Here is a 54,110-nt window from a genome sequence, read left to right as displayed (position 1 = left end):
GAAAGTCTAGGTCGCTGAGAATGTTGGCAGCAACGAGGTTGTTCTTGCTGGCACCGGGGTATGGTTGGTAGGTGGGGCGAGCAGAGTATCTGGGCCGGAAGGAGGTCTGGTGTTGCTGGTGGGTAGATGCAGGAGTGTACAGGCCCAAGGACCGAAGCTTGGCACGCGAGTCCTTTAGCGTGTAGACTCTCGTCAGTCTTGTCTCGGCTTGAAGAGCTTTTGATCGTCAAAGGGGAGGTCCTTAAGGAAACCTGACGTCTGGAGCCAAGAATCCCTGCGAAGAATGACTCCAGAAACCAGGAAGCGTGATGCCATATCTGCTGCATTGACAGCAGCTTGCAGGGATACTTTGGCTACCAGCTTACCCTCCTCAATGACGGATCTGAACGCTGCTTATTTGGCCTCTGGCAGGGAGGCTTGAAACTCCTCTAATTTAAAGTACAACCTGAAATCTTACTTCACCAAAATGGCTTGGTAGCTGGTGATGTGGAATTGGAGGCCTGCCGAAGAACAGACCATCTGGCCAACTAAGTCAAGCTTTTTGGCGGCTCGATCCAGAGGAGTAGTCCTAAAGTCTTCCTATCTGGCTCATTGCAGTTCTGCCTGCACTAAAATAGAGTTATGTGGACAGTGGATAAACGGGAAGTCCGTACCTGTGGCGCCTCTCTGCCCACTTAGGTGTCAGAGTGCATGATGCTGGGGTGTTCCAGACCGCCTGGGCTGGTTGGAGAAGCGCTTTGTGTACGGGGAGCACTTTGGGTGAGGGGCCTGTCCAGGAATTCATCCTGGGGATCTTGTACATCCTCTGCCAGAAGGTTGAGGACCCCCCGCTATGCGGGGAGATTTGATAGCAGCCTTCAACTACCTGAAGGGGAGTTCCAAGGAAGATGGAGGTAGGCTGTTCTCAGTGGTGGCAGATGACAGAACAAGGTCTCAAGTTGCAGTGGGGGAGGTCTAGGTTGGATATTAGGAAAAACTTTTTCACTCGAGGGTGGTGAAGCACTGGGATGGGTTACCTAGGGAGGTGGTGGAATCTCCATCCTTAAAGGTTTTCAAGACCCGGCTTGACAAAGCCCTGGCTGGGATGGTTTAATTGGGGTTCGTCCTGCTTTGAGCAGGGGGTTGGACTAGATGAACTCCTGAGGTCCCTTCCAACCCTAATCTTCTCTGATTCTATGTGACATAAGAGATCATGGTACTAGCCCCGGTCACCAGGTAGAGAAAGGGTGGGAGGGATGAGTGCTTCATCCGGTGACAACAATGCACTGGTTGGGATCTGCAGTTCTGATGGCTCCGCTAGTCCTGATGGTACTAGGGGCCTGACAGCTCCCCATGGCTCCTGGCAGACCGATGGAGGGTCCATGTACTCAGCTGGAGGACAGTGGAATGGATGCTGCAGTGCTCCCTGGTCGTGATAGGGGTCCCAGTGGTGCCAGTAGGGCCAGCTGTCTGGGTCTGGTTGTGTCGGTGGTCGGTGAGAACATCGGAGCCATGTTTTACGAGTGGCGTGTATGCTGGTGCGTATGGAAAGCACTGTGGGCTATGGTAGTGTGCTGGTGAGAAGGCTGGACCCAGGTCCGAGGACCAGTCTGAGTCCGATGGCTGGTCTGGGAAGCGTGATGACATCAGGACAGATGGAGCCAGTGATGCTGGTGGGATCTATGATGACGTTCCAAGCTGTGAACTTAGTGGTTGGTATAGAAGTAGCAGCTTGTCTTCTGATGAAAGCTGTACGGTGCCGATCCACCCCTGCTGCGTCGGGGAGCCCACCAGGTGCAGAAGCAGTTCTGCTGATGGGGTAACAGGGTATAACCAGCCAGGTGTGTGTGGTACCACAAATATACACTGCACTGGCCATGAAAGACCAGACGGGCCCAGCAGGGTGGGTGGAGCAAAGTGCTCCCGTGGGTCACAATGCTTAGACTTGCGCGCCGCTTTGGATTTCTTTGGTGGTGGAGCTGCCCAATCTGCATGCAATGTCTCGTCCTGCCTGTCACAGCTCGGGAAGATAGCACTATACTTGGAGGCGGTCCCTCTCAGGGATCCGCCCTTGTGCCCATGGCTGTGTTTCTTATGAGCAGGATGGATTTTACTTGGCACCACCGTCGGTGCCGCCTTGGCTGGCGATGGCGGTGCCGGGCGCTCCGGTGGGTCCTTTGGTGCCACTTCCGAGTGCGTATGCAGACACGCTGCATCCTCCATGCGGTGCTTACATAACCTGAGTTCTCTGGCTTCACCAGTTCGCAACGGAAAAGACCAACAAATGGAACAGCAAGTGACCATGGGGCTCTCACCAAGGCAATAAAGGCAGTGTTGGTGTTTGTCGCTCACTGAGAAGGATCTTGGGCACGACGCACAGTTCTGAAATCCGACTTATCGGGGCATAGTCCCTTGCAATGGGTAGGACGTCCTGCGATGGCTAAGGCTAACTATACTAAGAGTACGAACTATAAGTACGAATAAAACAACTATATACAGAACCAAACTACTGAAATACTTGTGCTACACAGATCAAAAATGAAGAGGAAGAGTGTTCCAACTCTGGCCGTGCGGCAGTAAGAGGGAACTGAGGGGGTGTCGAAGTGCATGGTCTCATAAGACCTCGGGCACACTACGTGGCCAACGCACGACATACACACGGGTCGTCAGCAGACTCCAAACAGGTTCAGCTCTGGTGCACCCACGTATGGAATCCATAGAGGGACCAACACTCAGAGAAAAATCCTGAGCTTTACAGCTAAAGAAAACTATAATGGGCCAGACCTTGAAGCCCTACATACACTGAGTAGCACCTTAATCCAGAGTAGATTCATTCACATCAACAGGATTTCATATGGAGTAAGACACGAAACCTGAGAAAGGGACCAAATTTTGGCCCCATATAATTGCAGAGTCTTGGTACTGATCCCATTGTTTAGTCTGGGTAACAAATCCTCCACTACCTATGTAAGCACATACAATTTTCTTATTTTTTGTGAAAGTAAATGAAGACATCTTTTAAAGGGTTAAATTAATGGGCCGTGTCACCAAATTACTGAATTAAAGAGGTGGGTGGTGCTAGCTAAACTAATTTTGGCCCCTGCAGATCACTGCCTCTTTCGAAGCACAGCTGACAGGCTACCCAAATGCACTATGTAGCTACTTAAGCCAGGCATGCACCATAGAGCCTGCCTCACAACTCTGAACACCGCTCAAAAGTTTTAACAGATTGTCAGACCAAGACTAGAACTTGGATTTCCTGGTTCCCCAGCCAATGCCTAACTCACTAGGCCACATTACCATTAAGCCACTCAAGCTATCTTTTAATGCTTTATTACATGTAGCTCGCAAATCATCTTACAAGCACAGGGAGGATTTAGTAGCTGAATTCGACAGTTGGCCTAAGTGCAGAGATTTGATACAATGACAGGCAGTTTGGTCTACTGCGTATAACATGGGTCTACTAGCAAGTTATTCAGCTTGATGTCAGGACGTTGGGTGAAAGTCTCTGGCCTGTGCTATACAGGAGGCCTGTTGGATGATCAGAATGGTCCTTTCCAGCCTTAAATCTGTACCAGAATTCTGGCCCTAGCCCTATCTTAAACTTTGTATGTAACGTTTTTTGAGTAATTTACATTGTCTATGCCCCAGTTACCCCAGCTGGACACCAGTACATATTCCCCCTAGATGAAGGAGGCACTTTGGTGAGAAAGGCAGAAAGAGTTATCCTAGGGTGTAATCCTGGCCCCACTGAAATCAAGGGCAAAATCTTTATTGATCTCAAAAGGGACAGGATTTCACCGCTGGTGTTTCCTCTCATTTTTGAGGAGTAGCCTGGACTAGTTCAGAGGGTGACAGTGAAAATTCTCCCTCACCAAGTTTCTTCTCCTTTGCCTTTATTGACATGGATTCGTGTCTAGTTTTCAAAGAACGGCAATTTTATAAACATTTTACTATTCCTTACATTGAAAACTGCCTCTTGCCTCAGCCTGTCAAGATCTACTTATGTTTTACATGTGTGGTACACTGTCCCTCTCTTGGCCCAGCATGATCACACAAAGAATCAACAGACGCTTTCCACACATTACGAAAAGGAGGCACTTCAAATGATTTAAATCTCTAGAAGCCCTCACTCAGTTTAGAATGTTTTCTAACATTTTTGAGTATTGACATTGAGATTCCATCCTACAAATGTGAAAACAAAATGGTTTGTCTTTTTAACTCCCTCCTTTCTTTTCTTACAAAGGGATCAAAGTCAGCTTTCTAATGGTTTGTAACCTTAACTATGAAGAGGCTATTTCCTCACAGTTACAAACCACACAGGATGCAGAAGATGGGTCCAGGACCCTGATCTTGATGCTCCAAACTCAGTTCCCTACAACCTGAAGTAAAAGAAAGTCATGCTTAACTCTCAGATATAGAAGGAACTTTATGTCCTCTCTAAACAAACATCTGGTCCTGTTCCCACAGAAGTCAATAACGAAAACAAAAAATCAAAACAAAACTAAGACCCAATACATCACACTGATAGGAATGGGAACAGAACTGGGTCCCAACAAAAGTCATTTATAAAGTTTGCTTAATTACAATCTATTTTTTCCCCAATATAGCCAACGCACGAGTTTTCCAGGAGATTTAACCCTATGAAAATTTGAAGGATAACAAACAAGTCTTCTTTGAGCTGGAGGGACTCAACAAAAATGTTTGACATGCCAATATTTTTTTAAAAATGATCTGTAACTCAAAAATTTTCAGACTTGGCAGAAATATTTTCCTTTGCCTTCAGAGCAAATCTGGTAACTTTCACACCAAATAAATTTTCTATGCCAAAATTCATGGTGGATTAACATAGGACTTTATAACAGAAGTTGGCTGCAACAACCTTAATTATGGAGCTCTGTATTAACACAAACACAAAACAGGAACATGGGCTGATGTATTTTATTTTGGATGACAGATGAGATCCAGATGGACAGAGGATCTGGAAAAAAATGAAAATACAAACATCAGGTTAGGCGTTAGCAGCAGTGTGTTCTAGGTAACATGCATATAACGCTATAACATATGGTTGTTCACGGCCTGAATAATGCCTATGATCACACTATTGAAGATCACACTATTGAAGAAAAACCACAAATGTACGTGTGCATCAGCTGCCTAGTGACTAATGTTAACATCTGTGTTTTGCTTAAAGAGAAAAAACACGTTGGTAAGTTTTATTTGGTTGTAATTCGTTTACTCTCCATCACATGGAAAACTTTCAGTAGCTTGAGCATAAAAGTTGTTTCACTCTTGGCTTTGGTAAGCAGGAGTAAATGTTTCCATCTTCACACTCCCCAAAACTTTGTACAGAATCCTGGAGAGTTTCAGCCCAGCTCCAGGAATAGCTGGCGGAGCTCCTGCTGTAGGTGCAACGGAGGGAGCACAAAAGATAAGCCGTAACTGTGGGGAATGTCGTGTGTGAGCAGTGATGCTGCTGCAGATTTAAGACATTCCCAACTTCAGAAACTAACGACAGAGTTTCTTTTGTACTGTACTTAAAACAGGAAGGGACATTTTCCATCAGCCTGGAACAAAGTGTTACTGAGATCGCCCCACTGGGATGTTGGGAAGGACTTTGCAAGCCACAGATAAAAGGCACTGGCCAGAGAACATATAAACTATCATGGCCACGAACAGGCCCTGAATTGTGGCAGTGTCCCTGTGATGTTAGCATGTTGCAGTCCAAGAGCCTCTGCTTTATGAGTGATGCAACAATGCATTAGTTCTGGGTGGTAACATCTAATGAACTGCTAAGCATATTTTACAGAATACAGCGAGAGTCACTTAACCAGCTTCCATCTGGCGCACAGACTCTGTTAGACAAATGGGTTTGCTAATGCGACATCGCTTTGAACAGATCGTTTTGTTAATGGCTAAATGTAACTTCAGAGAGTAGAGTCAAAGGACACCCACCTGCTGGGCAGGGAGCAGGCCGGAGGGAACCCATCTCAGATGCGAGTGTTCATATAGTGGCTTCCAATAATACCAGCGCACGCCACGCAGAGCGCCCCCAGGACTTTGAAGAGAGTGGCTCGTGAAATCCAAACAGCGTCTTCTGGGAAAGAAAATGTTATGAAAAGTTGTTAAAAAAAAAAAAAAAAAAGTGATCGATTTAGGAGCCTAAGTCCCAGTTTTCGGTGCCTCTGTGATCCACAAAACCCCCACTCAGTTTCCAAGTTTCCTTATGAGGTAGCACATTACAGCAGGCCTAGCATGGAGGACGCAAAAGTGCAGATACAAATAGCAAGATTCCTTCATCCAAAAGAAATGGTCACCCTCATCTTGCCAAGTGCACAGGGAAAAAAGCACTCTTCGCCACAGCTGCCTGCTGGGAATCCACTAGCAGCCAAAGCTCTAACACGGCCTCTAAGTTATGACTCCACAAATGATGGACACACTCCCTCAATCAGCAGGGCTGTCATAAGCCTCTCCACTTCCTCCTATTGCTTCCCCAGCCCTGTAATATAGCCTCAGCCCTACACGGTGCGAGCCTCGGTGGACAACTTTATTCCTCTGGCCCAGCGGAACTTTCTGCAATAAGGATAAAGCTCGCCTGAGCGGGAGATGGAGCTTTCGCAGGGGCTGTCGGAGTCTGTGCAATTAACTTCCCCAGGAACTAAAGGCCCTCCCACTTTCTGCTCAAAGTACAAGGAGAATTTCTTTGACGTTGCCTTCTCGAACGTAAACATCGAGCAACATGGGTATACATTTAGTGTATACAAAAAATCCAAACTGCCGCATGCCACTGCACGCCTTTCTCCCCGGTCAGGGGATGAGAGAACGGACACGTGACTGACGTTGTGAAGTTTAACGTGCAACTAGAAGGTGCTCAGATGCTGCTGTGCTAAATATGGGATAAAAGCTTACATAGACCGAGCCGTCTTCCAACACCCAATCTCCTGCCCACACGGGCCCTTTGTTCTACGGCTCCCCTGGGATTGGAAATTACATCCAATTCATCAACCGTTCAGTGCATCTTGCTGTGAACACTTGTGTGTGTCAAACACATGGACAGCAGAAATGCTTCCCACTCTACAAAGCTTGGGATGCTTAGTTGTTTGTACTGCGATAACACCCAGGGACTAGAATTAAAGATCAAAGTCCCACTGTGCCAGTAGCTGCCCAAACACAGAATGACAAGATAGTCCTGCCCCCAAAAGTGAAACCTTTATAAACCGATGTGAATGCACAGATGGCACTGTAGAACGCCGGGCAGTTCGCTCGTGTCAGTCAGCCATAAACAAATGCTAAAACCAATAACATTTCTGTGGCCAAAGGTGCCTGGGGCAGCTCCTCCTCCTTGCTGCAGTTGGGCAGCCTTCATTTGGACTCTCAGCTACGCCCCTTCCTGTCTTCAGCCAGTTTCCTTCCTGTCTCTGCAGCAGGAGGTGCAGGGCAGGAGGTGGTTGTCTGTACTGCATCTAACATGGTGAAGGCGATGGTGATGGCGGTAGTGGTTGTTTTCCGACAACGGTTCCGGCTAGAAACTCACCATTCTCCCAGCCACCCTAAAGTGGAGCTGTCCCCTCCTCCAGACACCCCAATGCATAAGGCAGAACGAACATGCTGAAGGGTTATCCCCTGCTGGCTTATCATCACTAAGGACGCAACGCCTGGAATGGATGCACGCACAGCTCAAGCAACGTGATCTTCTGTGGACGGCCTCTTCTGTACATACAGACTGGCCTTTAGGGCTGTCAGAAGCCATCAAGCCAAAGGTCAACATGTTCTGGCCAGATCAGACAATCCGTCCATAGGGCTGAATCTCAACTGGCTGTGGGGACAAGGTGCGAACCTCTCCCCAAAGCCACAAACTCCTTTGTGTGGGTAGAATGCACTTTGTGGCCTGTAGGAGCCTCTCTCATCCCAGGGGACACAATAAGGCAGGCCAGCTCAGCAGGTCCCTCAGCCTCCAAATGTTCAGTCTCATACTATGCCAGCGTGGGCTCCCTCCAGCACATGGAATTTGCAAGGAGGTCAAAGACAGCGTGCAAAATCTGCAGCGGTTACCCTCAACCCATCAGACCTGGGCACACACAGTCCAAGGGAACTTTCCTCATGCGTCTTCATTTCCCCTCCAACGCCTCACTGCAGAAATGTTCTAGAAAAGGCAAGGCAAAGTGAAGGTGGCCGTGCAGGCTGGACGCAGTCTCAGATGGCCCTGGTACAAACCAGCTCCAGTTTGCTCTAGCATGTTCAACCAGGTTGCTTGTGTTTCCAGGCCTTCCGCGCACAAAACGCATTCTCCCATCCAAACCCTGGCCAGCTCACTCAGTCAGCCTGCCCCTCGGACAGGCTCCTCGGGCAGGGTCTCACCACCCACTTGGTCTCCAGGAAAGCAGGCACCATGACGCCTCTTACAGGGGGCTTCTTTACTTCATGGTACAGGGAGAGGCAGATTAAAGGCTAGGGCTCTTCATTCCTGCGTTCTTCAGCATGGATGTGATAAATGCTTATCCCTGGTTCTTTCGGTCTCTCAGGGAATCTGTAAATGGAATCCACCCAGGAGTTCCTCCTGGTCTCTCGGTCCTTTCTCAGGACTGTGTTCCTCCCTGGAAACGTAACATGGGGCTTCGCTAGCTTTCACCTCACCCCATTTGAAATCCTGGCTAAAGCTGTCCCACCTTTACGTGGCAGTTTGGAAAGTGGCCTTCTTGGAGCCCTTTACATCTTTGAGCCTGAAGGAAGAGTCTGCCGCCTTCGTGTCTCTTTTCCTACTGAATTTTCTATCGAGTCTCAGTAGCGCGTAGTCTTGGGGTTCTTTCCCCAGGGAGTTTCCAGTTTCCGTAATAATCAAGCCATTTCCCTGCTCAGCTTTTTTGTCCTTGACTGAAAGCTGAGGAGATGCTGGCTCATGCCCTTGGTGTGAGCAGAGCTTTCAAAGCCTGCTTAATTCAAACCACCCTCTTGAGGAACGTCATTGCTCTCTTTATCCTTTCTGAAGGGCGCAAGAAGGGCACGTCAGCCTCCAGAGGGGTCATCACTAGATGTCTCGGGCCCTGCATTGCACAGTCTACATGGCTGCCAAGCCCCCACCTGCTTAAAATGAAAGCGCATCCCACCTGAGCTGTGACAGCCTCCTGCACAGAAAGACAGAGCCTTCTTCGCATGCACATCCTGAGCAAACACTGCCCATTCAACAGCTGCAGGGCACAAAGGCGCTTTTAGATACCACTACTTAGGACCACACGACTTGACGCTATCGCTCCAGAAGGGGCTGTTGGGCAATTAGCACTAGCCCCTCCACACTGTTCTTAGTGTAACTGAGAACTGCTACCCCAGAGTCTACCCCAAGGTCAACGGACCACAGAGAGAAATGAGCTATTGGGCAATTCTCCTTCGTAAGAAGAGAGGACGTCCTGGAACAGTCCCCTTCCTCATCTCGGGCTCTCTGCTCAAGCCTGCGGGGCCCTAAATAGCTCTGCAGGGCAGAAAACACAATAATAATGGGGGATTTCAACTACACATCTCCATATTGACTGGGCATATGTCATCTCAGGACAGGATGCAGAGATACAATCTCTAGACATCATTAATGAGTGCTTCTTGGGGCAGCTAGTCCTGAAACCCACAAGGGGAGAGGCAATTCTTGATTTAGTCCTAAGTGGCGCACAGGATCTGGTCCAAGAGGTGACTATAGCCGAATTGCTTGGTGATAGCGACCATAATGTAATTAAATTTAATATCCTTGTAGGAGGGAAAATAACAAAGAAACCCACCGCAGTAGTATTTAACTTCAAAAAGGGGAACTGCACAAAAATGAGGAAGTTAGTTAAATGGAAATTAAGAGGTACAGTCACAAGGGTGAAATGCCTGCAAACTGCATGGAGACTATTTAAAAATAGCGTAATAGAGGTTCAAACTAAATGTAGACCCCGAATTGAAAAAGGCAGTAAGAGCACCAAAAAATGCCACCATGGCTAAACAGCAGAGTAAAAGAGGCACTGAGGGGCAAAAAGACATGCATCCTTTAAAAATTGGAAGTCAAATCCTAGTGAGGAAAATAGAAAGGAGCATAAAGTCTGGCAAGTCAAGTGTAAAAATATAACAAGGCAGGCTAAGAAAGAATCTGAAGTGCAACTAGCTAAAGATACAAAAACTAACAGCAAAAAAAATTTTAAGTTCATCAGAAACGGGAAGCCTACAAAAGAGTCAGCAGGGCCACTGGATGATCCAAGTGCTAATGGAGCACTCCAGAACGACAAGGCCATTGTGGAGATGCTATATCAGCGGTTCTCAACTTATTTACCACTGTAGGCTGTATATGCAGCTCTCTCTGTGCTGTGTGAGCTGCATCCATAGAATATGTATACTAGCTGTATGGCCCTGCGGAGGTCACATGGGCTGCAGCTCTGTACTGATTAGGCCACAAGTGGCCCATGGGCCGCAGGTTGAAAACCACTGAGCTAAATCAATTCTTTGCATCGGTCTTCACTGCAGAGGATGTGCAGGGGAGCGGGGAGGGGGGATCTCCACACCTAAGCCATTCTTTTTAGGTGACAAATCTGAGAACTGTCCCAGACTGAGGTATCAATAGAGGAGGTTCTGGAACAAGTTGATAAATTTAACAGTAATAAGTCACCAGGACCAGATGGTATTCACCCAAGAGTTCTGAAGGAGCTCAAATATAAAACTGCAGAAGTGATCTGGAAAAGGGTGTGAACAATGACTGAGGTGGCAAAATTTGAAACAATAGTAAATTACTCAAGATAATTAAGTCCAAAGCTGACTGCGAAGAGTTACAAAGGAATCTCACTAACCTGGGTGACTGGGCAACAAAATGGCAGATGACATTCAATGTTGATAAGTATAAAGTAATGCACATTGACAAAAATAATCCCAACTATGAATATAAAATGACGGAGTCAAGAGAGAGATCTTGGAGTGGTTGTGGAGAGTTCTCTGAAAACATTTGCTCAGTGTGTAGCTGCATTCAAAAAAAAGCTAAGAGAATGTTAAGGGCCATTGGAAAAGGGACAGATGATAAAGCATAAAATATTATAATGCCGTTATATAAATCCATGCTATGCCCACTCCTCGAATACTGCATGCAGTCCTGGTTGCCCCCATCTCAAAAAAGATAGATCAGAATGGGAAAAGGTACCAAGAAGAACAACAAAAATGTTCAGGGGTATGGTACAGTTTCCATACAAGGGAGAGATTCAAAAGACTGGGACTGTTCATTTTAGGAAAGAGACAACTAACGGGTGATATGATAGAAATCTGTAAAATCATGAATGGTGTAGAGAGAGTAATAGGGAAATGTTATTTATCCCTTCACATACACAAGAACTCGGGTTCAACTAATGAAATTAACAGGCAGCAGGTTTAAAACGAACAAAAGGAAGCACATCACACAAAGCACAGTCAAGCTGTGGAACTCGTTGCCAGGGGGATGTTGTGAAGACCAAAAGTGTGACTGGGCTCAGAAAAGAATTAGATACATTCACGGAGCAAAGGTTCATCAATGGCTATTAGCCAAGATGGCCATGGACACAACCCCATGCTCCAAGCGTTTCTAAATCTCCAACTGTCAGAAGCTGGGTCTGGACAACAGGAGATGAATCGCTTGAAATTGTCATTCCCTCAGAAGCAGCTGGCATTGGCCACTGTCTGAAGACAGGATACTGGGCCAGATGGACCATTGGTCTGACTCCATATGATCTGACCCCGTTCGTATGTTCTCCATCCCTCGCTAAAACCCAACAGCCCCACCTCATGCTCAAACCCAGCAGGTACCAAACAGTGAATTGCCAACAGCCCCCTCACTCAGCAGCAAATCCTATAACAACAAACCAGGGGGCCCATGAGATGGGGGTCTGTACGATCCCACATTCCTGTTCCAAGGGGCTGATAGCACATGCAGCAATGGGGGAGCAGGTGGGGAAGCTACGAAGGCTGCTTCAACAGATACAGTCAGAGCAACGAGCGCCATGACAGGCCCCAGCCTCCTGTCGCATTATAAACACCAAAGCTACAGCAAGATGCCTTCTGAAGCAGGTTCTTCGCCAGACCCACTGTTCTGGTCTAATCTTGGCAGAATCCAGACTGTTCACCCAAGGCAAAGAGTGGGAGTCCCATTACTGGGATCATTGCTCTCGGAGGCGGCACGCAGCTCCCAAAGTGGGCCAGAGCCCAGGAGGCGTGGCAGGGTCAGCGTTACGTACATGGCACCGTCAAGCGTGCTGGGCGCTTTACAGACCCCAACCCACGGAGCCCACCAAGGTGTGCTGGGAACATCTGCCCCACACGTTAATCAGCTATATACGATATAAAAGAGCCCACATTTATTATTCACACGGAGATCTCCCCCATCTTCAGTCTGTACAGAAATAACAACAGCCGATGAAAATAAAATGGCAGTGACCTAATGCCCCGAATGCCCCGCTTCCTCATCCTGCCCTCCAGCGTTTCCCCACTCACTCCTCCATCCACTGCTCCCACATGCTCCCTGGCGTTCACCCCCATCCATCCATACCATCCTGCTTCCCATCTGTGGCCAAGCTCCGCTGCAGGGCCTCAGAAGCTCGGCAGGCGGCTCTCATGATGGCCAGTTTCCCCCGTGGCCGGCCTGGAATGAAGACTTCCACCTCCACCTGCACCTCCTCCAGCTCCAGCTTCTGTGCCTGGCCCTGCTTGCCACCCCGCTTGTCCCGTTTACGTGGCTGTCTAGGGAAGACACCCTGGAGCAGGTTCTCCATCAGCTTCCGGGCCTCTGTCTCCTCTTCCTCCTTGGGCTGCATGATAACTCCCACCAGGGCAGCTGGGGCTCTGCGGCTAAACTTCTTCACTTCCCTCAAGACCTTCTGGATCTCGGCCTGTTTGCCCCGCAGGGAGGAAGCGCAGCACAGGAAGAAGATGAGCTGAGATTGACTGTTGCTAGTACCAGGCTTGGCCCCGGGCTGTGTCTGGGTCACAGCCATCGCTGGGCTGATCCCTGGTTTGCAGGCATCTGGGAACAATTCCTGGACAAAAGCTGCCATCAGAGCCCGGGTGTCCTTTCCTTCCAGAGACTCCCCAACCAGCAGCACCTCTGGCTTCCCCCCAACCTTCTCTATCAGAACCTGGAAATCCTTTAGGATCTGCTCCCCAGAGCCAGTGGCAGCAGCAGGGGTTTTCTTTGACACCTGCCCCTCATTGTCCATGTCCTGTTACCGTGAACTCTCCTGCCCTCTGCTTGCCTAATGCTGAAGGAATCACAAATTACACTTTCCTGCTATGTCACAATATACCACCTTACCATGCCTCACCCCTCCCGGGGGCACAGCCCCATCCATGGCTTGGACCGCAGACACAGGCCACTATACTGTAAGGGATTATACATATATTCAGTGGATGTTTCAGCAGTCAGCTGTCATACAAACATCTCCAACCGATAAGCATAGTTACATGCACATGTAACACAAAGCACGTATGATTAAAGCGCCACTGCCAACTAGACAGAAGAAAGCTCTGCTTCACAAGTGTGCTGCCAACGAAGGAGTCTAAATTGCTCTGGTGCCAGCATGACTTTTCCTACCTGTTTTGACACCCCTTTAAGCAAGAGCATGAATGTGTGCAAATTAACTAAGGCCAATTCTGGGATTGTCTGATTTACCCCAGGCACAGTCCCCCTCTATACGAAAGAGAGTTCATCACAATAGTGGTAAATCCCAACATAAAGGTCTTGTAGGAAAATTAGGGGTAAAACTCAATACAATTAGAAGGCTGTAAAGGGACATTTCAGTTTCATCCTGAATTTTGGGCATAGGACTGCATAATAATTTTGAATAATTCACATATTTGGAGTCTGGAAAATCAAGCTTTTGACCATGCTCCAACCTTTTGATGGGCAGCTGAGTGACCTCTAATGTCTCAATCTCAGACTCCCCATCACTGTCTTCAAATCAAATTAAATGCTGCCTGAAAGACCATGAACAAAGAGTGATGATAAAAGTTATAAGTTGTTGTTTGTGGCGGTGCCAGAGGCTTGAGGGTGTAACATCTTCATTAATGACCTGGGGAAATGGATAAACTCTCCGTCAATTCCATGTGCCGAGCGCACTAACCAGAGAGCTGGGAAGGCCAGGACCATCTCCTAATGGTGAGACTGCCATACAAAGGACACATACAAAGCAAACAGGCTCAGTCCTATTTCACGGGTCCGAAGAACAGAATCCTCACACCCCAGTTCACAGGAGCTAGATCACGTCTCCGGAGTGGTCACTACATCAGGGTATGGGGCAAGAGTAGAAGCCAGGAACCTGCTTCCCTTCATGGACCTATGATTCATGCAGTCCATGGACACACTGGCCACATCCTCACCTCTTGCCATCACCCTCCCTCAGAGCCTGTCATCACTAGGAAGCATCACTGGGTTCACAGACTGTTTTTAGCAATCACACTAGGTAAAATGCTGGGCCTGGCACTGGGCAGTACAGACAAGGTCAAGCTGCATTCAGCATCTTGTCAGCTGGTGTGGAGTTAACCTGGCTCTTGGTGGAGCGTAGCCATGACTAGATGACATGATGCCGAACACAACCTGTTCTAGTCTACACGGACCACTCGGCATCACGTCAGCTAACTTGGAGTTTAACACTCCAGCTGAAATACGATTCCATTCCCATCAAAGACTGGCCCATGTTCTAGGAATCGCAGCATCCCAGAGATACAGCCTGGCGGACTCAGAGATCTTGCTGCTACAGGGTGGTGAAAGAAACAAACAGCAGATCCCGCGAGGCAGCCCTGCTATGGGGCGTCAGCAGAGAGCAGTGACGGGGTAGAGAGTCCAGGGAGATTTTCAGTTCCGTATCCAGGTTACAGTGGCACACGCCTAGAGCATTTCCGTCAGCCTGGGGATCACCCACTTTGTCTCTTGTGGAAATTAGTGCTTTGAGGATGAAATTGATGACGACTGACACTCTGCCCTTCCCAGCACCTTCCAGCTAAGGGCAGGGCCACACCTCAGCTGCTACAGGGACATAGCCCCAGCGCTGCAGCCGGGCCACCGTCGCGCCACAGGGTGAAGATGCTTCCTACATCCACTGATGTAGATAATCCATCTCCCTGAGGCGGAAGGCAGGTGGATGGGAGAATGGCCTGTCTACACTGGGTGGGGGTTAGGCTGAGATACGGACCGGGCTCGGGGTGTCCAATTTCTCACTGCCATGAGCGACTCCGCTAGGGTGGGCTAGTATTTCTGTGTAGACCGGGCCCCAAGTGCTTCCCAGGGGCGCCTGACCCAGGCTATGGGCGTCACCAGGGAGAGCCCGGCCAGGTGCCAGGCCCCAGCCCCGCCCGGGCACTACAGGCCAGCCACGGCCTCACGCACCAGCCCTCAGCTGGCCCCTGGACCCGGGCCCGGCCCCCGCCGCACCTGGCTCTTCCCGCAGGGCCTGGCAGGCGGCTCTCTTGACCTCCAGGGCGCCCTCGGGCCGGCCGGGCCGGAAGACGGCCGTGTGCACCTCGACCGGCGGCGCGGCGCCCGGCGGCTGGAAGACCTCGCCCAGCAGCTGCTCCAGGCGGCGCCGCGCCTCCGCCTCCTCCTCCGGCCGGGGCTGCACGATCACCCCCACCAGGGCGGCGGGCGCGCCGCGGCTCTGCTCCCGCACGCCCCGCAGCACCTCCCGCAGCCGCTCGGCCCGGCCCCGCAGCGAGGGGGCGCGGCAGAGGAAGAAGATGAGCTGCCCGTGCCCGTGCCCGGCCGCGGGGGCGCCCTGCGCCGCGGGGCTGCCGGGGTCGGGGCCGGGGCCGGTGCCCCCGCGGCTGGTGGCCCGGTGGGCCACGGGCAGCACCTCGTGGGCGAAGGAGCTGAGGGCGGCCTGGGCGCGGCCCGGCTCCCACGTCTCCCCGGCCAGCAGCAGCACCTGCGTCCGCTGCACCACGGCCTGGAACTCGCCCTCCGGGCTCGCCCCGGCCTCGGCGGCGCCCGCCGGCCCCGACTCCTCCTGCCGCTCCATGGCCGCCCGCCCGCCGCTGGGCTGGGGCCGCGGGGCGACGAGCCGCCTCCCCGGCCATGTCACAATCGCCCCTCGCCCGGCCCGGCCCGGCCCGGCCCCGCCTCACACCCCGCGCCGCAGGGGCTATTGGCGCCTCCCGCCGGCGGCAGCCCCGAGCCCTCCGGCCCTGCCGTAGGGTTGATCCCCGCTCCTTGCCTCGGAGCCCCCCATGCGGACCTGCAGGTGTGTCCAGGGCCAGACGCAGCTAAGCTGGTGCCTCCTCCACTGGCGAACGTGTGTCAGGCGCTGTGCATACATGCAGGCACAAGCCCCTCCTGCGTGGTGCATGCCAGGTGGGGAACACTGGAGGAGGAGCCGCCACCCCTGCAGTTCAGCTGCCCACCGCTTTCCTGCTGGCATTCGGGCCACTTACCCCGGCAGAAGCCCTGGAGACTGCAGGAAGAATGTCTGGTGACGTCTGGCAAAGGACCCCTGATCCTCTTCATAGCTCAGATCCTTGATGTCCATCAAAGGAGTTACTGGATACCACAGGTCTTCCAGGCGCCAGCCCACGGGTTGAGGTGCACGCGCTCATCTTCCGGCTGAGCTGGCCCGAGGGGGCCCTGGAAGTCCAGAAAGCTGCGTGAGAGGCCCTGAGGGAAAAGCCAGGTGCCCGGGTCTTAGGCCCCTTTGGGAAGCACCCTCGGGCCCAGTCTGCACATAAATACTAGACCAACGTAGCTGTGTTACTCACAGCAGTGAGGAATTGGACACCCTGAGTACCATCCTAAGGTGTAGACATGGCGAGGATGAAGGAAGAATTCTCCCATCGACCTCCCTTCCGCCTCAGAGAGATGGATTATCTACATGGATGGAAAAATCTCTTTAGTGGATGTAGGAAGCATCTACACCCTGTGGCGCTACGGTGGCCCAGCTGCAGCATGGTAGCTGTGTCCGTGTAGCAGCTGAGGTGTAGACGTGCCCTTAGATGGAAGGTGCTGGGAAGGGCAGAGGATTATCATTGGAGCCAACTTCATCTTCAGAGCACTAGTTTCCCCAAGACCGCTCCTCCCTAGAGACAAAGCGTGACTGTGATCCCCAGGCAGAGGGACATGCTCTAGGCTCGTGCCAATGAAACCCGGATACGGAACTGAAAATCCCACTGGCCTTCCTACCCCATTGCTGCTCTCTGCTGACACCCCATGGTCTCTTGCTGACACCCCATGGTCTCTTGCTGACACTCCATAGTCTCTCAGGAGAGCTGCCTCGCGGGATCTGCGGTTTGTTTCTTTCACCACCATGTAGCAACAAGATCTCCGACAGGCTGAATCTCTTGGATGCTGCGATTCCTAGAACATGAGCCAGTCTTTGATGGGAAATGGAATTGTATTGCAGCTGGAGTGTTAAGCGCCAAGTTAGCTGACGTGATGCTGAGTGGTCCGTGTAGACTAGAACAGGTTGTGTTCGGCATCATGTCATCTAGCCATGGCTATGCTCCACCAAGAGCCAGGTTAAGTCTGCACCAGCTGACAAGATGCTGAATGCAGCTTGGCCTTGTCTGTACTGCCCAATGCCATGCCCAGCATTTTACTTAGTGTGATTGCTAAAAACAGTCTAGGGTCATCTAGTCTAACTCTCATTGGGTGAGCCTTGTTTCTTGTATTATGTGAAGGAATTAATAACATTTCCCTATTCACTTTCTACACTCCAGTCCTGATTTTACAGACTCTATCCCCTTAGTCGTCTCTTTTCCAAGCTGAACAGTCCCAATCTTTTTAATTTCTCCTCATATGGAAGCTGTTCCATACCCCTACTGATTTCTTTTGAATGAAGACACCAATGCCGTTACCCGTACCTTTGTGACCTCTAGACTAGGCTGCTGTAACATGCTGCGTAGTGGGCTGTCTCCTAAGGAAACCCAAGCTGCAGCTTAACTATGCGGCCAGATTATTGTCAGTGGTGCTTCCCCCCCCAAGGGGATCCAACACGAAGCTCTGGGCTCTGAGCAGGCTGCTCAATGCTTTGCACGTGGAGATTGAGGAGTTGGGCCTGGTCACCTGAGACGACTTTCCTCGTGTGATCACACCGGTGTTGCAGGCAGCATCCATGCTGCTGCAGGAGTTCCCCGGCTTTCCATGAGGGGAGGTGGCTGGCAGGGCATGCTCAACAAAGGCCCACTTGACTTTAGAACTTGCTTCTCCCTTGCTCCACCAGATCCCAGCTTTGTTAACCTTCCCCATGCACTGCCAAGCCCATCTCTCCCCTCCGGCAGCCAGCCAGGAGAAGGGCTAGGTGGAAAACGGGTGAACTGAGCTCCTGGGATTGGGATTTTTGGCAGACTATTAGTTTTGTGTGACAGTCTGTGTGGTTCTGTTTGTGGCTTGTATTTGAGAATGGGAATTGACTGTAAAGGTGCCAGAGACTTCAGGTGGGGCCTGTTCTTATCCATTGCAAAATACACACACACATTTTCTTTCCCAGAAGACGCTGTTTGGGTTTCACGAGCCACTCTCTTCAAAGTCCTGGGGGCGCTCTGCGTGACGTGCGCTGGTATTATTGGAAGCCACTATATGAACACTCGCATCTGAGATGGGTTCCCTCCGGCCTGCTCCCTGCCCACCAGGTGGGTGTCCTTTGACTCTACTCTCTGAAGTTACATTTCGCCATTAACAAAACGATCTGTTCAAAGCGATGTCGCATTAGCAAACCCATTTGTCTAACAGAGTCTGTGCACCAGATGGAGGCTGGTTAAGTGACTCTCGCTGTATTCTGTAAAATATGCTTAGCAGTTCATTAGATGTTACCACCCAGAGCTAATGCATTGTTGCATCACTCCTAAAGCAGAGACTCTTGGACTGCAACATGCTAACATCACAGGGACACTGCCACAATTCAGGGCCTGTTCGTGGCCATGATAGTTTATATGTTCTCTGGCCAGTGCCTTTTATCTGTGGCTTGCAAAGTCCTTCCCAACATCCCAGTGGGGCGATCTCAGTAACACTTTGTTCCAGGCTGATGGAGAATGTTCCTTCCTGTTCTAAGTACCTAGGGCCTGATTTTTCTGCCCCTGTTCAAACCCCTTGGCACCACCGAGAAGCTGAATCTGTCCCTGAGGATTCCCTTGCCATAGCACAGCCAACTCATACACCAAATACCCCCCAGTCTGCCCTGCCATGGGGTGGTGCCCAGGGTGCAGCATGCCCATGCGATACCCAGCGGGTGTAATGACTTATGGGGACCTTATTATGTACCATTTATATTGCTGTAGGGGCTAGAGTCCGGCCAGGGCAGGGCCCATTGGGCTGTTCATTGAACAAACATATGGTGCAGGACAGTCCCTGCCCCAAAGGCCTTACAAACCACACCTAGCCAGTGGGTCTAAGCTAGAGGAGCACAAGCGTGCAAGTGAATCATGAGATTCATGGAGGTGCAGTTTGCTCCCTTTAGCAGTGCCAAATATCTCTTGCTACAAGAGAAAATCTGTCCCTAGATTTTGAGGGTGGGAAAGTCTGGAATCCACATGGCCATTGCCCAGACAGGCTTTGTGACTTGTAGAAGCAGCCTTGCTTTGGGTTTACTCTGCTGCGTCTATAGCAGGAGCCCTGACAGCTAATGCTGGAGCTGAGCTGATATTTTCCAGGCCTCTGTACAAATTTTGGGGCGGGAGGATTACTTGTGCCAGATGGAAATGCTCAGCCCTGCTTACCAAAGCCAAAAGAGAGAGAGATATGGAGAGGATTTCAAGCTATGGAGAGGATTTCCATGCTGTGGTGAGTAAACCAGTTATAACCAAAATAAAAAACGTACTGAAATGCTTGTTCCCTTCAAGCAAAACATACGTACTAACATTAGTCACGAGGCAGTGGGCTCCTCTGTAAATGTGTGGTGTGTTTTTCTTTGATGATGTAGTCTGAATAGCGGGAACTTAGGGAATGTATAACCATGTGGTTTATTGTTATACGCATGTTACCTACAACTCACTGCTGCTATTTCCTAACTTGATGCTTGTGTTCCCCCTCCCCCCCATTTCTTTTTTCTTCAGGTCCTCTGTCCATCTGGATCTTAACTACCATCCAAAATAAAGAACATCATAATGCAACGGTTTTGGGGTCCATACATTTACATTTAAAATTACAACATGTACCACACTTTAAAACATGGATTACAGCAGTCACATTTTAGATCTCACTCCAATGTCTCTGCTATAGAAAAATGGGAATGTATTTCAGATTATTCTGATGTTTTCACTATTTTTCCAATCAATTTTTACTTTTTCAATGTCAATTTTCAGTCTTGTGGTTTTCTCCAATTACTCTGTCCAATCCTGATAAATGCCGTTATTGACTTCAATATAAACACGGCAGGTCAACTAGACTGGCTCACCAAGTGTTTATCATACTGTCACTATAGATCAGAATTGGGGTTAATATGAACATCACTGAAGGAAGTACAGCTTTATGCTACAAAGAGTAGTTTGTGCAAAAGTAACGTATGATCTACACTCGAGTATAAAGGTGCTATTGAACTGTACAGGTAAGTAACAAATCTTAACATTTATTAAAATTAGTTAATCAGTTCTGAGATCACTTCTGAATATTATTTTAACCACTTGACCTTTCTACCTCTTTTCAGACTCCTCCATCTGTCATTCCTTCATCTGCCATCTCAACACGAGTCTGCAGAGTGATGCTGTTGCAAAAAAAAAACAAGTGCAATTTTGGGTTGCATTAACAGAGGCATAGCATGCAAGTCCCAGGAGGAGATAGCACCGCTCTACTCGGTGCTGGTTAGGTCTCAGCTGGAATACTGTGTCCAATTTTGGTCACCAATGTATAGAAAGGATGTGGAGAAACTGGAAAGGATCTAGAGGTGAGCGACACACAAGTCCATAAACTTGGGCTTATGTTTTCTCCTTCTGGTTTTATTCACAACCTAGTTGCTTCTTCCTCTTGCAACCCCCTTATTCAAAGTCAAAATTTTTCCCAGCCCAAAGTTAATCTCTTGGGGTGAGATTCACAAAGGTACATAGAGAGCTGAGTCCCAGATCCACAAAACTCCCACTGATCCCTGTGGGTGCCTAAATTCACTCAGCACCTAAGTTTTCAGGGTACAAGTTCCCTCAGTGACTAAGTTTCTGTTCCAGGCACGCGCTCTGCTGCTTTGCTCTAGATGCCCGGACACCCAGCTCCCATCTAAGCCGCGGAGAGAGCCATGGACTGGGGAAAGGTAGGAGTTCAGCTGCCTGAGTGGTGTGTGGGGCCTGATCTGGATGCATGCTCAGATGCCACCTACTGGATTGGGTCCCATTCGAACTCTGGCTGCTGGAGGAGGAGGTGCTGCCCACCTTATACCTTTTAGTCCAGTGGTTCCCAAAGTGTTCACTAAGGCAACTCATCAACTGCATTTGATATTTTTGCGGGGCCCATCATTACCCCTGCTCCGCCATCCTCGCCCCAGCTCCATGCTGTCCCTTCTCCATTTCACTCTTCCAGCCCCCAAGGCCCTGCTCAGCCTCCCCCAACCCCCTTGTTCTCTGTCTCTCGGCCCTGCCTTTCTCTGCAGCCCCAGCTGGCTCCGTGCGGTAGGTCCATGAAGAAAAATCTCTGCAGAGGCTTCTAGAAGTAAAGTTTAGGACTGAGAGGGAAATCAAAGTGTACAGCTGAAATCGACGTTCTAGGATATTTTGGCAACAGCTGATTAAGTTCTGAGTGATTTCCAAACACACAGTCCAGTTTAATTATCTGGCAGACTCTTTGGTCATTGGCAGATTTGTTCATTTGGAGGCGCGAGGTATATTCTCTGTGTGTCTGACGTTAATATGATGGCTTCGAATTCCTGCAGCATTCTGGAAGGAGTTCAACAATGGAGGCCTATTGTCTTTAGAAAAAGTAGAGCAAGCCAACTAATATTGGGGCCAGCTGAGCTGAAGAACGAAGGACTGTAGAGGATTTGGTTGACAGTGCCCCAGACACGTTCAGATGTCCTCTGCGTAAAGTGATACCCCATTCAAACTCCCCTTTGTGTAACCCGGCTTGTACACTTACCATGTTTCATGTCTCGCTTTGCTTAAAATGTGCCGGACTTTCCATGACAGTATCATTTCCTAACCTGTATTAAATCAGTTGCCATGTTCATGCACATTGCATGATCACAATATTTGTTTAATGCAGGTGTGTCAGGACAAGTGGCCTGGTTGATTGTAAATACAAAGCGGCCCGTTTTTAACATGGTATTGTAATCTGGCCCCCAGGTATGGGCAACAGAAGCTACAACAGCACTACAACGTAATGGCCTTTATGGGGCTTCTGCTGCAGAAGAAGCAGAACCAGCACGAAACTTGGCTGGTTCTCTAGATATTAATGGCTTGTTCTTTACTTTCTCAGGGGGAAATTCACTCATGTGCAGAGGGATGGCACAATGTTAATATAGCTCTTAAACCTTGATTTTCACACACAGCAACGATTTGGTCAATTTAACTTCTCCCCTAAGTCCACAGATTTAGAACAAGAGGGAGGGGTGTTTTCCATTAGATGATGACAACTTTCAGGTAGAATCATCACAGAAGGGTAGGACTGGAAGGGACCTCAAGAGGTTGTCTAGTCCAGTCCCCTGCACTGAAGGCAGGACTATGTAATAACTAGACCATTCCTGACAGGTGTTTGTCTAACCTGTTCTTAAAAACCTCCAATAACGGAGATTCCACTGCCTCCCTAGGCAGTTTATTCCCGTTATTTATTAACCACCCTGACAATTAGGAAGCTTTTCCTAATGTCTAACCTAAACCGCCCTTGCTGCCATTTAAGCCATTGTCTCTTGTTCTATCCTCAGAGGTTAAGGAGAACAAATTTTTTCCCTCCTCCTTGTAACAACCTTCTACGTTCTTGAAAACTGTTATCATGTCTCCCCTCGGTCTTCTCTTCTCCATACTAAACAAACCCAGGTTTTTCAAACTTCCCTCAGAGGTCATGTTTTCTAGACCTTTAATCATTTTTGTTGCTCTCCTCTGGACTTTCTCCAATTTGTCCACATCTTTCCTGAAATGTGGCACCCAGAACTGGACACAGTACACCAGCTGAGGCCTGATCAGCACAGAGTAGAGAATGACTTCTCATATCATGCTTATAACACTTCTGCTAATACATCCCAGAATGATGTTCTTTTTTTTTTTTTTGCAGGTGTTACACTGTTGACTCATATTTAGCTTGTGATCCACTATGACCCCCAGACCCTTTTACACAGTCATTTCCCATTTTGTATTTGTGCAGCTGATTGTTCCTTCCTAAGTGGAGCACTTTGCGTTTGTCCATATTGAATTTCTTCCTGTTTACTTCAGACTATTTTTCCAGTTTGTCCAGATCATTCTGAATATTAATCCTATCCCCCAAAGCACTTGCAAACCACCACCCCGCAGCTTGGTATTGTCTGCAAATTTTATAAGTGAGCTCTCTATTCTGTTATCTAAATTACTGATGAAGATATTGAACAGATCCAGACCTAGAACTGATCCCTGTGGAATCCTACTTGATATGCCCTTCCAGCTTGCCTGTGAACCACAGGTAACCACTCTCTGGCAATGGTTTTCCAACCCGTTATGCACCCACCTTATAGTAGCTCCATCTAGGCTGTGTTTCTCTAGTTTGTTTATAAGAAGGTCACGCAAGACAGTATCAAGAACCTTACTAAAGTCAAGATATACCACATCTATCACTTCCCCCAATCCACAGGACTTGTTATCCTGTCACAGAAAACTATTAGGTTGGTTTGACACGATTTGTTCTTGACAAATCCATGTTGACTGTTGCTTATCACCTTATATCTTCTAGGCGTTTGCAAACCAATTGCTTGATTATTTGCTCCATGATCTTTCCGGGTGCTGAAGTTAGCTGACTGGTCTGTACTTCCCTGGCTTGTCTTTATTCCCCTTTTTATAGATTGGCACTATATTTGCCCTCTTCAGTCCTCTGGGATCTCTCCTATCTTCCACAAGTTTTCAAAGACACCTCCTCAGTCGGCTCCTTGAGTATTCTAGGATGTATTTCATCAGGCCCTGGTGACTTGAACACATCTAACTTGTCTAGTAAATTTTAACTTGTTCTTTCCCTATTTTAGACTCAGATCCTACCTCATTTTTACTGGTATTCATGAAGTTAGACATCCAATTGCTACTAACTGAAACAAAAAAGTCGGTTAGCATTTTTTCCATTTCCACATGTTATGTTATCATCTTTCCCCGTCATTGAATAATGGGCCTACCCTGTCCTTGGTCTTCCTCTTGCTTCTCATATATTTGCAGAATCTTTTTTTGTTACCCCTTTATGTCTTTAGCTAGTTTAATCTTGTTTTGTGCCTTGGCATTTCTAATTTTGTCCCTATATGCTTGTGGTGTTTGTTTATAGTCATCCTTCGCAATTTGACCTATATCCCCCTTTTTATAGGACTCTTTTTTGAGCTTCAGATCGTTGAAGATCTCCTGGTTAAGCCAGGGTGGTCCCTTACCACACTTCCCATCTTTCCTATGCAGTGGGATAGTTTGTTCTTGTTCCTTTCATAACTGTTTCCATAACTCGTCTACATCATCATTAAAGCATGGTGGTCAAACTCATTCACCGATGAGGGCCAGATGACCTTTTCACTTAGGGCTAATGGGCTGTATTTTTTGCACACATTTCATGCTTGATCATTGTCCATTCTCCACTGCAACCCCTTCCACACGTAAAACCTTTCTGCACTTCAGACAGCGGAATGTCGATTAGGCTCAGCCATTTTCCTGCTGCATCGATCCCTCGAGCCAGTTTCACATTGCAGCTGGCTCTATGCAAACGAGTGAGGTGCTGGGATGTTGCTTTGACTGCAGCTATGCTTGCCGTAATCGAAAGAGAGAGGGGATATTCTCAAGCTTCCCAAAGGTTTTATAAAACAACAGAATAAACAGGCTTTTAAAATTGATCATTATTATTTCATAATGCCCCTTTCAAACAAACCAGACATTTAAACATTGGCCATTAACTAGCAGATGTACCTGAAGTGCAGGTCTGTTTGTGTTTTATATTGCAATTTGCAGGGATATCTGAGACTATTGGTAGGAGCAGTAAAACAGAGTCTAGTGCGCTGGTCATGGACAAACAATCTTTTTATGATTAACTTTCAGTAAACTATCTATTTCCTCTTAACATAATTTTTTGGGTTTTTTTGTCATTCTAGTTTGCAACCAAGATCTAAATTCTCATGGAAAATAAAAGGAAACATATTCAAGATTCAGGCCATATTATTGCGTATATCGATTGTAACAAAACATCTGTTATTTCTTGTTATAGCAAAATTAAATGACTGACCATATGCAGCATTCACTCTTTAAATATTACGCAGTGATATGCTCTGTGTTAAAATGTATTGTTACTTAGACATTGCTTTTAAAAACACTTCATAGCAAACACCTGCACTATGGGAAAACAACGTATCGATATTTGGGTATTTTATAATTTGTTTAAACATAATTTAATCCATTTGCAGAACAAACCTAAATAAATTCCAGTTTGGTGATTCCAATGATGATTTCCAACAGGGAGAAAAGTCTCTGACAAATATTTCATATAAACAATTGTGGTCCAGGCAACGGCACCAGAGTTCAGAGCATGAGCTAATGATAACACAAGAGCAAAGAAAGTACAAAATCATGCCACAGAAGCAAAGGAGCCGTGCAAAAGGAAGCTGCAATTTGTGCTGGAGTATTGAGGCTCCCATAAGTCTCATATGTAAGCAATGAACCGAGTCCCATACAGGCTAGATTGGCTACATTGTCCTCTGCTGGGACGACATCCACAGAGAGCAGCAGACGCAGAGCTGGGAAAGGCTGTGCCTTCCCACACTTCACTCCTCTCCTGCCTTATGCTTCGGATAAGCCTGTCTCCCACTCACTGCACACACCGCAGCAACGAGCTGCAGCCACTAGGGGTCAGCCTGTCCCTGAAGGCAGCAGTAGGGCCCGCTCTTCCAGTATGACATCCCCCGTCCCCACACCGCGCACCTGGCTTTCATCTGTCGGGTGGCCCCCTTCAGCTCTCCAGTGGTTGGTGGATGGCCGAGGGAATCCTCCACAGGGCATTGCAGGATGGCTTGGAGCGTCTCCTCCAATCCGGTGGACTCCCAATTGAGAGGAGGTGGAAATTCTTCTTCCAACGCTGATGGGTGGCGTCGTCCTTGAGGAGCCGGGAACCAGAAGGCTGCCCGGAGATGGCTGAACGTTGCAGCCCTGAAGGACCTGGGACAGTGGGAGGAGTTCCAGGCCCAGTTGCACAGGGCACTGGAGCAAGTCCCTACTGCTGGTGCCACCTCCATCCAGGAACACTGGGAGCAACTCAAGTCCGCTGCCAAGACGCCTGCGCCCAGACTGTTGGGTTCACATCGCGACGGAACCAGGATTGGTTCAATGCCAATGACGCTCAGATCTGCCATCTCCTTGAGCAGAAGCAAGCAGTCTTCATCGCCTGGCAAGCCATCCGCAGCCCCAGGAGCTAAAGACTGGCTAACGCTCTGCAGTTGGGGAGCCAATGTCCCTTCTAGGACGTGTAGTGGTAACGAGTCTAACCCGGGCTGTTCCGGCTGTCCACACAAATGTCTGAGCCCGTATTGAATCTGGCTGTGTTCTTGGCCTCAGTGGTTCACGGGGGGGACGAGTTCCACACAAATGCCAGGCGAGGCTCAGATGAACGATCCAAGGACCAGCTGTTGTGGTTATCCGTATTACAACAGTGAGCCAGGCTAAGACGCCGATCCCAGGCTCTGGGCGCTCCGGCCATCGAATGCAACACAAAACCCTGGGCAAATACCGAACTGCAGCACATCTGTTTGTCTGTCCAGCCTTTGATCAGGACGCCCATGACTGCAGTGCCCGATACCGCCTCCCCACATACAATCCCCACGCAGTGAAAGAGAACTGCAAACAAAGCACAACTGTGCCACCCCTCATTTCCCAAAATAGACTCCGCCAGTCACCCCCTACCTGCCCCCTCAGGCTTCCCCAGACGCTGTGCAGATAGCCGGGCTTCACAAAGGGCCAGGAAGAGCAACATGTCTCTGACTGAGGGGGGAAGGAGTTGCAAAGCAGAGGCACTTTACAGCATGAGTTTAACATCAGCAGGACACACAAACCTCACGTCTGGCTCGTGGAGATCAGGCAAGCGCTGAGCCGGCTGGCGCCCCGTCTCTGTGACTCATTGGAGAGGATGATCCTGAATGTGTCTGGGGCACTTGGTGGCTTTTCCTGATCATTCAGGGATCAGCTGTGGGCCAGGCAGAGAGGTAGGGGTCTGGAGAAGCTGGCAGTGGCAGGGTGCATCCGCAATAGGGACTTGGACCCACGTGTGCAGGGTGCTGGGAGCCCGGGGCTCACGTTGGGCCCTGGCAGGGTAGGGCTGGCAACACATTTTACTCCTGGGTCTGCAGGTGCAGGGGCTGTTGGCCCATGGGGGAAAGGCAGTGGCGCTTCCACGGGGCGGAATTTGCATCTCCAGTTTTGTTTTTAAACAACCCGTTGTATTTAATGGATGCAGCGAGAGAACATCCTGCAGCCCCGTGAGCACCTGTCAGTTATGGCACCCTGTGAGCAGCAGAACCCAGCTGTTTGCAGGCGTTTGTCACCCCTTTGGACTGCTCCTGTCACAATGAGCGGGAGGGCCCTGGCCTGGCCCCAGAGCTACCAGCCCCAGGATCTGCCCTGCGTGTTACCTCTAGACTGAGGCATCGCTCCAGATCCCGATGGATGGCGGTTCCAGGGAAGAGCCTTATCTGGGGAATGGTGTAACGGACCCACCCGATCCAGGCAGGCTCCCAGGTACTCTCTGCTCGGGGCTGATAAGGTTTCTTTGCACAGTTTCTCGCCAAACGAATTCCAGTTCAAGACACCTGACCGCTCGTTGGCCACGGCAGGGCAGCATCCCCGGAGCGCGGCAGGGCGGGCGCTGGGGGGAGAAACCGGTCGCAGCACCTGACCCCCGCACGGCAGGAGCTATAAGTGCCAGCCACGTGCTGCCTGCGTCTAGACAGCTCTGCACAGAGCGGCAGCGTTCAGCCTGGGACAGACGCGCTGCGGGAGGTGATGGGTAAGTGCGGCCTGGGAGAGCCAGAGGGTCTGTGCGGGCAGCGCTGGGCCCTTCTGCTCCTCGCTAGGGCCGGGTGGGGGTGTTCAGCTGGGACTAGAATCCACCGGCACCTGTGGGTCCGAATGTGGGGCTGGAACTCCATGTGGGGCGCTCCCACCTCGCCCAGCGGAGGTTGGGGGAAGGGTGGAGAGACGCCCAGGCTGAGACTCAGAGGAGCAGAGACACCAACTGCAGGGTCCAGAGAGTGTCCACAAACCTGCCCCGAAGGGTTAAACTCCCCAGCTGTGACAGCCCTCCCCAGCTGTGACACCCCCCTCCTCCGCCCCCGCTGCTCTGAGTGCCCTGGTCACCTCCCCGGCCCAGCTCCTCCCCCCTTCGCCTCCCGGCTCTGAGTGCCCCTGGCCAGCCCCCAATCTTCAGGAAGGGCTCTCAGTGTCCCCCCAGCTCCTGTCCCCTCACAGCCCCCCCATCCCTGGGGCTCTCATTGCCTACCCATCCCCGTCCCCTCACAGCCCCCCAGGGTTCTAAGTGCCCATCCATCCCTCCCCCCCCTCCCTGGGGCGCTCAGTGCCCACCCAGCCCCTGGCCACATTTTCTCTTTCACCCACTCTCCCTGCCCCCCCTCAGGGTAATTTCCATGGCACAGGGGTGTCTCCGAGGTGCAGCCAGGGTGGGGGCATTTCTCCAGGGCATATCCCAAGCTCCCCTGGACCCGCTCTCCTCCCGGGTATTTCTGCCCCCTGCGTGCCTGGCCGGTGGCCGGCTTCCCAGCCAGCCTGACGGGCGAGGGCGGCGGGTCCAGCCCCTGCTGGGGTGAGGCGGGAGGCTCCAGCCGCCCCAGCGCTGGGTTAGCCCGTTCCCCGTCAGTTGTGGCTCCTCAGGGCGGGTTTGTGTTCCCGGCTTCTCTCCGCCTCTCCCCTTTTGCAGCTGCCCGGAGCCCTCGTCTCCTGCTCCTCACCGGCCTGCTGGCCCTCTCAGCCCCGGTTCTCAACCTGGACATCTTCAAGGGACCCCTCCATGAAGTCAGGAACGTCCACCCGAAGCACCTGAAGGCAGGTGTGTTGTGCCTCACTCCGATAGCCCTCAGCTCTGTCCGTGGGTCCCCGCCAGCCCTGGGCTCCCCAGGACGTGACTCGCTGGCTGGCTGGGTGTTATGAGGCCTGAAGCCATTGGGAGAAATTACAAGCCAGCCTGAGCTGTACATTCAAAGCCGGGCTGAGCTCTTTGGCCGTCTGAGGGAGGAGAGGGAGGTTGGCTGGTGCCCAGCGGCTGGGACGTTGCAGCGCGGGGAGCAGCACGGGGAAAGCGAGGAGGTGCTGGTTGGCGTGGGCAGCAGAGGGGGCCGGGGGAGTGGCAGTGGTGAAGCACATGGGACAGGGGCAGGCGGGATGCGAGGAGGGTGCTCAGCCAGCGGGCGACTGGTGCAGAATTAACACAGCTGGAGCGAGGCAGGGCTGTGCAGAGCCGCCAGGGGAGCAGCAGAGCCGGACCCTGCCGCGGGAGGAGATGCAGAGCCACGGAAGGGACTGGAGTCACAGGGTGGCGTGGGCCAAGCCACGGGAGCGGGAGGCGAGTTTGGCGGCTGCACTCGGGCCAGACGGGACCCAGGTAGAGCAGCTGGGGGAGCCCGTCCGTGTTAGTCAGGCTCGACACCTGCACTAGACGGACCAGCAGCAGAGCTTTGAGGGCTGTCCCTCCCTCCACAGGCCTCATTGACCGGCGATGGGCACACAAGAGAAGCTGGCCTCCCTACTCTGTCCCACAGAGCCCTGGCTGGCTGAGAGCTGGCAGGAAATCCTGTCCCTGCCGCCTGCCCTTCTCCCTTCACCCAGCGGATAACCGAGGCCTACAGCAAGGCCAAGGGGAGGGAAGGGGAGGCAAATGTGCCAGGAATACTCCCAGCTGTGGAGCTGGCTGCTTGGGAGGCTGGAGATATCCTCTGTAAACCCCTCATGTCATGCTGATCTCGCCTCTCCCCACAGATCAGGGGGAAAGGAGCCTCCGGCGCAGCAGAGCCAATGGCTTGGGGTTAGCACATGGTAAGTGGTAAGTGTGGCCCGCTCTGCGTGTTCACCCCACATGGGGGTGAGGTCCAAGAATATCCCCGGGGTTGATCACACACATATCAACTGCTGCTGGAGCACACAGGCAGCTCGGCCCGTAGGGACCCCCAGGGGATCTGCAGAGAGCTGGGAGCAGAGTGCCAGTGGTGAAAATTCCCTGAGGCACAGCTATGGGGACCTCAGTCTGGTGCAAGGCAGCCCAGAGTGGAAGAGGCTGAAGACCAGAGACCACCTCCAGGAACCCTCGGCCAAACCCGACACGGCCAAGATGCAGGCTGATGTTCCTCTGTGGAGGAGTTTTGAATGAGCCCAAGAAAAGGCATTATAGAAACTCCATTGTAATCGTAGCTGTGAGCTGATTATCTGTTCTTCCAGGGGTTTTGTTCTTGACAACGTCTGGTTTTGCCCATAGTCTGGCCCAAGGACTGCAGCGAGATAACCTGGAACAGGGTCAGCGGCGTCTTCGTCATCCAGCCCACGGGACTCCATCAATTCGAGGTTTACTGTGATTTGAACAGCACCAGCGAGGGCTGGACGGTCGTCCAGAGGAACCGACATGACACACAGATCACCTGGGCTGAGTCCTGGAGCACCTACAAGTACGGCTTTGGCAACGTGCACAGTGACTACTGGCTGGGGACGGAGTACATCTATCAGATCGCCAAGCAGAAGGTCTACCAGGTCAGGTTTGTCATCCACGATTCCGCCGGCAACATGAAATACGCAGACTATAACCTCTTCGGTCTGGAAGACGAGTCCAATGGCTACAAGCTGAGGCTGGGCTCTTACACTGGGACTGCCGGGGATGCCATGACTTCAAACAATCCTAGCGCCGTGCATGACAACATGAAGTTCTCCACTAAAGATCTGGACCAGGACACTTACAGTGGGAGCTGTCCCTCTAGCTATGGTGGGGGCTGGTGGTACTCGGCTTGTTATTCTGCTCGACTGAACGTCAAAGGGGCCATCACTTGGGGTAGTCTCTGTAGTGGAAACTGCAAAGCTTCCGCCATCCTCATCAAACCAGCTTCTTACTGTTAGTCGCCCCTTCCCCGCCCCCCGTCTGCGGTGAGGCCAGCCCCTGCTCGAGGAAGGGATGGAAAAGGGTCACAATCTGTCATGGGCGAATGTCATGTCCTCACAGGCTTTGCTGTGGGGAAGCACCAGGTTTATCCAGGAAATGGGGCCACTTCCATTCTCCTCCCTGTAAGCTTTCTGAGCTCTCCGCTGGGCCTTTCTTCACAGTGCTGGTTCCTTTTCACTGGAGACATGGAAGCTCCCACGCACCAGCCCCGGGGAGAGGGAACACACTCAGCCTGAAGTGACTCTTCTGCGTCATTTTAGCTTGCAGAGGCAATGAGCAGACCTAGAGGCCACAGCAAACCTGAAATCCCGAGCATGGGAGGAGCTTCACAAACACCCTCTGTATTGCCCTGCCTGGGGACCGAGGCTTTGGAATAAAGATACGCTTCTAACTGTGAGCTCTGATCCCTGCCGTCACTGTCTCTCTGGGGGCGCCTGTGGGCACCGTGCTGCTGGAGAACCTGCCTGGTGTCACAAGGTACCCAGGCGGGGCGTGCGGGGCTGTTGGGACAAGGTACCCAGGCGGGGCGTGCGGGGCTGTTGGGATGGGCCCTTTGCTCCCTGCTGCATTAAGAGCAGGAGAGCACGGTGCTTGCCCCACACCAGGGCGTCCTGTGGGCAGCCCCCATCCACGGGGTATCAAGCTGGGCCTAAATTCTGTGGCCAGGTCCCTGGATCCTGCAGCACTTCATCTCTACTAAAGAATGGTCCCCGAAGCTGGGGCCGAGGGCACCTTCGGGTGGGGGGAGGTAGGACCCTGCTGGCTGGAGCCGTGTTGCAGCAGGGGACCGGGTGGGGAGGCCCCAGACCACAAGGCTAACTGCACCCTGCTGCTTCTGGGGCAGGACGCAGCCTGTTTCTGCAGCTAGCGTGCGCTCCCACGGCAGCCTGCCTGCTAGCTAGCCAGGAGCCCGGCCGCACCCCTTGGCAGAGCGCGATGCCCCCAAGGTGTGCCCGCAGGCCTGGAACTAAGGCAAGAACCCTGCACAAATGGGGAGGGGAGGAAATAGGCCCCTGGTGCTCCCATGCCGCCTGGCAGAGGGCCTGCCCTGGCAGTCAGTTGGCAGAGTCCAGTTCTCCAGTTCTCTGAGAGGTCAGTGCTCCCTGCCCCTCTGGGCATCGCCACGGAGCTGCCCAGCGTGACGCCATAGCTCGGCTGCTGCTGATCAATTATTTGACACATGCTCTTGTTCGAAATCTCCCCGGTTGCCTCCCGTCGCTGGGGTTCCTCGGCCGGCCCCTGCCTGTCGCCGCGCACCCTGGGCAGCTTCCCACACTCACCTCAGCGCCTGCGGGGTGGGAATGTGGGCGTGGACCGTTAGACGAAATCCCGGCTCCTTGTTGCCAGGCCGGGCCCGGCACGGGTGCCAGTCGCGTTCCCAGGCGCCGTGCAACGCGCAGAACCTGCCGGGGGGCAGACAGACTGCCGACAGAAAAGGAGCACCTTGGTTTGCCATCTTCCGAGGTGTTTTCTGACCCCTCCGTGCCCCGCAGAGCCACCTGGGGAGCCAGGGGGGCTGGCTGGTCAGCAGGGGCGAGAGGCCATGGGTGGAGCAGGGCGGGGGGCAGGCAGAGTGATGCCTGGGGCCAGGAAGGGCTAAGCAGGGCTCTGGAAATGTGTGGGGAGCGTGGGGGGGATGTCTGTGTGCAGGGCAGCGGAAGGGGGAGTCTGACCTAGGGAGCAGCGACTGCCTCTCCCACAAGGCAACCAGGGCTTCCCACGGGGCTGTGCCAGGGAACAGGGGCGGCAGCTTCCAGCACCCGTGCACGGGGCTCCCCAAAACCACAGGCTGCCCCCACAGCCCTGGTCCAGTCCCCACACCTCCCCCCACTTTCCTCTCCCATAATTCCCCATAGCCCAATCCCCACCCTGCCCCCGCATTCTCAGTCTCCCCCACCCACCCCCCGGATCCCCGGATCCCCGCTCACCCCTCCTCGGTGCTGCCCTGACTGCGGCGCAGCAGCGCGTGCTCTTAGCCAGCCGTTCCGGGGGCGTGGGGGGGGGGGGGGGCGCTGTCCGGCAGGCAGCTGTGCACAGCTGGCAGAGGCTCTGCAGAGGGCTGCTGGTGCCCGAGCTCTGTCTCTGCGTGGCACATCGTTCATCCTGGAGGGGCGGGGAGCAGCCTGTGGCAGTGGTCGCCGTGCGACTGTGCTTGATGGCTCCTTGGCCGGCGGTTAGGGGCCGGCCCTGCCAGCCTGTCCTGAAAACCTACAGAAGCCACACTCCCTCGAGGCCCCCCAGCTTTGGGGGGGGGGTCCCCTGGAAGACATGGGGGCGGACAGGCCAGGATTGCCAGGGGAGGAGGCTGGGGTCAAGGCAGAATGTTGGTTCCGTGCCCTGCGCTCGCCCCTAGGCTGACGGTGAGATCCAGGGTGGGCCCAGCGGAGGGCGGGTCCAGGGATGGGCTCCCTGTAGGACAGGAGATCCTACGCCAGAGTGTCCCTGGCACTGAGCTCCCCCTCGGATAGCAAACCGGAGCGAGACCTACCCCCTGCTGGCCATCAGCCCCCGCAGGCCACCAGCAAACCTGCAGCACCAACCCGCCGGTCCCACGACCCAGACAGTAACAGTAACACCCGGTGACGTATCCCATTGCAGCGTTACCTGGCGGCCCCAGGCGGGAGTCACGGCGCACTGCAGCCCCCCAGGAACGAGACGACAGGCCCAGTGTCAGGGAGGTCACGAGCCAGGTTCACAACAGCCCCCCACGGCGGAGGAAGCAGGTAAAGTGGGGGGGGGCCGGGGTGCAGGACAAGGTTAAAGAAAGTCATTTAGCACAGTGTTTCCTTGTCTAGCTCCCTGTTTCACTGGTCTAGGTCCTTACATTGTGCCCATCACCCTGGTGTCTGAGTGGCAAACCAAGGCATTGTGGGGTGCCTAGGGAATTGCCGCACTGGGCGGACGTGGTTTGGTGTCGATCAGTGACTTTGCTGGGGCAGCTGGACGCAGCAGGGGTTTAGAAGCCGGGGCAGTGAGTGAAGCGCTGGGCTGACGAGCTCTTGACGGGCTGCAGCGTTCTGCACCAGCTGGAGCTGGGAGTTTTGGCTCGGTCCCATGTGGCTCGGATCAGGCAGCAGACACTGGGTACAATGTTCAGAGGCACCTGCCTGACTGAGGAGTCTAAATACCCAAGGCAGATTTCTGCACCTGGATTTCCTTTGCAGATTGTAAGACTTAGCCCCAAAAGATGGAGCAGATCCAGCGCAATGGCACAGCGCCCGGTTTCTCTGCCCCCCTGGTCCTTCACGGCTTTAACGTACAACCCACAACCTGCTCCGCTGGCAGCTCCCGTGCCTGAAAGCCCTAACGCTCCCAGGGAGCAGGCCGTGCCCGGCCCTGGATGCTCTGCCCTGGCTGCCCTGCGTGTTACCTCTAGATCTGAGGCATCATTCCAGATCCTGATGGATGGCGGTTCCAGGGAACAACCTTATCTGGGGGGAGTAGAGGGTCCAGGCAGGCTCCCAGGTACTCTCTGCTCGGGGCTGATAAGGTTCCTTTGCACAGTTTCTCTCCAAACAAATTCCAGTTCAAGACACCTGACAGCTCGTTGGCCACGGCAGGGCAGCATCCCTGGAGCGCGGCAGGGCGGGCGCTGGGGGGAGAAACCGGTCGCAGCACCTGCCTCCCGCACGGCAGGCGCTATAAGTGCCAGCCACGTGCTGCCTCCATCCCCAGAAGCCACGTGACTGGAGTGAATTCCCATGTCCCTGCGTGGTTGGTGACATCCCCTCGCTCGTCTACACTTACATTGCTAACTTCCGCTTCCAGCCATCAGCTCTCATTACACCTTTGTCTGCTAGAGCAAAGCCCCTGAAATGCAGCCTGCCTCCTCCCTGCCTCGGTGATTACCCACCTCAGCGACATGCCTCTGAACCGCTGGAGACAAGGGGACTAGCTGGACCCCTTCTCCAGCGTTTTACTAGTGTGACCAACAGCCTGTGCCGGGGAGAGGAGCCCAGAGGGCAGCGGCACTAGACCTGGCGTTGTGCAGCGCTCCGTCACTGAGGGGCAGTCATTGCACGTCATGAACTTTCAGAGCCGCACAAGGAGCCACCTCCAGAATCCGAACCCGTGGGTCCAGCGGGGAGTATTTGACTCCTTCTGTCCGGGATGGGGGAATTGTGATTCTTGGCCCCTGCATTTGGGTTTCCAGCTTCACCCCGTCTCTTTGCTTTCCAGCTGCCCAGGCCTCGTCTCCCACTCCTCACCTGCCTGCTGGTCCTGACAGCCCCAGTACGCACCACAGACAGACCAAACCTGCCCAGCTTGAAGGGGCCTATCCAGGAAGTCAGGAGTACGATACGTCACACATCTGTCATATGTCCGCCCCCTATATCCCTCAACCCTGTCCCTGGAGCACCCCAGAATATGACTGAGTGGATGCCTGGCTATTATGGAGGCATGAGGGGCTTGGGAGAAAATAACCAATATGAACTTTTGCTAAAAATTCAACCCTAAGCTGGAAATGTGTGCAGGGCTGGGTTCAGCTAACAAGCTCATTTTACCTGCGCTTTTCACCCTTGGTCCTGCACTTCCTGGTGAGTATCAGACCCAGAAGCAGCAGTGGCATGAGGCTTTCTGCCAGGATTTCCATTCAAGCCAGAAACCAGAAATACCAGGAATCAGCTAGAAGTGGAGGCCTTACAAGATTTCCAGATGAACCACGTCCCACTTGTCTTGGAACAAGTATCAAGGTTTTGGGCAAGGAAAGGGCAGCGCCAGGAAATTCAGCACCAGCAGGGCTGGAGTGGCAGGGGCAAAGGCACTGGGCCATAGCTAGAGACCGGCCCCCGAAATGGAGCCCAGCCCTGCAAATCCCGATTCCTGCAAAGAGCCGGGCCCCCTCAGCTCCAAACAAGTCACCAGAGCCAGTAGGGTTTAAGGGCACTCAGCAGGGCGCAGGATGAGTGCCGTGGGGAGTAACGCGCTGAGGTGGCAGAGACGAAATGAAGCAGGCACAGAGGCCCTGGGGGTATTTGCAGAGACGAGGGACGAGGCCCCATGGCAGGAGCGGCTGACATGTCTTCACCCGGTAGAGTTCTGAAAATCCTGTTATTTGGTGCTGTCTGGGGCAGTCCAGAGGGAACAGCAGCCCCCTGGGATGGGGTGTGCAAACCCACCCGGGGCCAGACGGGCTTCAGGAGCAGTTCTGGGCCAGGTGAGCACCCCGCTGCACCTGCAGAGCTGGCCCCAGTCGGCGGGGAGGTTTAAAGGGAGCCAGCTGGCTCAGGAAGGGGCCGGCAGGCTCGGGGGACAGACCTGTTCTGAGAGCACCTGAGAGAGGGCCCAGCAGGCCTCCGCACTGCGGCAGCTACTCCAGGCCCTGGAGGAAGGGCCAGGGGGAGAGCCAGGTGTGAGCAGCCGGGAGCTTTCTCCTGGGCTGAGAGGGGAGGCTGAGCCCTGAGCTGGAAGCTTGACTGGAGCCGGGGCCGACCAGGCTGCAGGCTGCCTGAAACGCTGGGCAGAGGGACAGCGAGGCAGCCCCACACGGTGGGAGTGAAACCCAGGAACCTGGGGCAGTTTGAAGCTGGCCGTGGCCTGCAAAGAAGGCGGTGGCCCGCGGGGATTCAGTCGTTTTGGCTGGTTTCTGTGGGACTTCAGGTGAAGGGCCTAGCGGGGAAGCAAGAGGCAGCCCCAAAGAACCCCGGGGTGTTTGCTATCGCCGCCTCTTGAAGGGCCGCGGGCTGGAGCCTGGTGGAGGGGGAGGTCCTGGGCTTCCCTACCAGCCTCCCTTTCCATGGAAGGGACGCGAGCCCCCACCCCTTGGAGAGGACGGAGCCCTTGTAAGTCCTGAGTCACGGGCATGCCACCCACAGGGGCCGGGAGGTGGGCTGATGGCCCTTCCTCCTGTGGGGACGTGGGACTGTGTATGTCTTGTCGGACTCCGTCGCCCTGGCAGGGGCAAACTCAACGGGTGACCCAGCTGGGGAGCCCGGGGGCTGCAGGGGGGACCCCTCTCCCTGTTCCAGGCTGGGGAGCTCCAGGGCTCTTCCTAGGGATGTCAGGGGGCTGGTCTTCCACCGGAAAGTCTGGTCGGACAGGGCAAACAGGGACCAGACACCACAAGTCCGGCTGCCGCCTGCAGGGGCGCCCGGAGAGCGGAGGCCAAGCAGTCGCCCCCCACCGCAGCGCAGCCGGGGGCCGCACGGCGTGGTCATCTCCCAGCCCGGCTCTGCAAGCAGCAGCTAAGTCCCGGGGGGAGGCGCCAGCCTAGCTCCCTGCCCCTCTCTGCAGCCCGCAGCTCCGCCTGCCCACTCACCGGGGCTTGCTCCAGCAGGGCCGGCCTTGGGGGGGCCAGACTGGGCGACTGCCCAGGGCAGGCCGTGCTGAGGGGGGCGCCTCTGAAGCAGTGGGGTCCTGAACTCCCCCCGCTACTCTGCAATCCTCTGCGCTGTCTCTCACATGCCCCCAACACACACCCTGTCTCTCTCTCTCTCTCACACACACACACACACACACACACTTGTGTTGTTGTTATTACTTCTGGGTACTTCCCGTGGAAATGCACAACACATATGGTGACAGGGCCAGACCGGATGGCTACAGGAGAGCAGTGGAGGGGATCTATATTAGCCCAGGATCAACAAATCCCTGTTCCCGCGGTGATCCAGCTGGGGCTACTCCAGGGCAATTGGGCCAATTAGGCCAGCTGAGGCCAATCAAGGAGCTTGCCCCAGCAGTTAAAAGCCTCCCTGCCAGGCAGATAGGGGCAGCTGGAAGGGAGTTAGGAGCAGGAGGAGGGCTTGGGCTTGGGCTTGGGCTTGGCGCAGTTGTGGGTGCCACGACAACCCAAAAGGTACTGGAGTTGAGGGGGTGCCTGTATGGGCATGGCCAGGAGTCCTAGGCACAGAGACCTGAGAGAGGCCACCTCCTCCCTGGTTCCAGGAAGTGGACCATGAGCAGTGGGGCCAGGGACAGGTGACCCAGGGAAGGGAGTAGCTCACGGACTGAGCAGTTTTGAGGCTACTCCTCACAGGGTCCCAGGGTTAGGGCCGAGGGCAGGACTTATCCGCCTGTTACCTGCAGGGCCTTACGAAGGGCTTGTTCAAGACGTTCTCCCAGTGTCTGTCCCGCACCGAGGTTGGGCTGACGGGGCTGTGATTCCCGGCTCCTCTTCGTTTCCCTTTTCACAGCCAGGGCAGGCTCTGTGGCTGCCTTCGCCAGTCCCCTGCGGCCACCCGTCCCCCAGGGGCTCTGCGAGATAATCACCGCTGGGTCTGAGCTGGCCTCAGCTCGTTCCTGATGTACCCGGGGCCGGGTGCCCAACTTTGTTCCCTGCAGCCCCTGGTGCAGCCGCCTGCGGCCCACGAGTCACACGTCTCGGGGAGACGATTAATTGTTACATACAAATGAACGATGTGTGTCAGCAGGGGGCATCTTCCCCCCCCCCCCGCCCTTCTCTGCTGTGTCCTGGGGGCAAGTGCCACCCTCCTCCCGAAGGCAGTGCACCCCACTGATGCCCAGCACCCCTTCCCTGTCAGAGCCAGGAGCAAATGCCCACGTCACCCTCCAAATAGAGCCAAAGCGCCATGTCCCTCCCTTCAGCACCAGCAAGGTCCCCCGGCCTCTGCCCCCCAGGGGTGCTGGGGGGGGGCTGAGGGCCCTCGGTGTTGCCTGTCGCCATGGCAGGCATGGTACATTCCGCTCGGCTTTGGGACTGCCCCAGTGCCAGCTCGGCCCACAGGGCCCGGTTCTCCTGCAGCCCCTCCAGCTGGGGAGAGATGGGGGGGGGGGGCAGAGAGAGGAGACAGGACCTGTTACCCCAGTCGGAGCAGGGGTTCAGCCCCAGAGAAGCCCAGCGTAGCCTGGCCCTGGGGCAGAGGGCAGTGACACCAAGGCCAGTTGGGGCCTGGTCCAAGATGGAGGACAGAGATGGCTGATGGGGAGGTGAAGGGGTGGGGGTGGACTGTGGCGTATGAAGAGTTAACGGTGTTTTGCGGGGGGGGGGGGGTGAAGCCACGTGGTGGGGGGAGTTGGGGTCTGTATGGGAGGGACCCCAAGCTTGGGGGCAACGGGGCAGGGGAACTCTGGGTTTGGCAGGGAAGTTCCCAGTCAGCAAAACGGCTGAGCGAGCCCGGCTGCTGGGGACACGTTGAGGATGCTCCACCCTGGCAGGGGCTGGCTGGGGATGGCATCAAGTGCGTGCTGCAATGGAGGGGGGGTGGCTCCAAGCAGAGCTGGGAGGGGGAAGGGTCAGTGCCCTGAACCCCCCCCCCCCCTCTCCACACACACACACACACAAAACAGCACACCCACATCCTGGCGCCAGTAACCGAGCTGGAGGGGACAGCTCAGTGCACGGGGAGGGATCCCGGATACTCCCCACTGCAAAATAGCAGCTGCCCCCCTGCTGCCTGCAAGCCAGATGCTGAGGAGGGGAGGAGGAAACCTTCCAGCTGCGCCTCTGCTGCTCCCCTGACCCCAGCTTCCCCCCCTGAAAAAATCCCTCTCTGCCAGACCTGCCCCCTACACTCCCCTACACGCAGGCTCTGTCAGGCAGGGAAGTGGAGGGTTTCCCTGCAGCTGTGCCGAAGAGCCAGGGTCAGGAGGGGAATGGACAGGTGCAGTTTTGGGGGGCGACGCCCCAGCTGGCAGACCACTCGGGACGCTGACGTGGCCCATTTTTGTGCTGCAGCCCAAGTTTGGGAACCTCTGCCCCAAAGTGACCTCCATTGGGCGCTGCTGTCTTGGCTCCATCTAACTCTCCTTTCGCTGTTCGGGGGGGTGTTCCTTCCCCCGGGTGCTAACATGAATGGGGTGCAGCAGCTGGTCACCATTCACCTTGTTGGCAAAGACTGAACCAAAACTCAGAGATGCTCAGCCTCAGAGGACTTCAGTCTGCCAGTTCCGTACATTGTCAGGGGCTGGATTTACACCCTGCTGGGGGTTGAGCTGAAAGAGTTGTGAGAACGCACTCTCCATTTCAGACAGCTGGAAGCAGCAGTGAAGGGGGCCTCACCTGGAACAAGCCATGCTGGAATGTGTCCCGAAACTCGCAGCCTGCGAGTAGAGGATTCCCCGAGTCTCCTTCTGACCAGGTGTGTGTGTGAAAAGACCACGCTCGGGGCAGTGCCGCCAAGACACAGAAGCAGAGTGGGAAAGCTGAGCAGAGCCTGTAAGCGTAGGGTGATCCGGGGAGGAGCCTCCAGAGAGCTTTTGGGCTGGGTGCTGGCTAAAGAGGCTTGGAGCTGAAAGCAGGGATAACCGTATTTATTAAAAACACAGGGGCCAGGTTTTAACCCAACCCCCCGAATACATGCAGGATTCAGATGGGAAGTCCTGGCTTTAAATCAGCCCCCATTTAAAGGCTGAACATCAGTTGCTATCAGTCCAAGTTCTTGATTCACTGATCACTAATGCAAGGGGAAGTGACAGGGCTGGGAGAAGCAGAGGTAAACGTGGGCCTGAAGCTGTAATGAGGGACATGGCTTATAACGAAGGAGAGTGGAAAGCAGGCTCCAGTTATACACACCAGTCACACTCTTCAGGTCATTAAAACGCGCAGGCGTGGTCAGCGCTCAGAGTTTATTAGAGGGGATTTACCAAGCGGAAGCCTACAGCAAGTGGGGTGATCAGAGTGGACGCATTGCCGGGACTACACTGATTAGGTAGGGAATGGAGCTCTGTGTCTAGTCTAATACTGTCTCCCCGTCTCCACAGCGCCGGCTCCCAGGGTGGTGGGGCTTCTCCTGCCGCCCGCTCAGCACACGTCTGTTGGCTTAATGAGAATGAGGGACGACTTGCACTCTCCACTCTTACAGAACCCTGCCCAGTAGATGTAGTTTTTCCCATTCAGCAGGATGTTCTGACACTTGTCATACCACCAACCTCCATAGCTACTTGCACAATTCCCGCTGTTCTGGTCCTGATCCTTATCAACTGTGCTAAACTTCATGTTGTCGTGTATGCCCCCCAGGCCGGAGTGGTAGGTGGTGAAATAATCCTCAGCATCCCCAGAGTACCTGCCCAGCCTCAGCGGGTACCCGCTGGGCTCATCCTCTACACTGAAGATGTCAAACTCAGCGTAGCGGGTGTTGTTGTTTTTGTCCTCCACGACAAAGCGGACCTTGTAGGTGTTCTGCTGTGTGAGCAGGGACAGGTATTCGTTGCCCAGCCAGTAATCCTTCAGCACGTTCCCAAAGCCGTACTTGTAGGTGCTCCAGGACTCACGCCAGGTGATCTCTGTGTTGTAAGAATTTCTCTGGACAACTGTCCAGCCTTTGCCTTCGGTGTCCATGTCGCACCACACCACCAGCGGGGGAGAGCCTGCTGGCTGGATGACATAGATCCCGCTGGGGCTGTCTGTGGGGATGTAGCTGCAGTCTCGGGGGAACCCTGAAATATCACATGCAACAGGTTAAGGGGGCAGTTGGAAGAGGGGAGAGAGAGACAGACAGACAGACAGAGACACCTCTCCATCAGTTCAACCTGGGGTAACTAGAGCCTTGATTTTTAGAGGCAGGATCCTGTGAATTTCACAATTCCAGTCACAGAATCCACCCTAGCCACAGAATTGGGCTCCGCATCTTAAACTTTCATTTTAAAAACATAGTTTCTTACCCTGCTGGTGTTGACAAAAAGCTTAAAGACGTGAATCAAGTGTAAATCAAGGCTCTGTATCCTTCCTCGGTCTGTACTGCTAAAGAAATGGCGTGAGGGGGAGGAACTGCCCCCTCCATCCCAGCGGAGTGTTAATTATGAAAGCTACAGAGGACAATTTAAATGGGATTTTCAAAGAGCCTAAGGGAGTTTGACACCTGGCTGCTATTGGAATTCAGTGGGATTTAGGCACCCAACTCCCTTTGGCTCTCTGAAAATTCCAGCCAACATCTTATTGAGGGGCTTGCCTATAGGGGATAATGATAGCACTGTGGTTATACCGCTGTAAGTGTCCTCCCCAGGGTCCTCCCTTGAGCCTGAGCCCCCCAACTCCCCGACCCCCAGACTATCCTCCCCATGTACCCCTCCAGCTCTGGCCCCTCCCCCATAGCGGAGCCTCCTTCATGAGCCGAGGAGGAGGAGCTGCTGAGCACTGCAGGGGACAGGGGCTCAGTGCAGCTCCTGGAGCCGGTTCAGTTCCCTGCCTGCCTGGGCAAGGCCCTGCCCAGCTCTCAGAGCCAGTGGAGGTTGAGGGGAGAAGGGAATGAAAACTCTTAACAAGAAGGAACTGGGTCTCTGCTGTGTGGACTCTGGGGGCAAGGCTTCTAGGCATAGGCAAGGGATCCCCAGCTGTCAGCTTGGTTCAGCCCTAACAGACACACAGAGCTTGCTTAGTATAGATGTTTCCATAACCTTTAGGATCTGAAGCTTGTAACTCGTTTGTGTGTGTGTGTTTCCCCACTTTGCCCTTGTACAGAACTCTGCTTCACTTCGGTGCCAGATCTAAGGTGCAATTGACTGGGGTAAGTGACTGGTCCTTTGGGACTGGGAGTACCCTGCCTGTTGCTGTGATTGGTGGGCAAGGGAGCGGCTGTCACAGAGGCAGGTTCACCTAGTGGCGAGGCAGATGGGAGCCCCCAGGGGACTTGCTGTGACTCCAGCGTCAGGCTGGTTTAGTGCCTGAGGAGTTTACACTTGATAACTGGTGGGTGAGATTTAAGTGAGCGCTCACAGCCCATTTGGGGGTTGTTCTCTGGTCCCTACAGTCTGCCCTGAGGCTGGTCCCCAGCTCTTCAGCCACGGCAGGCGGAGAAAGGGACAGCGAAGTGGTGGAAAGTGAGCAGCCAGCCACGCCACACCGCCCCCACCCCGGCTGGCCCGTTCCCAGGTGCTGCAGGCCTCAGGCTGTGACTGGTGCTCTGACTAGAACAGGCCTGCCTTGCCAACGCTTCGGGGAGCTCGGCTTCGCTTTGGAGCCAGGCTGGCCGATGGGGTGGCTGAAAGGTGCACTCCAGGGGTACGCGCACATGGAGGTGACAATGGCGTGAGGGAGGGGAGCAGATTCAGGCCCGTGACACGCTGATCTCCAATACGGTGGGTGACAGAAGCTCTCTGATCGGCCTCTACTCACCCTTCTCGACCTTTCTGTGGGCCAGGGCCACGTTGCCCTGCACGGGGGCTCCGCAAAGAAGCGTCGTTGTGAACAGCACGGCTAGAAGCAGAAGCGAGCTGGACTGGAACCCTGCAGGGGACAGAAACCACTGGACATGAGACAAGGAGAGCGTTGCAAAAGTTCCTGAATCCCACTAACAGTCAAGAGGGTTTAGGCACCTAAGTGACTCAGCCCCGTTTGACAATGTTACCCGTGGACGCTCTAGCCGGACGTTGCAGAGGTGCTCAGCTTCCACAAGTGGGCCAGGTTTGCACACGTGCTCAGCTCCCAGGCAGGCACCGCAGTGAACGGCTGGCTGTCGAAAGGCTCCGTATGGTGGGTGTTGGCGCAGCCCTCTCAACACGGGACCAAGGCCCCCATTCACTTCACCCACACCCACTTCTCCCCCGGCTCAGCTGCTTTGTCAGTCTGCAGCCACCGGCAGCGGAGCCTGTCTCCCTTTGGAACAGAAATCTCTCGCTCCAGGCCAGCGTTGGCAAAGGGAGCCCTGCTTTCCCAGCTCCGCGCCCTTCCCTCTTGCAACTGGCGAGTCTGAAACAAAGAGAATCCCCCGGGTCTCAGAGAAACCATCTTCCCTCCAGCACGCACCCAATGGAGCCAGCAGCTGGGCAGCCTCCAGCAGGGCTCTGCCCCGGCCTCAGCCGAGCTGCAGGTTCTCGGCAACCCAACGGGCTTGAGGCAAGGGGGAATGAACAGCACAATCTCTGTGGGAGCGCTCGCTCCGCTCACTTACATGTGAGCCGGGCAGGAACTAGCCGGTGTTATTGAGGTAGAGAGGGTAACAAATGTCTTTGGAGAATCTTTTCACCGCTTTCTGTCCATCCCCAGGGTGTTGCTGGGGTGTTGCAAACTTAGAAAGTCAACCACTCAGCCACACAAGTAACCAGGAAAAACATCGACCTGCTACAAACAGGCACATGAATTAAAGAGAGCGAGCGAGAGAACTGTGTGAATGACCGGCAGAAAAAACCGGTTACAGTAGAAACACTTTGCCACACACGATCCCCCTTATTTGTGGAGACAGAACCCAAATTCTTCAGGAAACGTCACAGCTCAAAGAAGTAGAAAAGCTGAGAGAGAAGAGAGATGCTTAACCCCATGGCAGGCCAGTGGTTAAGGCTTGTGGAGGAGAAGGATTTCAGTGAGTCTGACAATCCATCACTAGAACGTTTTGAATGTAAGTTAAATAACAATCTGCGGCCAATCATCCTTCAAACACGCTTCCCCGTCGCCTGCGGACCCAGAGGAGAGGGGAGCTGCGGTTCACAAAGTGCAGTAGCAGACAGGCAGTGTGGTGCACTGGGAGGAACACTGCTCTAAGGCTCAGAGGACCTGAGCTCTACCTGTGACCTGGGGAAACTCATTACCCTGCTCTGTGCCTCAGTTTCCCCATTTGTGTAAAACGGTTTATGCTAGTTCCTTTCTGTTCTAAAGTACTTTGGCCCCAATCCCCAAAGGTACTGGGGGCCAGCCGAATGCTGAGTCGGGTACCCCCCCAGATCCTGGCACACCATAGCCCCCGGGGGCACTCTTTACCAAGCGGGTGGGACTGCCAGACTCCCAGCTAGCCAGGCTCATCCCGCAGCATGCCCTTGCTGGGGGAAATGCTGCTCTGCTTCAAAGGAAAAGCAACGTGTACCCCACTGTGCCCCCGTCCTTGCACCTTGGGCAGTAGGGTCACAAAAGCAGAGGATGCCCCAGGGCTTCCCTCCCCCTTGTGCACCTGCCAGGGCTCTGGGGTGGCACTCAGAGGAGTGCAGGCTGCCCCTCTATATGGGGGAGTTACTGTGTGGGCAGGTTCCTTCTGGGCCCTTGTACTCAGGGCGCCCGGTGCCACAGGGCAGAATAGAATGTCCCTGCCCCCTGCACCTCCACATGTGCCCACACTGCATGTGGCTCTGGCGCTCAGCACCGGGCTGTGGACCTACACATCCAGGCCGAGTGAAATGCTGGGCATTTAAATCAAACTCACCCATCCCCGAGGCTGCAGCTGAGCGGACAAGTTTGCGACCTGAAGCGTTCCACTTCCACCTCCGAAACCAGAGCCTGGGCTCCATCCCTTTATGGGGAAAGCGCATTCCCCGCCCGGGTTATCTTGCATTTTCAACGGCTGGCATCAAGCCTGGCACGTGGGCAGGGAGGGAGCCCCCACCTGAACATCTGCCCACTCTTTATCTACTGCAGGGGCCTGACATCCTGGGCTCCCTCCCTTCTTCCCGAGAATGCCAACGTTTCTGAAGACAGGTGGGTGTGAGCCAGGGTTTAATTTATCGGCATGACTCTGCAGAATGACCGTGCATGGAGAGGATCAACCCAGCGGAGATGGCAGAAAGAAGGGTGGTACAGAAGGTAATGGGGTGTCACCCTTGTGCCAGGCGTTATTGGCAGTTACAAGGGCTGGATTCAGATCCGGGGTTCCTCTGAGCATGGCAAACCAGATCCAGCCAGCACCCCACCCAGCAATCCGGGACACGAACCACCCCGCCCCTCGCAGGCAATGCTTCCCCCTCACAGGCTGCGAGTCTCTGTCTAAGAAAAGGGAACTTTTATTAAGAGCAGAAAGAAACACAGCATCAACTGGGGAAAACCCCACAGCGATGGCTGACCGGTCTGTGAACTGTGGGTACAACGCCCGCCCTGCAATATGTTGTGCAGCAGCACTCTGGAGTCCAGGGGGCGTTCGGGGGGTTCACCGCTCGTCCTCGGGAGGGAAGGGCAGGGCAGCCATGCCTCTGCTTCCGCTCAAGTGCCAAGCTCTGTGGGTCCTCCAGCCCTTAGTGATTTCATTGGCTAGGGGAAAACCCCACAGCTGCTGCCCCCGCCACGCTGTCTCTCCCCACAGCACCACCCACCCCACCAGCTCCGAAGTGCAAATGCTAAACCAGCACCACAGTGTTTCCAGCTCTAGTGATCACTGCGAAGAAACCAGGACTGTCAACTGGGGCTGATCAGTTCCGTCTGTAAGCACTGGAAAGGTCCGATGTTTTGTAAGAGCCTTTCAACAAACCCACAGCCCCCGGGGGAACAGCTCTCTCGCCCCCTCGGGCATGCAGCTGGATTGGCATCACGGCCCCCTGCTTAGCACGTGAGGTTAAAGCGATTGTGCCCGGGGGTCACGGCCGGGTGATGAGATATGGGCTGGGGTGGGCTGGGGTGAGCTGCTGTGACATCTAGACCGCAGTGCAGAGGAGTAAACGGGTGACCGCCAGGCACCGGCTGTGTGCACCCCCTGCTCCAGGTGTGCTGCACGCTGTCCAGTTAGCACTAAAGACCACACGCCCCCGGCTCTTCAAAAGGAACAGGAGAGGGACCATCACCGCCGGGTGAGTGCTGAGCGTGACATCGCAGCCCAGGTACTGCGGGGAGCCCAGGCAGGCAGAATCCTGGCTGGGACACGGAGGGCGGGAACTAGCCCATGAGAGTGATCAGCTGCACGTCCTATGTTTTCAGGGGAGCACACAGGCGGAGCCCCCCGCCCGCACGCCCCTCCACCTGGCCACCTGCCAGCACCTCACAAGCCACCGAAATGTGCGAGACACGCCCACGATGGGACACCAGCCTTTCGTCACACGCCGTGCCAGTCTGCTTAGCGTGATGTGCGCCGAAGGACACCTGCTCCTGTGTGATGATCATTTGGGAGCAGGTTTGGGGGTGAGGGGGAGCCCGGGTCCATTCAGAAGGGGATCCGAGGGGGGGGCTAGGGAGGGAGGGATGGTCCTTGTCCCGCCTGCCCCCCAAATTCAGTTTGTGACATTAAACAAACAACGAATTAGGCTCCTGCGTTCGATTCATGCTCCGCCCCCCACCCGCTGAATGCCATCAGCAGCCTGCCCCATTAAATCTGGTGCCCAACAAACCATTAAAGCAGCTCCAGTTAATTCTGGCTGATTGCCCAGTCCAGGCATCACCCGCACAGTGAGACCTGGCCACCTCCCACGCCTACATCCCTCCAGAGGGCTGCAGGCTGAGGGGGGACACGGCCCTGCTGCAGGGCTCCGGGGCCCTCCACACCTGCCCCTCGGGGGCCGGGAGATAAAGGTCCGGCCCGGGGAGGGCAGGAGATGGGGGGTGAGCTGGCCGTGCTGGGCTGACTCCATGCACAGTAGGGGCAGGAGCGTGGCCGGCCCTCGCTCTTTGATCGGAGCTCTGGCAATCGGGGGGGTTTCTCCCCTGCCCCATGGAAACGTGGCCAAAGGCACCAACTCGCTAATTTTCCCTTAGTCAAGATGGTCGCCATCGCCACTGCTGCCTCCGGGGCTGCTGCCACGCAAGGGCTGCCCCGTCCCCACGGTCTGTCTGCATATGCCTGGCCAGCGGGAGGCAGAGAAGTGTGCGGGTAGGTGCACCCAGTAACAGGCAGTGGCTGGCCGTTCCCCTGCCTTACGGTGCAGGAAAGGGGACGTGGAGTCGCCAGCAGGAGCTGGGCATTAAAGGACGACTTTTCACCCTGGAATTATCACGCACATCGGCAGGGGAGTCACAAAGTCAAAAGACAGATACAAAAACAAGCTTTGATTTTTTTTTTTTTTTTAACTCTCCTGAGTTTTCGGGCCAGTCTCGGGATCTGAGAGTCTAGCTCGTGGTTTTTGATCTTTTGAGGTTGGTGAGGCTGGAAGGGGAGAGAAGAAGAAGCCTGCCGCCAGCCTGACTGTTCCCTCTCCCCTTCCCTCTTGTGAATACGGTGTCAGCCCCACAACCGGGTCCGTCGGTAGCCCTTGCTTCAGGACTCAGTTTCTTCTTCAGCTGAAAAGAAAGGAGCCATGGAACAACACCACAGCATAACTGTCCTGTTCCCCACCTCTTCTGTGGGGTCCTCTGGCCTTTAGCAGCGTCCTGGTCAGCACACACACACACACACACACACACACACACACACACACACACACACACACACACACACACACACACACCCAGTGTGAGAGGGGCCATGGAGTGCCTAGTGGCCTCCTCGCAGTCCTCCAATGCAGCCCCAGGAGAGCGTCCTCTTCAGTCGGCAGGAAGAAAGAAATCTGTGGGGTGAGGACACTGGAGATGTCTCTGGTTTCCCAGATCAGAAGTTGCCACCTAGTGACCGGAATAGCCTACGTGACCTCAGACCATGGATGCGGGAGACGTCCAGCATGACTAGATGGATTCCTTTGTGGAACGGCTCGGGACACAAACCTGCAGCTGAAACTTGCACTGCTGGAAACAAGCCCCAGAGGCCTTGGATTTCCCAAAGGCCAGACTTCAGCAGGAGCAGAATGTGAGCAGCTGGGAGCTGGGGGAGCTGGCCTGAGATGGCCTCCCAGGGCACAAACACCTGATCCCAGTCCGTTCTGATTCCACTGGCAGCAAAGATGCAACGTCAGCTGTGCACTACGGAGAGGAGCTGATCAGAAGATTTCCAGTGGAAGGGATTTTTCCCCAGCAGAAATTGCCAGCTTGTCAGAGTCCGAACGCCTCGTGGGAACATGTCGGTTTAGACACAGCGTTAGCCAGAAAGCAGGCAGGTTTCTGATGGAAAGCTGCTCGGTTTCCTGCCAGCTCGCCCACCTGCCAGCCTCTGCTGCTGCCTGCTGGACAAGCTGATGGACGCCTGGGCTTCCAGGCTGCCGAGAGAAGCCCTGACTCCTGAGATCCAGGGTCCCCACAGCCCCTCTCCCCATGGGGGGATGTTCTGGTTACTGCACAGATCTAGTAGGGAGGAAGGTGGTGGAGGTTCAAGCTTCCAGATGACCCACAAGCCACCAATCCTCCCTGCCAAGGTCATGGTGCCCATGACAGCTTGTCAGAAAATCCTAACCTTTAGGGCACTTTCCCACCAGATGCAAGGGTGCGAGCTGGGCCCCTCCCCACCACCAGAGTCCAGCACTGCCTAGAAAGCCACACGTGGACTAAACTAAGCAGCTTGTTAAACCTTTCCCAGAGGAATCCAGAAGCCACCGACACTGGCAGACTGCACGGCCACGTCTCACCCTGCTCGCTCTGCCGATCCCGGACTAGAGGATGGTGAGTCCTGGCCGAGCCACCTGGGGCTGGGAATCTGCTCACACCCCATGGTGAGATGGGTCTAATGGCGCTCCACAGATAGAGGGGACGCTGTGACTGGTGCCCCACACATGGGGGGACCACAGCACCCCATTTCTCTGCCCCCCAACTTTCCTTGCTACTTTAACGTACAAGCCACAATTTGCTCTGCTGGCACCTCCACTGACAGCCCAGGGGAGCAGGCTGTGCTCTGCCCTGGCTGCCCTGCAGGTTACCTCTAGACCGGAGGCATCGCTCCAGATCCCGATGGATGGCGGTTCCAGGGAAGAGCCTTATCTGGGGGAGGGTGTAACGGACCCGCCCGATCCAGGCAGGCTCCCAGGTACTCTCTGCTCGGGGCTGATAAGGTTCCTTTGCACAGTTTCTTGCCAAACGAATTCCAGTTCAAGACACCTGACCGCTCGCTGGCCACAGCAGGGCAGCATCCCCGGAGCGCGGCAGGGCGGGCGCTGGGGGCAGAAACCGGTCGCAGGACCTGCCCCCCGCACGGCAGGAGCTATAAGTGCCAGCCACGTGCTGCCTGCGTCTAGACAGCTCTGCACAGAGCGGCAGCGTTCAGCCTGGGACAGACGCGCTGCGGGAGGTGATGGGTAAGTGCGGCCTGGGAGAGCCAGAGGGTCTGTGCGGGCAGCGCTGGGCCCTTCTGCTCCTCGCTAGGGCCGGGTGCGGGTGTTCAGCTGGGACTAGAATCCACCGGCACCTGTGGGTCCGAATGTGGGGCTGGAACTCCATGTGGGGCGCTCCCACCTCGCCCAGCGGAGGAGCAGAGACACCAACTGCAGGGTCCAGAGAGTGTCCACAGACCTGCCCCGAAGGGTTAAACTCCCCAGCTGTGACAGCCCCCCAGCTGGCAGGTGACAGCGGGTTAATGTGGGCACACTGAACGGCAGGGGTGCCAGAGGCTGGCTGGCAGAGGTCTCTGGGGTACACGCCAAGCGCCCTAGAGAGGAGGGCCGCGTGCCCTGCAGCTGAGGGGCAGGGAGCTGGGTGGCTGCGCTGTGGGTCACAGGGCTGGCCCAGGCCCTTTGTGGCAGGAGGCCGAGGCTGAGGCATTTCCTGCAGGGCCCCTCCGCTGCAGCTTGGCCACGGGCCCTGATTGCCACTAGCCCAGGCAGGGGTCACAAGGCGATTGTCTCGGCTGCTCCTCCCGGCCTCCAGACGCTCCTGATTGCCAGGGAGTTCCTGAAATCCTGTGCGCGCACGCCCCCCCACTCCCGGCTCTGTGTGCCCCTGGCCAGCTGCCCCCCCTCTCGCCCCACGGCCCATCTCCTCCCCCCCCCCCCGGCTCTGTGTGCCCCTGGCCAGCTCCCCCCACGGGCTCACCCCCCAGCTCTGTGTGCCCTGGACAGCTTTCTCCCCCTCCCAAGCAAGCTCCTCCCCCCCCAGGCTCTGAGTGCCCCTGGCCAGCCCCCCTAAACTCTTCAGGAGAGGCTCTCAGTGACCCCCCCCCCTCAGCTCCTGTCACCTCCAGCTCCCCCTCAGCCCCCCCACCCACCCCCCATCCATCAGACTCTCTGTATCTGCCCAGCCCTCATTCCTCAGCCGCCCTCCCCTCCCTGGGGCTCTCCGTGCCCACCCATCCCCCCAGCATCCCCTAGGGTCCGCAGTGCCCAGCCAACCCCCGTCCCCTCACAGCCCCCCCGGGTTCCAAGTGCCCACCCAGCCTCCCCCCCCCTCCCTGGGGCGCTCAGTGCCCACCCAGCCCCTGGCCACATTTTCTCTTTCACCCACTCTCCCTGCCCCCCTCAGGGTAATTTCCATGGCACAGGGGTGTCTGCGAGGTGCAACCAGGGTGGGGACATTTCTCCAGGGCATATCCCAAGCTCCCCTGGACCCGCTCTCCTCCCGGCTGTTTCTGCCCCAAAGGGGCCGGTTAACGTCTCCTCTCTGCCCCCTGCGTGCCTGGCCGGTGGCCGGTTTCCCAGCCAGCCTGACGGGCGAGGGCGGTGGGTCCAGCCCCTGCTGGGGTGAGGCGGGAGGCTCCAGCCGCCCCAGCGCTGGGTTAGCCCGTTCCCCGTCGGAGGGAATTGGAGTCGTGGCTCCTCAGGGCGGGTTTGTGTTCCCGGCTTCTCTCCGCCTCTCCCCTTCTGCAGCTGCCCGGAGCCCTCGTCTCCTGCTGCTCACCGGCCTGCTGGCCCTCTCAGCCCCGGTTCTGGCCCTGAAAATACACAACCTGGACATCTTCAAGGGACCCCTCCATGAAGTCAGGAGCATCCACCCGAAGCACCTGAAGGCAGGTGTGTTGTGCCTCGCTCCGACAGCCCTCAGCTCTGTCCCTGGGTCCCCGCCAGCCCTGGGCTCCCCAGGACGTGATTCACTGGCTGGCTGGGTGTTATGAGGCCTGAAGCCACTGGGAGAAATTACAAGCCTGAGCTGTACATTCAAAGCCGGGCTGAGCTCTTTGGCCGTCTGAGGGAGGAGAGGGAGGTTGGCTGGTGCCCAGGGGCTGGGACGTTGCAGCGCGGGGAGCAGCACGGGGAAAGCGAGGAGGTGCTGGTTGGCGTGGGCAGCAGAGGGGGCTGGGGCAGTGGAAGTGGTGAAGCACATGGGACAGGGGCAGGCGGGATGAGAGGAGGGTGCTCAGCCAGCGGGCGACTGGTGCAGAATTAACACAGCTGGAGCGAGGCAGGGCTGTGCAGAGCCGCCAGGGGAGCAGCAGAGCCGGAACCTGCCACGGGAGGAGATGCAGAGCCACGGAAGGGACTGGAGTCACAGGGTGGCGTGGGCCAAGCCACGGGAGCGGGAGGTGAGTTTGGCGGCTGCACTCGGGCCAGCCGGGAGGGGAGCAGATGGGAGCCGGGTAAAGCAGTGAGGGGCTTGCTGCATCAGTTATGAATGTAAAGAAATTACTTGGGCCCCGGCACTTCTTTCCTTACAATGAAGCACTGGTTCCAGGGACACGGAGGAGGTGCAGCCAATGCTCTGCTAATCCTCGCAGCTCTGCAGCTGGGTGCTAGGGAAACTGAAACTACTCTCTGAAAACCCCCATGTCATGTCCCTCTGATCTCCCTATTCCTGCAGAGCAGGGGAAAGGGAGCCTGCGGCGAAGCAGAGACAGCGACCCAGAGCTGCCGGAGGCCTATGGTAAGAGAATCCCACGCTTTACACACCCACACCCCACAGGAATGAGATGCGAGAAGCACACAGCTTCTCTCTGCAGGGAAGAACAAGGTGATGCACTGTCTACCCAGGCCCAGAGGGGAATCCACAGGGATTATACAGGCCCCTGAGAGCACAGAATCTGACAGCAGGTTTGAATTGGCGAGGATGTGGGGGGAGGGCTTGATACGCACAGGACGTAAGGTCTCCTGCCTTGGAGGAGCTTTGGTTCATGACCTCGCTGCAGGAAAAGTGACAGCACTGATAGATTGGGGGGACCCTGTCTTACTGAGCACGGGTGGGATGAGCTGAGCAGGGTTCTGTCCCACGGGCTGTAGTTAAAGCGATCTCTCTCTTATGCACAGTCTGGCCCAAGGACTGCAGCGAGATCACCTGGAACAGGGTCAGCGGCGTCTTCGTCATCCAGCCCACAGGCTTCCACCAGATTGTCGTTTACTGTGACTTGAATAGCACCAGCGAGGGCTGGACGGTCGTCCAGAGGAACCGACATGACACACAGGTCACCTGGACTGAGTCCTGGAGCACCTACAAGTACGGCTTTGGCAACGTGCACAGTGACTACTGGCTGGGGACGGAGTACATCTATCAGATCGCCAAGCAGAAGGTCTACCAGGTCAGGTTTGTCATCCACGATTCCACCGACAACATGAAATACGCAGACTACAACCTCTTCGGTCTGGAAGACGAGTCCAATGGCTACAGGCTGAGGCTGGGCTCTTACACTGGGACTGCCGGGGACGCCATGACTTCAAACAATCCTAGCACCGTGCATGACAACATGAAGTTCTCCACTAAAGATCTGGACCAGGACACTTACAGTGGGAGCTGTCCCTCTAGCTATGGTGGGGGCTGGTGGTACTCGGCTTGTTATTCTGCTCGACTGAACGTCAAAGGGGCCATCACTTGGGGTAGTTTGTGTAGTGGAAACTGCAAAGCTTCCGCCATCCTCATCAAACCAGCTTCTTACTGTTAGTCGCCCCTTCCCCGCCCCCCCCGTCTGCGGTGAGGCCAACCCCTGCTCGAGGAAGGGATGGAAAAGGGTCACAATCTGTCATGGGCGAATGTCACACCCCAATGGGGGGTGGGGGAAGTATCATGTTTATCCAAAACACGGCAACTGTCTCTTTTCTCTTCCTCCTGGAATTTTCCGAGCTCCTCTGTGCTGGGCACTTGTGCTTTGTGTTGACTTGATTTAGTGATGTTCATAATCAGCAGAATCATTTGCAAAACCTGTCGTCTCCAGCTGTCGCAGCTCCAGGGAGAAGACACGCGCTCAGCGCCCGTAGTGACTGGCCAGGGTCAGTTTAGCTCTTAGATTTGGTGCGCAGGTCCAGACGTCGCAGGACTGGAGAAATCCAGAAACACAGAAGGATTTTTGTAACCACACACGCTGCTGCTCATTAGCGGGGCTTAAACCTTCGGAATAAAAAGTCATTTTGAACAGTGGTGTCCCCTGTGCCACTTACTCTCTGATGGGCTAGGAGGTGCCGCATGGCATAGAACCATTCCCAGTATTCTCAGCCTTCCTGCCTTGGAGGGGTTGGCCTGCCAGATCTGGCTGGGTGACTTGCCCCACGGTCTTAGGGTTCTGCAGATTCCTATGGGGCAGTTTTCTGCCATGGGCTGGCAGGATTTGAAAGCCAGGCCTGCACATCTGAAGCCATCTGGGTAGCTGCCACAGAGGACAGAGCAGCCCTTTAATAAGTACCTTGAATGAGTGTACAC

The 54,110-nt window shown here is 54.6% G+C and overlaps 4 protein-coding genes across 4 annotated transcripts; 2 read left to right on the top strand and 2 right to left on the bottom strand.

Moving 5' to 3' along the window:
- Positions 1-4,906: 4,906 nt before the first annotated feature.
- LOC137146656 (uncharacterized protein C2orf72-like) lies at positions 4,907-15,959 on the bottom strand. Its single transcript, XM_067538153.1, has 3 exons — positions 15,377-15,959; positions 5,935-6,076; positions 4,907-4,960 (listed from the first exon to the last, which is right to left on the bottom strand). Exons 1-2 carry the CDS (start codon positions 15,957-15,959, stop codon positions 5,970-5,972), a joined length of 690 nt encoding a protein of 229 aa, XP_067394254.1. The 3' UTR covers positions 4,907-4,960; positions 5,935-5,969.
- A 12,073-nt stretch (positions 15,960-28,032) lies between these two features.
- On the top strand, positions 28,033-31,544 carry LOC137146481 (fibrinogen-like protein 1-like protein). The gene is made up of 4 exons (XM_067537748.1): positions 28,033-28,063; positions 28,964-29,092; positions 30,019-30,075; positions 30,512-31,544. The coding sequence occupies exons 1-4, from the start codon at positions 28,033-28,035 to the stop codon at positions 31,138-31,140; spliced, it is 846 nt and encodes a 281-aa protein (XP_067393849.1). The 3' UTR covers positions 31,141-31,544.
- Positions 31,545-40,694: 9,150 nt separating this feature from the next.
- On the bottom strand, positions 40,695-45,316 carry LOC137146477 (fibrinogen-like protein 1-like protein). The gene is made up of 3 exons (XM_067537743.1): positions 45,208-45,316; positions 43,194-43,304; positions 40,695-41,518 (listed from the first exon to the last, which is right to left on the bottom strand). The coding sequence occupies exons 1-3, from the start codon at positions 45,311-45,313 to the stop codon at positions 40,884-40,886; spliced, it is 852 nt and encodes a 283-aa protein (XP_067393844.1). The 5' UTR covers positions 45,314-45,316; the 3' UTR covers positions 40,695-40,883.
- Positions 45,317-49,727: 4,411 nt separating this feature from the next.
- Positions 49,728-53,826, top strand: LOC137146482 (fibrinogen-like protein 1-like protein). Its single transcript, XM_067537749.1, has 4 exons — positions 49,728-49,855; positions 51,359-51,502; positions 52,287-52,349; positions 52,730-53,826. Exons 1-4 carry the CDS (start codon positions 49,852-49,854, stop codon positions 53,356-53,358), a joined length of 840 nt encoding a protein of 279 aa, XP_067393850.1. The 5' UTR covers positions 49,728-49,851; the 3' UTR covers positions 53,359-53,826.
- Positions 53,827-54,110: the final 284 nt, after the last annotated feature.

This window comes from Emydura macquarii, unplaced genomic scaffold (assembly GCF_026122565.2).
Source record: "Emydura macquarii macquarii isolate MOO-44397 ecotype Brisbane River unplaced genomic scaffold, CSIRO-AGI_Emac_v2 contig_450, whole genome shotgun sequence".
Taxonomy (NCBI): domain Eukaryota; kingdom Metazoa; phylum Chordata; order Testudines; family Chelidae; genus Emydura; species Emydura macquarii.
The sequence above is the reverse complement of the archived record's forward strand: the minus strand, read 5'-3'. Positions and strand labels throughout refer to the sequence as shown.

Bases quoted from the DNA above. Each gene is read 5' to 3' on its own strand.
- LOC137146656 (XM_067538153.1), bottom strand. From the start codon at position 15,959: ATGGAGCGGCAGGAGGAGTCGGGGCCGGCGGGCGCCGCCGAGGCCGGG. The intron at 6,077-15,376 runs GTGCGGCGGGGG...TTTCTTTCCCAG, and splicing joins GGCCCTGCGGGAAGAGCCAG to AAGACGCTGTTTGGATTTCA.
- LOC137146481 (XM_067537748.1), top strand. From the start codon at position 28,033: ATGGGTAAGTGCGGCCTGGGAGAGCCAGAGG. The intron at 28,064-28,963 runs GTCTGTGCGGGC...CCCCTTTTGCAG, and splicing joins CGGCCTGGGAGAGCCAGAGG to CTGCCCGGAGCCCTCGTCTC. The intron at 30,076-30,511 runs GTAAGTGGTAAG...TTTTGCCCATAG, and splicing joins TGGCTTGGGGTTAGCACATG to TCTGGCCCAAGGACTGCAGC.
- LOC137146477 (XM_067537743.1), bottom strand. From the start codon at position 45,313: ATGCGCTTTCCCCATAAAGGGATGGAGCCCAGGCTCTGGTTTCGGAGG. The intron at 43,305-45,207 runs GTGAGTTTGATT...TGTCCCCTGCAG, and splicing joins AGCTGCAGCCTCGGGGATGG to GGTTCCAGTCCAGCTCGCTT. The intron at 41,519-43,193 runs GTGAGTAGAGGC...GTGATATTTCAG, and splicing joins CCACAGAAAGGTCGAGAAGG to GGTTCCCCCGAGACTGCAGC.
- LOC137146482 (XM_067537749.1), top strand. The intron at 51,503-52,286 runs GTGTGTTGTGCC...CTATTCCTGCAG, and splicing joins CCCGAAGCACCTGAAGGCAG to AGCAGGGGAAAGGGAGCCTG. The intron at 52,350-52,729 runs GTAAGAGAATCC...TCTTATGCACAG, and splicing joins AGAGCTGCCGGAGGCCTATG to TCTGGCCCAAGGACTGCAGC.